This window comes from Zingiber officinale, chromosome 9A (assembly GCF_018446385.1).
Source record: "Zingiber officinale cultivar Zhangliang chromosome 9A, Zo_v1.1, whole genome shotgun sequence".
NCBI classification, from domain to species: Eukaryota; Viridiplantae; Streptophyta; class Magnoliopsida; order Zingiberales; family Zingiberaceae; genus Zingiber; species Zingiber officinale.
Genome location: NC_056002.1, coordinates 2,737,486 through 2,809,574, shown reverse-complemented (window position 1 = coordinate 2,809,574; position 72,089 = coordinate 2,737,486). Strand labels below are relative to the sequence as shown.

General features: G+C 37.9%; 3 protein-coding genes across 6 annotated transcripts; 1 reads left to right on the top strand and 2 right to left on the bottom strand.

Annotated features, from left to right (window-relative positions):
* Window positions 1-19,748: 19,748 nt before the first annotated feature.
* Window positions 19,749-21,268, top strand: LOC122021206 (homeobox-leucine zipper protein HAT4-like). Of its 2 annotated transcripts, none has more exons than XM_042579294.1 (3): window positions 19,749-20,080; window positions 20,169-20,533; window positions 20,627-21,268. In XM_042579294.1, exons 1-3 carry the CDS (start codon window positions 19,906-19,908, stop codon window positions 21,053-21,055), a joined length of 969 nt encoding a protein of 322 aa, XP_042435228.1. In that variant the 5' UTR covers window positions 19,749-19,905; the 3' UTR covers window positions 21,056-21,268. The 2 variants fall into 2 exon arrangements, with proteins under 2 accessions (XP_042435228.1, XP_042435227.1); XM_042579293.1 differs by having other exon boundaries at window positions 20,154-20,533.
* A 19,853-nt stretch (window positions 21,269-41,121) lies between these two features.
* On the bottom strand, window positions 41,122-44,539 carry LOC122020325 (60S ribosomal protein L3-like). 2 transcript variants are annotated; one of them, XM_042578207.1, is made up of 6 exons: window positions 44,426-44,539; window positions 43,972-44,061; window positions 43,085-43,195; window positions 42,607-42,911; window positions 41,757-42,166; window positions 41,122-41,547 (listed from the first exon to the last, which is right to left on the bottom strand). In XM_042578207.1, exons 2-6 carry the CDS (start codon window positions 44,054-44,056, stop codon window positions 41,289-41,291), a joined length of 1,170 nt encoding a protein of 389 aa, XP_042434141.1. In that variant the 5' UTR covers window positions 44,057-44,061; window positions 44,426-44,539; the 3' UTR covers window positions 41,122-41,288. The 2 variants fall into 2 exon arrangements, with proteins under 2 accessions (XP_042434141.1, XP_042434143.1); XM_042578209.1 differs by having other exon boundaries at window positions 44,330-44,463.
* A 1,441-nt stretch (window positions 44,540-45,980) lies between these two features.
* Window positions 45,981-65,880, bottom strand: LOC122021915 (8-amino-7-oxononanoate synthase-like). 2 transcript variants are annotated; one of them, XM_042580094.1, is made up of 11 exons: window positions 65,539-65,880; window positions 65,114-65,229; window positions 64,904-65,011; window positions 62,844-63,082; window positions 62,725-62,766; window positions 62,253-62,340; window positions 62,033-62,166; window positions 47,394-47,482; window positions 46,639-46,789; window positions 46,489-46,557; window positions 45,981-46,412 (listed from the first exon to the last, which is right to left on the bottom strand). In XM_042580094.1, the coding sequence occupies exons 1-11, from the start codon at window positions 65,750-65,752 to the stop codon at window positions 46,289-46,291; spliced, it is 1,374 nt and encodes a 457-aa protein (XP_042436028.1). In that variant the 5' UTR covers window positions 65,753-65,880; the 3' UTR covers window positions 45,981-46,288. The 2 variants fall into 2 exon arrangements, with proteins under 2 accessions (XP_042436028.1, XP_042436029.1); XM_042580095.1 differs by having other exon boundaries at window positions 65,114-65,226.
* Between the last annotated feature and the right edge of the window lie 6,209 nt (window positions 65,881-72,089).

The following is a 72,089-nucleotide window of genomic DNA, read 5'->3' as shown; positions in this document are numbered from 1 at the left end:
ACGACACGTGCCCGAGCGTCGGCCCACATTTCGGCTAGGGGCCCCTTCATGGTGATCATGTGCTCGGGTGCAGTTGGCCGATCGGACTCGGGCATCAACTCTTCGGTGAGGAGATGCAGGAAAACCCTGATGGTACGGTGCCGACCGAGTGTCGTCTGGGCGGAAGATGGGGAAGGATCGGAGGCCGGCGCAGAAAATTGGGACAAAATGGCTGAACGTTGGACTTGGCGGGGAGCGGGCGGAAGGACGCTGACAGGAATGGCCTCGAGAGGGTCCGCAGACGCATCCAGCTGGGATGGGATCTGATCGGACGAAATCGCCTCAACCGCTGGAGCTTTGCCGCGAGAATCGGCGGTGGTCCGCTCGGATGGCTGGACCGCGGAAGTGGCCGATCGAAGTGGTGTCTCCGCTCGACGCCTCTTTTGTCGAAGAGGGCGCTCTTCCTCTTGAGCGGAGCCTTTCTCCCGGGCGGAAGGCCCTCGGCTAGAAGTTATGCCAACCGCCGGCTCCGGGAGAGAAGTCTGAGCGGCCGACTCCCCCAGTTGCTCCATCTCTTTGGCAACTGCGGCCTCGAGCGCCGCCGCTTTCCTCTTCAAAATCCCGGCCATCACGGACTCCATGACAATGTCCGCTGCAAAGGAAAAAGGAGAAAATCAGTTAGCAATCAAAGCGAATGCACAAGTAAAATTCTTACCGAAGCCGCTCGGGAGGGGGGGTCCTGATCGGACTCAGGCCAAATATGTACATCACCCCTTCAGGCAAGAACTTATTGATGTCGAACTTCAGATTGGCTAGCATGTTGGCAGCGTGAAGATAGTCCGGTCGGGTCTTGAACCTCTTAAGCTCAGGGGAGATTGGCGGTCCGACCTGCCACTGGGTTCGGAAAGCGGCCCGTTCGGGAAGACGAAGATAGAAGTAGTACTCTTTCCAATGTTTATTGGAAGAGGACAATTTATTAAAGAAGACTAAACCGGGCCGAGCCTGGAACATGTAAGTGCCCAGCTCGGACTGTTTAGGATAATAAAAATAATAGAAGATCTCCGGTCGGAGGGGAATGTTGTGAATTTTGAACAAGACAACAATGCCGCATAGAAGGCGGAAGGTGTTAGGGACTAAGCTTCCGAGTGGAATGCCGAAAAAATTACAAACTTCTACGATAAAGGGATGGATGGGAAATCGCAGACCGGCTATGAACTGGTCACGGAAAACACAGAAAGCTTTGCGCGGCGGTTTGTGTGGCCGAGCGAAGGGGGAGGGTAAGATAAGTTCAAAATCAGAGGGGATGTCAAAATTGTCCATCAGAATATCGGCATCGCGCCGATCGAAGCGCGACTCCATGGTGGTATACCACGGGTCGAGGGCTCGGTCTTGAGGCTGAGAGGAATTGGTCATTGTCCGAACGGATGAGATCACAAAAGGCGAGAAGAAATGCAGATGATAGAAGGAAGAGGATGACAAACGAAACAGTGCCCAGAGGACCAAAACTAGGGAAAGAAATGCAAAGAAAACACAAGAACCAAAGATAGAAAAGAAGAAGAACCTTACAGAGAAGAATGGAGATTGACGAGGAACATGGAATCGCCGGAAAGAGGAGAACCGAAGCTGTCGGAGCACTGAAGCACCAAAGGAGGTTACGGAACACGCGAAGACGCAGATGCGGCGGGGGGGGGGGGGGGGGGGGGGGCAAGGGCTTTATAAGGTCGGGCCCGATCGGCCTCAACCGTCCGATGCAGGTCACAGGAACTGAGGCCCTCATCGAGCCGTTCATTTTAAACCGCCGATGTCCCGTCGGACACCACGCCGCCGTCGTACGATGACGGCAGCAGCGCCACGTGGCATTAGGCCACTGGAATGCATTTAATGAGCGCATGCTCGGCCTTAATGATGGAGATTGGCCGAATTCTGAGGAGATACGAGGGAGGGTGGCGTTGACTGATGCCGTAGCTACCCTCACACGAGCCGAGCGGAGGATGGTTTCTTAAATGCGCTGCTCGGCACTACGGGCGTCCAGTCAGTCGGACTATGCACCTCCTTCGACTAGACTTGAAGGGGAGGCAAGTGATCCGGCAGTAAGGACAGGGGACCCCTTTGAGGGGAGTCAATGACACGTAGAAGTCAAAAGTCAAAAGGGTTAGCATGAGGTCCATCCGATCGGAGAAGGGTTGGGTCGATCGGCCGAACGGGTTTGGGCGGAATCAAAGACAACCCGACGGGGAGTCGGGTTTCCGACGCTCATGGTGAACAAGGTCGCCGGGCCGAGCGGGTAGCCCGCTCGGCCGAGGCGTAAAGCATCAATACTGTGAAGGAGACAAGGACAAGGGGACATCTTCTGACAACAGGCATGTACAACGACCAAGCCATGCGCAGAATCTTACGACAGAAGGTTCTGCTGTCCCATCAGAAAGGTGCTCGGACTGTAGCAGTATGGTGTCAGACATGCTCTTCTGACAAGCTCATACTAAGGTATGGTAAAGGACACGTGCACGCTTCTGTAGGTGTGCATACGCCTCCCCACAGCTCTATATAAGAGCCCTCAGACTTCGACGGAGGTACGCGAGCTCTCAGTTTTGAAGCCATTTCATAGTTTTCCTCTTGCCTGACTTGAGCGTCGGAGGGTCGTCGCCGGGAACCCCTTCCCGGCCCGATTTCATTGCAGGTTCGCCGTAGATCCATACGGTCGGTCAGAGATCCACGTCACCAGTTCGGAGAGTGTCACGTGCCCAGCTCCATCGACTCAGCGTTCGAACAGGATCAGGTTGGATTTAGGCTTTCTAATCAAACTCATTAAAGAGAATTATATATAGATGTAATTAGGAGAGAACTAAACACAAGTTTCATTATTTGGATGATTGGCTTTTGGAAATCGAATCCACCTGTCCCTCTCCTCTCTCTCCCGCCGCCAATAAGAGGGTGCTCCCTCTTGTTGCCGTGACCACCAAAGGGAGAAAAACTCGCCCTTGTGTGCTTCTCTTTTTCTTCCTCTTGATTCCTCTTATTCGCTCGTGGCTAGTAACTTCCGAAGGAGAGGATTGTACTCAAGGAGTTGTCTTAAGGAGCTTGGCGTGGATACAAATAGAGGTAAGGTTCGATAACATCGCTACGCTTGATGCTTTTCTCATTACATGTCATCCGTAAGGTATACCTAGCGTAAATTTACTTCCTGTAAAATTTTAATTATGCGATCATATTTGGCATGTTGTAGTCTTATATGTGTATGGTGTATGTGATGTAATAATTAGAAATTATTATTATTTTATTTTCTGTTACGCATGTTTACAAAATGTGTTCTAGTATGCACTTGCATAGGACATATTCCAATAATCTGACCACAGGATGAAGACTTGGATTGAATCCACCCATTGGCTATGCGTATGTGACCAAAAAGCCCTCCCTTAAATCCTTGATTCCCTACACAATATAGTAAACATCACATTAATGCTAGGGATATTAAATTAAATTAAAAAAAATTTGCATCAAAATGCTAAAAATGATCCATACTCTTTAAACATGATAAATATAGGAAATTAACGTACGAATGGGTTAAAACATCCAAAAGAGTGATAAAAATATTATGCGAAATGTGAGTTATCAAGCGTCCATTAATAATTATCATTTTCAGGGTCCAATCTCTCCTGACTTGGATATAATCGTAAATAGAGCTCATATATTCCCTTGGTCTCAAACCAATGGTGTTAATCAGTAATTGTTCTTTTCAGGGTGCAATCTCTCCTAATTCAGACATAGTCGTGGATCGAGCATATATATCCCCCTAGTCTCAGACCAATAGCGTCCATCAATAATTAGACTTTTTTAGGGTCCTATTACTTCCGACTCAGACATAGTCATGAATTGAGCTCATATATCTCATAATCTCGGACCAGTAGCATTTATTAGAAATTGCCCTTTTCATGGTCCAATCTCTACTGACTCGGACATAGTCACAGATCAAACACATATTGTAGGATTGATATGCACGTGTGTTTAAAAAAAACTTGTTCTTTTATATTTTTTAAAACTAAGTATGAGTGTAGTGGAATAACAAGAAAAACAAGTAAAAAGAAAAATAGAATTTGAACATAAGGAGTTATTTAGTTTAGAGTCTTCGGTGACTCCTACTCCAAGACTCACAATCTCTCGGACCGTATCGACAGGAAATACACTATAAACCACTTCCAAAATCTATGGAAAAGGGAATCGAATATAAATACAGAAATTAAGAAAGTGTAACAACCTACACTTTTCTTTTTCGAGTATGAATGAAATACAACAGTAATAAAATGTTACCAATACTTGAAGTTGTAGAGTTATAATGGGCTCGTGTGTCAGTGTCGGTCTGCCGACAGTGGTCGGATGTCCTCGGAGCAATAGCGCAGTGGTAGAGCGTAGTCGAAGTAGTAGAAGAGTTGTTGAAACTCGTAATTGAATTGTATATATTGTGTTAATTGAACATTTTATTTAAAGAGTGTTGAGGGAACCTCCAAGCCCATCAGAGGTGCCTCCAACCCAAACTTTAATCCCTTAAACCTCGGTCGCGATAAACATCGTAGACTTTGTTGGTGCAATATTCCTCAGGTCAAGGTTGACCAAGTTGACTGAGCTTGGACTGAGTCAAGCTCGAGTCTTGATGTTTGGGTTTCGATGTTTGACAATACATGTAAACAACACATGGAGATTGTAGGTGCAATTGTTCATGTGGGGAGATTGTGAAGAAGAGTCAAGTAGGTCAAGGTTGACTGGATACTTGACTGGAAAGTCCTGGTGAGTGAAGCCAGGCAGAAGGGAAGTCCTGGTGAGTGAAGTCAGACAGAAGGAAAGTCCTGGTAAGTGAAGCCAGACAAATTGAAAGTTCTAGTGAGTGAAGCCAGGTAAAACGAAAGTCCTAGTGAGTGAAGTCAGACAGATTGAAAGTCCTGGTGAGTGAAGCCAGGCAGATTGGAAGTCCTGGTGAGTGAAGCCAAGCAATTAAGAAAAGTCCAAGTAGGTCAAAGTTTTGACCGGATACTTGGCACGAGGAAATCCATGTGGATCAAGGTTGATCGGACACCTGGTGGTGAAAGTCCAAGTAGGTCAAAGGGATTGACAGGATACTTAGCACGAGGAGGAAAAGTCCAAGTAGGTCAAAGAGATTGACCGGATACTTGGCATGAAGAAAAGTCCAAGTGGGTCAAAGGGACTGACCGGACACTTGGTGAGCGAGTTCTAGCAGGTCAAGGGTGACCGGATGCTAGGCATGATGTACCAACAGGTCATAGGTGACCGGATGTTGGTTTAGGGGGCTTTGGGCTTGATTTTGGGCAAAATCAAGAAGCTGGATCGATCAGCCGATCGATTGGCTCATGCCCAATCGATCGGCCGATCGATTGGGTGAGTCCCCGCGACAAGCTTCCTCCTAATCGATCGGTGGATCGATTGGGAGAGGCTCGCAATCGCACATAACAGCACTGGATCGATCAGCCGATCGATCCAGAGCTCCCAATCGATCAAGCGATCGATTGGGAGGTGCGATTCTGCGCAATAAGCCCTGGATCGATCGGTGGATCGATCCAGGCATTTCCCGAGAGCACAGAGGCGCTCTGGATCGATCGGCTGATCGATCCAAAGCCTCCTCGATCGATTGGGAGCAATCCAATCGATCGTGATTCGACCGTTGGTGCTGGATAAAGCCGTTGGCATGCGATTCCTTCGGTAGAGCTTGCAATGTTCATCTCGGATCTTCACAGCAGCTTCTCCACAGCGTGTTCCACTCTCACCGCTAGTTCTTGAAGGATCTTGGAGAGACATCCAAGTCAAGAGGCGTGACTACAATAAGAAGAAGAAGCTAGGGTTAGGGTTTTCATTGCATATCTTGTAAGATATTTCTTGTATTTATCTTCCCTTGCTTTCTTGTTGTATTGAGAGTATTGTAGGGCTTCTCCACCTTCGGTAGTTATCGAAAAGGAGTGTTTATATAGTGGAGAGTGTGTGAGTGTGTGGATCCTTGGATTAGTCACCTCTTCTTGAGGTGGATATCAAGTAAATCCTTAGTGTTAGCGTTGAGTGTTGTTTCTTTGTATATTTCGTTGCATATCTTTGAAGAAACAAGCAACGACGAGCACGAGATCGCGCCGAGCTATTCACCCCCCCCTTCTAGCTACATAATTGGTCCCAACAAGTGGTATCAGAGCAAGGTTGCTCTTCACCGGAATCATCGCCGGAAAGGGAAAAGAGCTAGAGGGTGAAGAAGTTGGAGCAAAATTCTTCAAGTCAAAGATTTTATCAAGCTCAACTTCAATGGAATTCCAAGACGGACTTGGATTCGATACAAGGGTGCCTCCATCATTTATTTCAACAAGCTTCGATCTTTGAAAATCAAGGATCGAGAATTTCTTGATGATGGAGATAGAGCAATGGTTTGCTCTAATGGAAGGATTTGAAGCTCCAACAAATTCCAAGGGCAAAGTACTCAAGAGGAGCAAGTAGAGCCAAGAACAAATCAAAAGATGTGAGGCCAATGACAAAGTGATCAAGCTTTTGGTCAATTTATTGTCAGGCAACATCTTGGAGCAAATTGGAGATTTTGAAGATGTCAAAGAGCTATGGAGCAAATTGACAAAGATTCATGAGATCCCCTCCACTGTACCAAACCAAGAAGAATCCAAAGAGGGTGACTCATTGGAGCAAGATAAAAAGAGGAGGAAAATTCCGAAGGTGAGAGATGCTCATCTTCCGAAGAAGAAGTCCAAGAAGCTTCATCTTCAAAGGAATGCAATGAAGAGGGCAAGGAGAGGGCATACTTCTTGTTCCATGTACAAGATGAAGATGAAGTAGCCTCCACCTCTAGGATTGAGGGGGAGCAACCTTTGGTGACACCGGATCAAGAAGAAGGAGAAGCTTTTACATCCGGGTCAAATAGAGAAGAAGACGATGTATCATCCAAAAATCAAGAAACATCAAATGGAGGATCAAGTGTCATCCCTACACATGAAGGTATAAATATTTCAATTAAAAATAAAAATCACATTATATGTTTTGAGTGTAGGGAACATGGGCACTACAAGAGCAAGTGCCCCAAATTGGCTAACAAGAAGGGCCAAGTGGCACTAAAGGGCAAGGTGAAGCCTAAGGAGATCATCCCCGGAACAAAGAAGAACAAGGAGCACATTGTGTGCTTCTCTTGCAATCAAAAGGGACATTATAGGAGCCAATGTCCAAAGGGGAAGAAAGTGATCAAGGTTCATGGAGGAAGCACAACTCAAGGGGGAGCCTCCAAGGTAAAAAGAGAGGTATCATTTATTGAGCCTACTCCTTTGAATAATGGTAAAAAGCATGTTAGTTCTAATTTTTATCATTTTAATGCTATTTACCATAGAAATAGGAAGCATGATAGCATTAAGGAGAAACATGTAGCTTTTCATGCTAAAACTACCACACCTAGGGTTAGGAAGGTAGATGAAAATCTAAGCAAGAAAACAAAGAATTTTAGGTATGTGTCTAGAAACAAAAATGCTCATGGATTTAATAAAAAATCAAAAACTAAAGACTTAATGGTGGAAAATCAAGTCTTGAGGTCAAGACTTGATAAATTAGAAAAGACCCTAAAAAGGATGGAAAATATCCTAAAAGGGTAAAATGAGCATAACATAGATCTAGGAGTACAAAAGTCATCCAATGACCATAGAGGTTTGAGATACAAACCTAAGACTAAGAAGGATGCAATTTCTTACCATAGGGTTCCATATAGTTATGGAACCAATCCTAGGTCAAAAGGTCAAGTCAAAAGTATAAGGAAAGTTATCCCTAAGAGTATTTTTACAACTAAGGTGACTAAGACTTCTAAGAAGTCTAACAAAGTCACTAAAAAGGTCACAAGGGAAGAAATCCCTAGGGTTGACCTAGAAAATGTGACCAAGGCTTCTAAGAAGCCAAACAAAGTCACTAGGAAGGTATCTAGGGAGGTTATCCCTAGCAAGTACCTAGAGCATCCAAGGAGCATCAATAGGTTTTGGGTTCCTAGGAGCATTTTCTCTACCCCATAGATGGGTTAGAGAGTGTCAACTCAAATTGAAAGGGTAGTTAACCTAATCATGATGAAGTTGACACTCAAGGAGCATTTTCAAGGTTATTATTAACCTTTGAAAATGAAAAGGATTATCATTTACTCTTAATTGGAGTAATATGTGCTATGAGTTGAGATTTTTTGATGTATTTTCAAGGGCACAACAAAATATGAGTAAAAGAAATGCCAATTTGGGATTTTGGCATTTTCTTAGAAAATTAAGGGCAATTTAGGCCTTATTTTTAAACGGTTACTCTTGGAAGAGTAGATTGTGCCAAAATTTAAGGAATATAGTTAATTTCAATTGGCACAACAAATTAAGAGTAAAAGAAATGTCAAGTTGGGAGTTTGGCATTTTATTAGGGACTTAAGGACAATCTAGGACTTAAATTTTAAGTTAGCCAAGGTTTTAGAATACTTAGATAAGTAATCTAGGTATTTTATTTATGCTAAAACCTGCCATGATTGTTTGCCTTTTATATGTCATGACATCATATTTATTTGCTTTGGCATTCATGCTTTATTATGAAAAATATCAAAAATACCATGTCATACCATACATACATCATGTAGTAATAAGAAATTTTCTTTTGAAAATTATTTATCTTTGATGTATGCCATAACACATCAGGCATTATTTTAATTCCTTATAATTAAGGACCAAATGGTATTTGTTAACAAGTAACACCCTTGGTGGATGTTCATAACTTCAAAATGGTTAGGTAGATATGCATGATCCCTAGATTAGGGCAAAACCAGACTTTTCATCTCACAAAAGAACTATAAGGTGACTTGTATGTGGTTTAGTGCACATTAGATACAAGTGAGATGTTAGGATGATGAACAAAACTCAAGATGTTGATTTAGTGCATTCTTTTGAGTTTTAAGTTCATCAAAACACATAGTTTTGTGTTTTCCAATCATTAGGAAAGCTAATGTACAAGTCATGTGCATTGAGCCTAAGGAACATGGTTGGATATTGGTTTTGAAAATCATTTTAAAATGCTTTTGGAAAACCTTGGTGCATGCTATCTTTTGATAGTAATCATCATTGAATAGTTGAACACAAACTTGAAGAAAACACTAAAGTGTTTACAAGTTTTCAAGTTTGTGTCAATCTTTGAAAATATGAAGTATTTTCTTAGAAAACTATTTTTCCATGATACTATATGCCCTAAATAATGTCTACAACGATTTTTATGATTTTTGGAATTTTGTATATTTTTCTAGGGATTTCTGAAATTGACTGAAATGGAATTTCAGCTTTTTCAGAGCTTCAATCGATCACTCGATCGATTGAAGGGTCTCAATCGATCAATTGAGAGCAAGCTTCTCGCAAACAGAAGCTTCCTGGATCGATCCATCGATCGATCCGGCCCTCCTGAATCGATCAGTGGATCGAGTCAAGCAGGTTCAATCGATTGGGACCCAACTCCAATCGATTGGGAATGCTGATTTTGGCTGGTAAAGCCTAATTTCAGCATTTTGGACCATCTTTGGTCTAGGTAACCATTCCAAACCCCTCAAAACATATTTATACATATTTAAAGAGAGTTTTCATGATGAAAACAAGGACGGATTGATTAAGGAAGAGTAAGTCAAAGTTTAGGTTGAGGTTTGACTTAATTATTGAAATTATGAACCTCAAAACTTCTAATTTTGGATTTCCTAAAGATTTAGGGATTCTAAGTCATTGTTGGTGCAATGACAGAAGTTTCGTGCATGTCTTTAGGGGGAGTTACTCTTTAAGGACATGAAAAATACTTTTCATACACCTTGGAAGGTGGTTAACCTTCTTTCGCGAAAATGCTCAAGGTTGAGCATTTGAAAATAATGGAGAGTGGATATATTCGTTATTCAAGGGGTGTCTACTCAAGGATGAGCATTTAATGATAGTGAAGGGTATGGGACCTTCGTTATCGGGTTGTGAGCAACAAGTGAAGTTGTGAACAACGTTAGGTAACTCTTCAGGGGGAGAGTTTGCTTATTTTGATGTGTGCCAATAGGGGGAGAATGAAAGGGTTTAAGTTAGACCTTCATTATCTAAGAGGGAGTTTACCCTCTTAGGGGGAGAACATAGGGTTTAACATACGCCTTCATTACCTAGTGGCATGAAGGGAGTTGAGGTTATGGGATTAGCCTAACTTAAATGTGGTATTATTAAACATCAAAAAAGAGGCTCGAGTCTTGATGTTTGGGTTTCGATGTTTGACAATACATGTAAACAACACATGGAGATTGTAGGTGCAATTATTCATGTGGGGAGATTGTGAAAAAGAGTCAAGTAGGTCAAGGTTGACTGGATACTTGACTGGAAAGTTCTGGTGAGTGAAGTCAGGTAGAAGGGAAGTCCTGGTGAGTAAAGCCAGGCAGAAGGGAAGTCCTGGTGAGTGAAGCCAGGCAGATTGAAAGTCATGGTGAGTGAAGTCAGGTAGAAGGGAAGTCCTGGTGAGTGAAGTCAGGCAGATTGAAAGTCCTGGTGAGTGAAGCCAGGCAGAAGGAAAGTCCTGGTGAGTGAAGCCAGACAGATTGAAAGTCCTGGTGAGTGAAGCCAGGCAGATTGGAAGTCCTGGTGAGTGAAGCCAGACAATTAAGAAAAGTCCAAGTAGGTCAAAGTTTTGACCGGATACTTGGCACGAGGAAATCCAGGTGGATCAAGGTTGATCGTACACCTGGTGGTGAAAGTCCAAGTAGGTCAAAGGGATTGACTGGATACTTGGCACGAGGAGGAAAAGTCCAAGTAGGTCAAAGGGATTGACCGGATACTTGGCATGAAGAAAAGTCCAAGTGGGTCAAAGGGATTGATCGAATACTTGGTGAGCGAGTTCTAGCAAGTCAAGGGTGACCGGATGCTAGGCATAATGTACCAACAGGTCATAAGTGACCGGATGTTGGTTTAGGGGGCTTTGGGCTTGATTTTGGGCAAAATCAAGGAGCTGGATCGATCAGCCGATCGATTGGCTCACGCCCAATCGATCGGCCGATCGATTGGGTGAGTCCCCTCGACAAGCTTCCTCCCAATCGATCGGTGGATCGATTGGGAGAGGTTCGCAATCGCATAGAACAACGCTGGATCGATCAGCCGATCGATCCAGAGCTCCCAATCGATCAGGCGATCGATTGGGAGGTGCGATTCTGCGCAATAAGCCCTGGATCGATCGGTGGATCGATCCAGGCATTTCCTGAGAGCACAGAGGCACTCTGGATCGATCGGCTGATCGATCCAAAGCCTCCCCGATCGATTGGGAGCAATCCAATCGATCAGGATCCGACCGTTGGCGCTGGATAAAGCCATTGGTGTGCGATTCCTTCGGTAGAGCTTGCACTGTTCATCTCCGATCTTCACAGCAGCTTCTCCACAGCGTGTTCCACTCTCACCGCCAGTTCTTGAAGAATCTTGGAGAGACATCCAAGTCAAGAGGCGTGACTACAACAAGAAGAAGAAGATAGGGTTAGGGTTTTCATTGCATATCTTGTAAGATATTTCTTGTATTTGTCTTCCTTTGTTTTCTTGTTGTATTGAGAGTATTGTAGGGTTTCTCCGACTTCGGTAGTTACCGAAAAGGAGGGTTTACATAGTGGAGGGTGCGTGAGTGTGTGGATCCTTAGATTAGTCACCTCTTCTTGAAGTGGATACCAAGTAAATCCTTAGTGTTAGCGTTGAGTGTTGTTTCTTTGTATATTACGCTGCATATCTTTGAAGAAACAAGCAACGACGAGCACGAGATCACGCCGAGCTATTCACCCCCCCTCCTCTAGCTACATAATTGGTCCCAACAGACTTCAGCTTCTATCTATGCGAGGGTGCCTCCAATGCGCCTCTGAGGCACCTCCAATGCCTCTAAGGCACTACCACACCACGAAGTCTTATCTTCCACTCTTATATCCTTAAAGTACCTCCGGCGTGTCCAAGGTGCCTCCAAGCTCCAATCCGAGGTGCCTCAGAGTACCTCTGAGGCACCTCTGTCACTGTTCATTCGAGACTAATTTTTCTCCCTTCATACTACAAAATACATTAGTCCAAAAATAAAGTATAATATGTAAAACAAAGTTAGCACAATAATAAAATAGAATTATTAATTAGATTCTATCTTTCCAAGACCAGAATGTAGTCAAGGTCTAAGTCTAGGTTTTCAAAATAAATCTAAACTGGACCTACGCCTAAAGTCCCTAATTGGGACTCGTCTCACTCGATTACTGAAACACTCTCCTCCAGTGACTTACCTTACTTATCATGTAGAATCACTTGGCTCGCCTTTGACACACCAGGTCTTCCCGCTAATTGTCAGGTTCGCAAACCCAACTAGATTTCGGTCAGCTGTCAGGTCCTACGGATCAAGTCAGACTTCCCTCTAGATATTGGGTCACTTCTTGACCTAACTAGACTTCTACACCAACTCTCACATCCTTTAGAGCTAGCTGGATTTTAGCCTGGTGTTAGGTCCTTCAGACCCATCAAGTCTTGCACACTTGGTAGAAAGATTAGATCACACCACATCTAACTTTAATTCATTTGTCTTTCATCAAAACTTAGATTTGATCGTTAGTGTCAATTGCACCAACACATATATCCGTTGGCCTCGGACTAGTAGCGTTCATCAACAATTACCCTTTTCAGGGCCAATATCTCCTGATTCAAATATAGTCACAGATCGAGCACATAAATCCCCAACTCTCAAACTAATGGAGTCCAACAACAAGGGTCCAATATCTCCCAACTTAGACATAGTTGTGAATCAAGCAAATATCCCTTAGTCTTGGATCAAGTTGCGGATCGAATATATATATTCTAGGACTAGTGGCGTCCATCAACAATTGTCCTTTTTAGGATCCAATCTCTCCCGACTCAAACATAGTCACGAATCGAGTACATATATTCCCATGGTCTCGAACTAGTGACATTCATCAGTAATTTCCCTTTTCAAGGTCTAATCTCTCTTGATTTGGACATAGTCACGGGTCGAGCTCATATATTTAGGAGGCATGAAATTGAGTCTACTATTCTCTCCCCACTTGGACATAATTAAGGATCAAGCATTTGTTCTCCCTATCCAGACAATCATTTATATTTTATCTCCTCTACCCTTAGCAGAGTCATCATGCCCAGGTCTAATATGTCCATCTGATTTCTAATAAAGTCGTATTTCCATTAACAGTGGAAGACTTCCCCGATCTTCGACATCTATAATCTGTTGGTATAATTTGCACTAATAATTAAACTCAAATTTTGATATATGACAAAAATTAAAATTAAATCATCTATTTTCTAACATGGTTAAACAAGTGTGTAGATGAACCGACTCAATGGATCTAGAGGACCAGATACCAGGTTGAAGTACAGTTGGGTTAAGGAGTACCAGAAAGCTAACATGAAGTCTAGTTAGGTCAGAAGAACTTGATAACTGACAAGAAGCCCAGATAAATCAGAGATGACCTGATATCTAGCAGAAAGTCTAATTGAATCAGTAGGACCTGAGAACTGGCTAAAATCTAGATGAGGCATCTCACAGGAAGACCTGGTGAATCAAGAGAGATCAGACGTCAAGTAAATCTATAATGATAAGTAGAGGTAAGCAACTGGAGGAGAGATATCTAGTGAGAACAAATTCTACTGGGACTGTAGGTGTTGATTCAACTTAGATCCATTTTAGAAATCTAAGTTGAAACCAAGACTAGATCCTAGTCATATTAGACAATACATACATATGTCTTTCTAACTCTTTGTTGTGGAGACATACATAGATCTTCAATTTCTTCATGTGTGACCACTGATAGAGATTGATTATAAGTCTCGTGTCAAAAGTTATTACCTCTGGAAGATTATCATGTCAAACTAGTTGCTTGGAAGTGCCCTGGTCTGCTTGGATGTGCCTCGGGATGATTGGAGATGCCTTGGACCAGAAAGTTATCACAATTAGATAACTCACGAAGCCTTCAGATCATATAAAGATTAATTGAGGCGCCTTGGATGGCTTATATAAGTAGTGTTCAACCAACAACAGAAGATTCAATTATTCTACATTTAAATGATCTTCGCACTACTCTGAAATTCGACTACGATGTTGCAACATTACTCCGACATCGAGGCTCTACTTTGGATCTTATTTTTGTGTCGGTATAATTTTATTATTATATTCATCTTTTTTGTACATATTTTATAAGGACAATAAACTTGTTGTCGCTCATAATCTTTTGTAAACAATGAATTGATAGTGATTTCCCAATCGATACATTCCAAGGGAGTGTGGGCCTTAGAATAGTAGTCTATTGGGTTGCGAATAGGGGTGTAAATAAACCAAATCGCTCATGAACTATTCGAAACTCAATTCCATAAAAACTCGTTTGAGCTCGTTTAATGAGACTCATTAAGATAAACAAACCAAGCTCAAGCTTCACAATATTCGGCTCATTAGCTTATGAGCACGTTGGTTATCAACTTTTAAATAAAAATAATAATAGTTTTGATATTGAATTTATAGATTTTATCTCTACTTATAAAACATATAAATAAATATATTAAATTTATTTGTTAGAATAAAATGGTCAATTTTAATAAGAATATTATAATTTTCTCAAAATATATAATATAGTTTTTAATAAATATTTAAATTTATAATTTATATTTATTAACCTCATTTAGACTCGATAAAAGCTCGAATAAGCTTGTAAGTCATCAATATATTTGTTAAATAAAGCTCGAGCTCAGCTCAATTATAAATAAGTCAAACTCAAACATTCAAGAGTTCGGCTCGGCTCGATTACACCTCTAGCTACGAACCAAGTAAAATCAAATGAGTGCTTTCTTTTCATTGTTTTTGATTAATTATTTTTCCATCACGTACTCAAATTTTCGACGAGTGTTTTAAAAACTAAAAGAAAAGTTTTAAAACGTTATCCCTCCTTTCTCACGTTCTATACAATCTTACACAGTCCAATCAGTCGGAATCTGCCTCCTTCGAGTAGACTTGAGGGAAATACTTGTAATGTGAAGGTAAATAAGGATTCACATGACGGATCCTTAACTTGGTCAACATATTCTCTATAGGGCGTGTTAACTACCAAGCCGACTCAACCAGTCGTCTCATTGATCTCTCCCGAGGAGTCTTGAAACAAAGACCGACTCCCCAGAGGAGTCTTCCCAACAAAGACGGACTCCTTTGAGGAGTCTTCCTAACGAAGTCCGACTCATCCAAGGAGTTTTTTCAGACGAATGTAGATTCCTTCAACTCAATCACTCAGCTCAACCATCTCGGCCCCCACCAATCCAACACCTCTCACGCACCTGGTTCGGTCCTACAAATCTGACACCTCTGGTTGATCAACCCTTCAGCCCAACTGCCTTAACTTGGTCAATAGCATGTGGAACAACACGTGGACTGACATAGCACATGGAACAACACGTGGAATAGCATGGTCGCCATAGCATGGGACAACATGATCCAACACGATCCTCCACAATATAAAATGTGGGTGACATGACCTTTGGAGGTAATGATGTTATACTTGCCCTATCAGGATAACATCCCATCAATGAGGAGAGAAATATAATTCCTTTTGCAAAAGTGATATATAAAAGGAGTTATCTCCCGCGGGCAAAGGTATGCGCACACACATACACATGCGCACACGCACGCTTACAAATCACCACAACCATTTCCTTATCTATTGTTATTTTTCTCCTCCTCTTCTGCGGGAGATTTGATTTGGGCGTCGGAATGGTTGAGTCAAGACCTCATTCCCTAGCCTCCATTCTAATCCCATTTTGGAGCTTTGCAAGCATCCAAACGACCTTGCCTTTCCCCCACCCTCAGTGACCTTGTCAACAATGGAGACACCTCATCGATGGTTCATCCTTCATCGATAGGTAGAAACATATCCCTTCCAAGGTTTGAAATATCCATTTATTCTCTTTTGGCCTACTTAATAGAAGTCATTTTGACTCGTTTTATAGCATTTAACTAACAAAATCTAACAATTTTTTGGATATACAATGTGAAGTTATGAATTGGATAAAAACCAAATCAATTCTTGGTTGAATCTATATGTGACTAGCTCATTCCCATCTGATTTTGAAGATAATGGATATAATTTATACACCGAAAGATTTAGCGATTGGCTTATATCATTAATTAATTGTAAGGCCTGATCAAAGCAGTTTCGAAAAGATATGATTAATATGACTTGTCAACTACCCCATTTTGAACTCAATCCGACACAAAATTTTATTTCAATGTCGCATTCCAAATCATACAATTATGATTGATGGAGAGTGGAAATATTGAATGCTGATTTGGACCTTTGAAGTAGATCATATTAAATCGGTCTAGTTCAAAGTTTTCGCGAAGAGAAGGCATTGGGAATGTGTTACATCATGGCACTAGAAAATATCTACTCAAGTAAACAATGTTCGAATCTTGTCACCTTAATTTAATCACCTACTTATAGAATTAAACTTGATTCGGTATATCTATGATGTAAAATTGATATATTCCTTTTAAATTTTTTAACATTTTATATTCTTAAGTATTCGGGCTTAGTTCGACACATAAATTGTGCCCAACCTCAACCCGAGTCCAGATTCAACATGACACGATCTATACCGATCTACGCGTGCAACTGTTCTCCATGCTTGATGAAATGATTAAATAATTAACCCCTAGGCTTAATTATTAATTATATCCAACATCACATGATCGGACAGATCGGCTTCCTTTGTCTATGGCCTTACTATTACTCTATCTTAATTACCTTTAAATAATCAATAATGTTGCTGGCAACCTCAGATATCTCATGATTAATTAGTTAATTAATTAATTAGTTAATTAATTAATTAACTAATTAATATTGTCCACTAATCATGTCCACACTAATAAGATAATTAACCAGCTATCTCCATTTGAGATTTGGTGACACAGTGCCCCACTTGCTCCTCTTATTATTAACTTATTGTGCCCCACATTCTTTAGAGGACAAGGACTCCAATGTAGGCATTATTAAATATGCATGAATAATTATTAATAATTATTTGATTCACTACAAGAAAGTAGGCAGGAGATTAGTCTAAGCACGAGCTAATTAATAGTTAATCATCCAATTGACTCTTTAATTAAGGAGCGCACGAGGGGTGTGAGCTGGATTATCCTGCAGCATTCGGTAACCTGGCCCACCATCCAACTGTGTGGCCACGTGCTCATTTAATTATTATAATCACATGGACATTGCCCCCCGTAATTAATTACCAATCTCTCCCCGAGCGACCGATCTACTCCGTCCGGCGGAATCCGACCCGTAACTCGACGGACGAGATCGGATCCGCTGAATGAGAATCATTAGGCGAATGATTCACCACCAATCATGGCCCGCGCTATATATCATTGATATAATTATTGCTGCGCGATCGTAACGGGCGGCAGATATCGCTCCGGAGATGCGCTTTGGATCCCATCCGACGGCCGAGAGGATTCACGCGACTTTCCTATTCGTTCGGAACGAAGCCACGAGGAACCTTCGAGAATGATGCGAATCGACCGTTCGTTGGGAAATCTTAAGAGTTCGCGGAAGGCGGTTTCACCGCACGTGACCGCGTGGGTTCGTACGTGCGCCTCGCTGTCCTCGTGTTGGTGTCACATGCCGCGGGACGAGACCCGTGGATTTATTTAGTTGTTTAAATTTATTTTTAAATAATATTAATTTTTTTTTACTTATGAAAGAGATTTATTTATTCATAGAAAAGGGACACGTGGGGTAGGTAAACATGCGAGGGCGGGAAGCAGAATTAATCACGAGCACGCCTCCGCGACATAATCCGGAATTTAAGAGAGAGAAAGAGGAACCGAAGAAATGTTTTGAGTTTTTTCTTTTTGTTTTTGCCATTAATTGCAGAAGGAAAAACGAAGGTAATTTCGTGACTGGAAATCGGAGGGAATAAATTGGATGGCGGGATGGGGAGTATGATTATTATAATCAGCGCAGGTGGCCTCCATAATTGGGAGCACGTCGAAACGGAGAAAAGTCGGGAAGGAGAGCAAATGATTACGGAGCGTGGGCGGTCGGGAAGTGGGGCGACCGGGTGGGGCCACGAGCGGGTCATGTTCTGGGTGTGTAGCCACGTGACACGGCAGGGACATGTTGGCCCATGTGACTCCGCCTCGCCCACTAGACCACGTGAAACCCCCATCCCTCCTGCCTGTACACGCAGCCTTATCCTCAGCTCGGCGCAGCCGCGGCTTCAAACGGCTCGGAGTGTTGGGTTGGCACTGGAGAGGAATAATTGGGAGATACAGTCGCGCACAGTTTGTATTTATTAAGCGAAAAGTTGCATGCAGTCCCATTAGTAAACATACTCCCTATTAAAAAAAAAAATTTATTTTCACACCTTAATTTAATATATTTATCTAATTATCCTTAATATTTTAAATATAAAAAATCTAAAAATAACTATAAACCCTCTTAAATTCAGTAAATTAATCTATAATCTAATATATTTTCTATCAAATTGAGTACGATTCTTTTTTCATCTCAATTGAATAGAAAATATACTAGATTTTCTTTAAATAGTACTAAGATGAAAAATATATTAAATTTTTTTAAATGGTACTGAATTTAGGAGGAATTATATTAAATAGAAAAAAAGTCGTACTCAATTTAATAGAAAATATACTCGATTCTAGTTTAAAATGCTGAATTTAATAGAAATTATACTCATTTTTAGACTATTTATATCTAAAAAAATATAAAGTATAATTTTAATAGAAAATATACTCCAATATACTAGATTTTATTTAAATAATACTCAATTGGATAGAAAATATACTATATTTTATTTAAATGATATTTAATTGGATAGAAAATATACTAGATTTTTTTTTATATGGTGCTGAATTTAGGAGTAATTATATTAAAATAGGAAAAAATATGCCCAATTTAATAAAAAAATATATTCAATTCTAATGTAAAGTACTGAATTTAAGAGAAATTATACTTATTTTTGGACCTGTTGTACCTAAAAAATTTGAAAGACAATTAGATAATATTTACATGAGGGAGTTGAAGTAAATAAAATTTTGAGAGTTGAAATAAAATTTGTTATGAGTGGATTTTACCTGTAAAATTAAAATTGTGATTGAGAATTTTTCTCAATTTTATTTATTTATTAATTAATTTGTTTATTTATTTATTGTGGAAAATAATTAGGGAGTTTTGGGATGGGCAATGATGATGTGGTGATGGTGGTGGGGGCCACGGATGCTGTGCTCAGAGGGACACAATGATGAGGGCCATGGCATGAACGGGGGACATTGAATGTTGTGTAGGACGCCATGTCGTATCAACATCAACAGGCTGTAATAATTGCCCAACTGGGAGGCAATCATAACATGGCCTGCCTATTACTGTGCCCATGTTATTTATGCCAATCATCATCATGCTCCCTCTATCCCTTTTTATTTTCCTTGAAAAAAAATACACATTTTAAATTTAAATAATAGCAAAAAGATTTGAATAAAGAGGAATTATTTAAGTTGATGAAACGTGTAGGTGATTATGAAATGGGGGAGCGGTCAAAGCAAAAGCCGCCGTGGGAGCCGGAAAGAGCCGTGAGCAGCTTAACTAACCACGGTTAGCAAAAAGCGTGCATGATTAGGATGGACACAGAGCATGAAACACACATGTACAAGTTAAGTAATCATTGAACCACGCCGACTATATATATTATGCTCTTCTCGCTCGGTCTTCCACATCTCGGAATATCGAAGGATTAAAGCTTTTACAGAGGATTAAGCGAGGAAAGTGAGAAGGGAATCAAAAGAGTAGGGGAAGTACAGAGATCGATCGAGAAAGATAAAGCGATCGGGAAAGGAACGAGGAGGAAGATGATGCTAGGAAAGGAGGATTTAGGGCTCAGCCTTAGTTTGAGCACAGCCAGTTACAAGCAGCAGCAGCAGCAGCCGCTTGACCTGATGTCCTCTGTTGCCTCGCCGGCGCCGTTCCCTTGTCTCCGCAGCGCCCACTGGGCGGCTCAGCTTCTCGCCGTTGAGTCAGCGGCAGGTATGCACTTTGCCTAGTTTTTATTTTTTATTTTTTTAGATCTGGTCGATAAAGGCGTCGATCTTGAAGATAGGTTTTGATTTTGCAGAGAAGAGATCGGCGGCGGAACTGTCGGCGGAAGAGGAGGAGGCGGGGCGGCCGGCTCTGCCGCTGCTGAGGGGGATCGACGTGAATCGGTCGCCGGGAGGGAGGGATGTTGCCAGCGAGGAGGATGCGGGTGCGTCGTCGCCCAATAGCACGCTCTCGAGCGTGAGCGGCAAGAGGGCGGAGCGCGATGGCAGCCACCATCTCCTCGGCGATCACGAGCTTCTCGACGCGGATCGGTCCTGCTCCCGCGGAGGGATTAGCGACGACGAGGACGGCGGGGACGGATCCCGCAAGAAGCTCCGGCTCTCGAAGGACCAGTCGGCCGTGCTGGAAGAAAGCTTCAAGGAGCACAACACTCTCAATCCCGTAAGCCTTCCTCTCCCCGATCCCTAATTTCTTCCTCTTCCGCCATCTTTAATCCTCGAAATGACGGACTTAATCTGGTTTGGGCGATCTCAGAAGCAAAAGATGGCTCTGGCGAAGCAGCTAAACCTGAGGCCGAGACAAGTGGAGGTGTGGTTCCAGAACCGGAGGGCGAGGACGAAGCTGAAGCAGACGGAGGTGGACTGCGACTTTTTGAGGCGGTGCTGCGAGACGCTGACGGAGGAGAACCGGAGGCTGCAGAAGGAGGTGCAAGAGCTGAGAGCCCTGAAGCTGTCGCCGCAGCTGTACACGCACATGACTCCTCCCACCACGCTCACCATGTGCCCGTCTTGCGAGCGCGTCTCCAACTCCAACTCCAACTCCGCCTTCCCGGCCACCGTCGCCTCCTCGCATGCGACGCCGGTACCGGAGCACCACCGCCAGTTCCTCCACAGCCAGAGGCAGCAGATCCCCTCCCCGTGGCCGCCCCTCCGGCCCTTTCTGGAAGCCCCTCGACAACGGTAGCTAATTAGGTGTTAATTAATCCGATCTAATGCTTAATTAGCGAGCGAATGGAGAGGCCGTGTGTTGTACAATGGCGATGGATGAAAAAAAAATTCAGATTTGGTACGAGATTGATACGGCGAATAATCTGGTCCTGAAGTAGGGTCAAAGTCTGATTAGGGTGGCGGTCAAAGTTGATACTATGCAATAAGATCAACTATTTTAACTGAGTAATCTAGCTGATCAAATTTATAATCTAATCAGACAAGTTGAACACTTAATATTACCGAACTCTTTGGTCAAACAGATATGTCAAGCGAAAATTGAGTCTCGGATAGCATTTCTTAAATCCAGTCTCGGATAGCATTTCTTAAATCCGACCAGACCCCTTCAATAAGCGATATCCAATTAGACTATAAAAGGGATTTGGTCCATTTGTCAGTTCAGTGTGCTAAGGATCGCTCAACCCAATGGTTTAACGTTCTTCTTTGTTGTTTTATGTGACAACTGTCTGAGAATCAAGAAAATATTTTCTATATCAGCTGAGCACTAGAAGTTTTTACCATACAAAATGTAGAGATTGCGGGTTTCATTTTGGAAAAGATGTTAAGGTAATATTATGGTATGTCCTTTTTTGGCAATGCGTCAAGATTCGTGCATAAAGGAAACAGTAACACTATAAAATGAAGTCTCTATCTACAGACGCAGGTACGTGTATGCGTACACATCCATTGTTCATTATTTTCTACTCGATCGGTCATTGACTTGAGCGTCGGAGTGCCTACGTCGGAGATCCTTCCTTAGTCCATGCAAGACCGCTCGGAGTCATTTTTGGCCAACTCAGAGTCTTCGTAAGGTCAACAGCAAAGCCACCTATCCAGTATGTCATGTTCCTCACTTTCAGACATGATTAAATTTGTCGCCGTCCATGGGAACTTCACAAGCATCTGAAATAAGAAGACGGACGAGATTGGACGACCCACCACAGTAATTTTGTCGCAAGAAGACTTAGAGTTGTTATTAATCGCCCGAGTAGAGATTAGTACAACAACAAGCAATGACTGGGTGTCTTTTACCTAACGACCTGGCTATATCTATGACCGACCCTCAGGATGAGCACGGAACCCGAGTGGACGGCCCAATCATGTGTCAATGGCTTCCTACTCCTCCAGCTAGCTTTACGTAAGCACCTACACAGCCGATTAGCCTTTCACCTATGCCCCCATCCTCAGTCACGTATCACCGAGCGTTGTTCCGCACACCCATAGATGGTGTAGGTTGAGCGGAAAGGTCACAAGGCTCATCTTCTGAAAATACGCTCGCCCGGGAGATCGAAAGGGGAGAGCTCTGATGGCTAGTAGCTCCCCCTAGAGAGTCAATATGTCATTTTCCTAGGAAATATTGGAGGATAAATTACCGAGCTACTTCCGACCCGTAACGATCGGGGTCCTACTACCTTAAAGACACAAAGGGAAGAAACTTGGAGCAATCGTGGAGTGCCAACCACTTGCAACCTTATCGGACTTAAGGGTATGCTTGTAGTGAATAAATATGTTGTTTGTGCTCAATAAAAGTGCAGGCAAATGTCGCTCGAAAAGTTCGATTGTGCCAGACTCTCGCGTCATTCGACCAAGTTATAAGCAAGCTTGCTCTCGCGTCTATATCTCAGACTCTCGAGTCGTTCGGTCAAGCTATAAGCAAGCTTACTCTCAAGCCTAAGTCCTAGACTCTTGCGTCGTTCGAACGAGTTATAAGTGAGCTTGCTCTCGCGCCTAAGTCCCGGACTCTCGCACCGTTCGATCGAGTTATAAGTGAGTTTGCTCTCGCGCCTAAGTCTCAGACTCTCGCGCCGTTCGACCAAGTTATAAGCAAGTTTGCTCTCACACCTAAGTCCCAGATCACTCTCGTGCCGATCGACCGAGTTATAAGTGAACTTGCTCTCGCACTTCTATCCTAGATTCTCTAACCATTTGACCGAGTTATAAGCGAGCTTGCTCTCGCGCCTATGTCCAAGACTCTGGCATTGTTCGACCGAGTTATAAGCAAGCTTACTCTCGCACCTATGTCTCAGACTCTCATGTCGTTCGACCGAATTATATGCGAATTTGCTCTTGCGCTTAAGTCCCAAACTCTCGGGTAGTTCAGCCGAGTTATAAGTGAGTTTACTCTCACGGTCAAGTCCCAGACTCTCGTGTCATTCGGCCGAATTATAAGCGAACTTGCTCTCGCGCTTAAGTCCCAGACTCTCGCATAGTTCGACCGAGTTATAAGCGAGCCTTCTCTCATGCCTATGTACCAGACTCTTGAATCATTTGGCCAGTTTTTTGAGATAGGTGTAGCGGCATTTAGCATCTTTCAATATATGTCTTAAAAAGTACACCGACTGTTGTTCAGTGCCATTTTGTCACACCAACGCTGAGCCGACCGCTTGCTGTGTGGATGACAAGTACATCCAGAGTGACTCGCCAACGATAGACTTTGTCGATACATGTAAGGAAGTTAAATAACTTTTGAGCTCCTCCAACGCCTTGTTGCACTCGGTGTCCCATTGAAACTTAGTAGTTCGGCGTAAAACCTTGAAGAAAGGGTGGCTCCGATCAGACGACTTGGATATGAACCTTGACAGGGCGGTGATCCGTCCGGTCAACCGCTGAGCTTCCTTCAGGTAGCACAGAGGTGACATATTTTAGAGCGTCTTTACTTTGCTTGGATTTTCTTCAATCCCCCACTCGGTCACGATGTAAATGAGGAAGCGTCCGCTTCTTGCTCTGAACAGGCATTTACTTGGATTGAGTTTGATTCCATACCTTCTTAGCGTTCGGCAAGTCTCTTCTATGTCTGCATAGAGGTCAATAGCTCGGAGGGATTTTATCAAAATATCATCGACGTATAATTTCATGTTTCGACCAATTTACCTTCGGAACACTTTGCCTATTAGTCTCTAGTAAGTGGCTCCGATTTTCTTTAGGTCGAACAACATCACATTATAATAGAAAGTTCCGTCCGCCGTAATGAAGTTGACCTCCTCTTGATCCTCCTTGGCAAGCGAAACCTAGTGCTAGCCCTAGTATGCGTTCAGTATGCAAATCAGCTCGCAGCCAGCCGTGGAGTCCACCATTTGATCAATGCGCAACAGTGGATAGTAGTCCTTTGGGCAGATCTTGTTCAGGTCTCTAAAGTCAATGCAGATCCATCATTTATTACCTGACTTGGAGATTAGCACCACATTAGCTAACCAGCTCAGAAATTGCACTTTGCATATGTAGCCGGCCTCTTGTGGCTTTTCTACTTCCGCTCAGATGATCTGATCCTCCTCCGCGCTGAAATCTCTTTTCTTTTATTTTACTGGTCTGGCGTCTGGTCGGACGTACAACTTATGTTGTGCCACACTCGGTGAGATTCTCAGGAGCTTATGAGTCGCCCAAGCAAGCACATCATGGTTTTACCTCAGACAGGCAACCAACTCTACTTTCCTTTCTACACTTAGGTCAACAGCAATGAAAGTCGTGGCCTCCGGCCGGTTGGGATGCATATATGACTTCTTCTTTTTCTTCATATACTAGGGCGGAAGACTCTTCAAAGATTACATTCACTTCCAGTCGTTGTGCTTTCCGAGTGGCACGCGCCTCCATCTTTACCATCTCAACATAGTATCGACGGACAGTTAGCTTGTCGCCCCTTACTTCCCCGACCGAGTTCTCCACCGAAACTTGATCTTCTAGCAAAATGCAGGGACGATCGCTCGGAATTTATTGAGTGTTGGTCGACACAAAATGACATTGTAAGCTAACAGGGCATCCACCATAATGAAGTTGGTCGTCCTCGTCCGTTTGAGCGGCTCCTCCCCGAGTGATATGGCCAGCAGAGCCTAGCCAATCGACAAAACTTCATTATCTGTGTATCCATATAATGGTATTGTCATAGGCTAGAGCTTGCTCTGCTCGATCTGAAGCTGCTCAAACACCTTCTTGAGTATGATGTTCACCGAACTCCCTGTATCTACAAAAGTACGGTGAATATTATAATTAGCAATGGTTGACATGATGATCAAGACATCATCATGAGGGACTTCTACTTCGTCCAAGTCCCGTGGGGCGAAACTGATCTCTAGCCCTTCTGTCTTCTCCTTGCTGTTAGAGTGTATACTAAAAGTCTAACTTTTATATAAACATTTATTTAGAAATAAGAATCACATTGGTTAAATGTCTATATTTATAAGTTAAGTGTAGTTGTTCAATTAATTTATATTGAAGATAACATGGTGTGTGATCTCACACAGAAGATCATGTTATCAATTCCTTATAAATTGTAAATAGTAGCTCACGACTAAGATGAAAAGGAATAAACCATTGGAATAGTTGTATTGTAGTTTGATATTAGTTTATCTTAACAATAAAATTACAGTAGTAGACTCTGAGTGTATTGAGTAGGACCATTTAAGGTAAGTTCTTTTTGTACTGACTACATAAAAGAACAAGACCTTTGTTATTATGGAAGTGTGTGCTCTTAATCATGATATAATAACAAGCACATATATCTAGTATTTATTTCTTTGACTTATCAAAGGGTGCGATTTAGTTCGATAAATCAATAGGCCCGATAAGTTGGGAAATGATATTATTTATAGTGTGTGTTATTGATTATAGAAGGAAACTGTATCCTAGTAATGTAGGTTGATGATGTCCCCAAGAGGAGCTCATAAGGATTGTCATGTAAACCCTGCAAGTGGACTTAGTCCGACATAATGATAAGGTTGAGTAGTACTACTCTTGGAGCTAGATATTAATTAAGTGAGTTATCAGTAACTCATTTAATTAGTGGACATTCTATATCTTAAACACAGGGAGACTAACACACTCATGATAAGAAGGAGCCCAAAATATAATTTAGGATTGGTGCGGTAGTTCAATAATAATTCTTTAGTGGTATGAATTATTATTGATGAAATTAAGTTGGGTGTTCGGGGCGAACACGAGAAGCTTAATTTCATCGAGAGACCAAAACCAATTACTCCTCTCGGTCCCTATCGTAGTCTCTTATTTATAAAGTATTATACACATCCATACCCACCTTCTTACCCATCCTTATGTGGCCGGCCAAGGCAAGCTTGGAGCCCAAGCAAGGGTCGGCCAAGACATGGCTTGGATGGGATGAAGTGTGGTCGGCCCTAGCCTGAGTCCAAGCTTAGGTGGTCGGCCACAATAAAATTAAAATGATTTTATTTTTTAAAATTTTTCTTAAGTGGATTCCATGGTTTTAAAAGAGAGTTTAAAATTTAAATCTTTCCTTTTATAACTTTCTACAAAAGATTAAGTGAAAGGTTTGAAATCTTTCCTTATTTGTAGTTGAAAGGAATATTTTAATTTTTGATAAAACTTTTCTTTTTTAACCATCCTCATGATTTAAAAGAGTGTTTTAAAATTAAATATTTCCTTTATGTTAAGTATCGTTTGTGATCCAAGTCTAAACCTCTAAGAACAGATAAGTTAAATTTGGAATCAATAATGTTAAGTTCCGTTTGCGATTCCTAATTTAATTTCTAAATAACACAATAGGTTATTAGTAAAGGTTCAAAACTTGTACAAAATTTTTGTACAGGGGAACCAGTATGATATTTCGCATAGCAACTAACACTTGCTGCATCTAACAGCATGTATTTTCAGTCGCCGGGCGTGCGACTTCCGGGCCTGATTAGAATCTCTATCGGTCGGGCCTCCCGTGATCAAATCAATGTCACCCCTAGAGGCGTTGCTTTGGTCCTCTTCTTCCCGAGTTGACGGGCATGACTGCTCGGCAGATGACCTTGCAGGCCTCTCGTATTCTCACCGCGAGGGCTACTGTCGGAGGTGCTCATCTCACGGCCTGACTTCCTCTTGCTGTCTCCCCAATCGACTATGATGGCAGTGATCGAGTGTCGGAGACCGACGGTGAAATCTTGAAGGTGTCGGTTGGCGTGGTTTGGTTTGAGCAGATAGAAGTTTCTGATGTTGTGCGTTAGTGACCGATGATAAGAACAGAAGAGCGACATCCATAGTCTAGGCTTGGCAATCTTCGTCTGCTCAGTCTTCACCGCATGGGTTCGAGGCTATGAATGTTACTGCGTGGTACCCACTCGGGGCCCCTAGGGCGACTGGTGTGTGTGAGCCACTCGGCGCTCTGGGACAATGGAAGGCTTAGGGATCACTTCCTTCTTCCGAGCCGCCTGGGTCTCTTCGACGTTGATGTACTTAGTAACCCACCCAAGCAGATGATCAAAGTCTCTTGGGGGTTCCAGATGAGTGATCGAAAGAACTCGCCCTCTACCAGTCTTTGGGAGAAAGCACTTATTAAGATTTCTAGAGTGGGCGATGAAACTTCCATGGCCACCTGGTTAAACCTTTTAATGTAGGTCTGTAATGCTTCTTTGGGCCTTTGCTTGACCATGAACAGGTTGACTTTAGTCTTCTGATAGCAGCGGCTGCTCGCGAAGTGTTGGAGGAACGTCGTTTGGAAGTTCTTGAAGTTGCGGATGGATCCGATCGGCAATCGCTTGAACCACCTCTGCGCTGATCCGAAGAGTATAATGAGGAATATCCGACATTTGACTCCATCTGTAAACTGGTGAAGTGTGGCCATGTTGTCGAATTTGATTAGGTGATCTTCTGGGTTGGTTGCTCCCATGTATTCCCCGATCGTTAATGGCCTATAGTGTCATGGCAATTGGTCATCCAGGATCTCCTGGGAGAACTATCGGTCGATATACTCGAATGAGTCGTCAAGCAGGGGTGCTTTCCCTTTCCGTCCGCCCCGGACAGGCGCATCCTCTAACGAGGAACTTTGTGGCTTGTTCGCTCGGCTTTGCTCTTTTGATGGCGTGCGGAAAACCCAACCATTCGCAAACTAAACAACAAGCCGATCGGGTCCTTCGAAGAAGCGCCAAATACGTCAATTCCTTACCACTGAACGCACCATATAACATGCTAATAATGTAAATTAAGCACATCTATTATTTTCCTTACTATATAACGTAGCTCTAAGTCGATCCCCCCAACCCTACTATATGCTCATGCTGATTCTTTCTTCTTTGCTCTCGCCGTCGCCACTCCTCTCACCCATGCTCATCCATCCCTATCGTTGCTCCTCTCCCTTTCTCCTTCCTAACCCGCTCTCTCCATCCTGCTCCTCTCACCCACACTCACGCATCTCTATCATCGTCGTTGCTAGCCACTGGCCTCCATCGCATGTCTTCACAACGATTCCTCCATAGCACTGCGCCCACTATGATTCCTTAGGCTTACGATAAACTTTTGAATCCTTAAATTAACCAAGTCATTCTCCCTATCATTGATGTACAAGAATTAGGGAATTCTGAGAATCTTAAAACCTCCTTAATTGCAGGAACAGAAGGAATCATACGGTGGATGTTTTGGTCTAAGAAATCTGAAGCTTTAAAGGTCTTTACTGGTTACCTTGTTACCTTTTGTTTTTTTTACTGTTGATTTTTCATAGGATAAATTATAAGATATCACAAATTATTGTATCTTCAAAAGCTGACATCTAGTTTTGAAGTAATTACCAAATTAGTATAAATAACTTAATTAATCTTATATTACCTAATCAAGTTTCATAAGTTTAAATTATGGTGTAAGAATTTTCCCGCTCAAAACCTATATATGTGACTTGTTCTTCTTTCTTTTGGACAAAAGCATACCTTTAAATGTCCATGTCAACAGCTAAAATATTTGTGATTTAATATTTCTTTTTGTTCTATCATTTGATGGGCAGACCAAGTAGTTTTTGCTATATCTCCACAAGATCACTATTTTAATTGGCCATATCAGTTGATGAAATACCCCCTTTTTTTGTACGTGCCCAAGCATGCGGACTTCTCGAATCATAATTGTACTACCATTATACATATTCTCAATTTAACCGAACTACTTGTAACAATAACTACTAATAACATTTGACGCTGGTCATATGGTCCCTGAACCTATTCTACGAAAAAAACATTTAGCTTTGCGGAAACTAGACTGGAAGATCTTCGGGTTGTACTGTCATTGTCCTGAGCTAGCTCACTGGTCATTGCCTCCTACCTCATTCGTCTCCTTTCTTGAAAAAAAAAATTATAATCTGTGAGTCAAGAAACTCATCATATTCAGAACCATGTTATGTATTAATTAGCACCTATAGTCTTGTGTACTAAGGGATGTCCAGGCTAGGTAACTTAGGACTTACCTACTGGCATATTATAGGCATGAGCATAGGCGTCAACATAGGCATACGAGCATAAACATAAGTATAGGTGTGTAAATAAACTAAACATGAAATAAACATAATCATGAGCATATACATAAACATAAGCATAAGCATAAGCATACTTGCATGACATAAACATACACATAGCAATAGACTTAATCATGAGCATCAGTGTGTAAATAAGCTTAGCATGAAAATAAATATAACTACATAGAGCTAGTGGGCTCCCGACATAAGGACACCGATCATAACCCCCGTCCCATTCACGAATACCAAGTTACGTATTTATACGATTATCACAACCATGTTTCTAAAAAGGATCATATATCGCAAAATCTTTTTAAGGCACAGTTGGATCGTTGACAGTGACTAGCTATCATCATATGGTCGATTGATCAACCTTAGCATATACAACTATGGTACCAGGCGGCATGCCATCAGCAACCACTTTTCCATTACTATGCCTTGGCCTATAGTTGACGGGGTCTCCAGCAATCCTTTTGTCACTGGGTCGTGACCTATGGAAATATAATGTTGAGCTCCCTATGAGGCCTTGGCCCATAAGCAGGGTCCCTCTGAGGCATTTTTCCTCACAGTATTTTCATCAAATCATTATCATTTTATCACAATTAACTTACTCGATATTGAGCTCCCTCTAGGGCTTTTTCCCGTAAACAGACTCCTTCTGGGGTATTTTCCCTCACGGTGTCCTCATTAAATCTTTATCATTATCATTATCACTTTATTACAATCAAGTTACCCAATATTGGGCTCCCTCTAGGGCATTTTCCCGTAAACTGACTCCCTCTAGGGCATTCTCCTCATGGTATCCATAAATCTTTATCATTGTCATAATTATCTTCATAGCATGTTAAATCCTAAGGATCTACAAACTTAACATGTAACCTATAAATGTTATCATGATAAGATATAGGAAGAAACATAAACATATACCTAAACCTAGAATTCCGTAATTTACCTCTATCACCTCAATGTATTATAATTAGACATAAGAAGAACATGAACATAAACTTAAGCACAAGCATACAATATTCATAACATAAGCTTAAGCATAGATTTGTGCATCAACATAGCATGAGAATGCATAGCAACTTAGACATGGCATAATCATAAACTCAAACATAAGCATGCAAATTCATATCATACCTATAGCCTACTTAAACTATCATGCTATGAAGCAAGAGTAAGCACAAGCACACTAACCAAATTCTGAAACTTACAATTTATAGAAGCCAACATGGTATCACTTTCTTAAAACATAAAAGACAATAACCCTTGTCCCTAGGGCCCCCGCCAGCCGACCCCAAGGCCAACAAGAATGAGGTAAATCATGATAACTGTTGAGGCAAGTGGATGGTGGGGCCGAATGTTTCCACCACAGGGTGCAGGGGTATTATTCCTTGCCAGCCCTGTGAATCAAACACACGACCTGGTGTTGGTACTAACAATCCATTTACCACAACAGCTGAGCCCGTGGGGGCTGCTTAAAACATAAAAGAACATAAGGAGTTATTAAATCCGAAACCTACCAATTATACAATCCATCTAGAGCATCAAAGAGTGCCACCTCTAATAGAAAGCAAGTATAAGGATCCATGACTTGGAGAAATTATTTGCATGATTCATAACTCTGTTCGGTACCCAAACTTATTCAACTTTTTTACTAAATACTATCAATTCTGTTCAATTTCTAAGATATAAACTAAACTTAAGGTTTGACATCATGAGTGGAGGGTCAAATAAAACTTTAGCTAAAGTATAAAGTAAGAAGGTTATATTAACAAGAAGAAAAACAAGCTCTTCATTTTGCTGTGCTATGTGTAAATGTGTGAAGATGGGAATTCTGTGGTTAACAATGATGACATATGATTCCAAAAATTTTTACCTATGTTTTTCAACTTAAATTGTAGAATTTTAGTGCTTAAGGAGAAGCAATTGGTGTTCATTGTTCAATTTATATTCTTTTCACTGCCAACTAAATGATTGTACATGGATGATGAAACTAAGTTTTGGTTGCTCTAAAATGGCACAAGTAGTGGAAAAGTAGGTTTGTTTCCAGAGCATTCTTGATTCTAATGCGGCATGGTTATAGTTTTAAATTTATCCAAGTTGCTTTTAGTTTACATATTTGTCCTCCCAAATTGTCTCTTCTAGTTAATATCCTACTCAATTGTGTCTACATTGATTTATGAAGTACAAAATTTGCACTTTTCAAAAATTCCACTTTTAGCTTTATATGTGGTAGCTATATTTATTATCTCTTTCTAATATAATTGTTTGGACTAACAATCAAATGCAGCAACTTATTCAACAGGTATGTAGTTTAGAGTTGATTGAAGGATATACAATTGCATGGGTTCAGAGCCTATTGACAATATATTTGATCATGAAATAATTTCAGCTCTCTATATCTCAAAATTTCTATTAATGCAAATGAAATGATACTTTATCTTTTCTCGCTTGATATGATATTCTATCTTTTAAATTATATTTATTAGGTTTAGATTTTCATTGTTTAATTTACTTATACAAATTTATGGATTGTATTTTTAGGTGACAGGTACTTAGATTTTACATATGATAGTTGAAGATAGTTGATAGTAAATTAGTTGAGTTTTTTTTAGAAGATTTTGTTAATTCTAAAACTCGATGTTTTGTAAATATTTAGCTAGGATCAGATTCAATACTTTGCATTAGTATTGAATTTATACTTTTGTGATGATGTGGTGAATAAATTGGATATTTTAGATGTAAAATTTTTCTATTCTGTATAGTGGTGAAAATTGTGATGATGGGTAAGTTGTGATGAAGTATAATTTTTTCTATTATGTGATGAATATTTTCTATTCTGCATAAATATCAGTAACAATATTTAATATCTTTATAAAATATTATAATTAACATTTAATAATATCATTATAGCTTAGTTAAAACGAAAGTTTAAAATTCCCTTATAAATTATCATTACTGATACAATTTTATTATCCTTATATAAAAATTTAAATATTTGTAATTGTCAATATAAATTAGTTTAAGTGACATTTATATTTGTCCTTATTAAGATATAACAAGGCATACATTAATATCCATGAAATTTTTTTTTTGATATTTTTTATTGTCAGTATATTCCTATATTTAAGATATTTTTGAAGTTAGCATATATAGATATTTTATAATGATATTATACAAATGTCAGGAATACTAGAGGACATATACTAACATCACATTTGAATACATTTTTCTATAATGTCACCATAGCTTTAGTATCACTAAAAGTATACTATAAGGATGTTTATGTGTATCCTTAAATATCTTATTTCTAGTAGTGATTACATGGTAATAGATAATGATTTTATTAAACTATTATCTATGTGTTTGTTTTAGCCTACTCGGCCCCATCATCTATAGATGCATACTCATATCCTACTTGTCCCCTCGGATGGGTCTAGTGGCTAGCGCACGAGGTGTTACCATAATGAGATCTGGGGTTCGAATTTCGACAAAGTCGAGGTAAATACCTCCCTTATGTGCTAGTCACTATTCCAAAGGCTAATAGTCGCCCGTGATTTACCTCTTCCGTGTTGATTTTGGGACAGGTTGACAGGGACACTGGGGGCGAACGTATTCACCTTTTACCACAATACTCATATCCTACTTCCATAACTAATTAGTCGGTGGCTCTGTCGGAAGGCGTGCCTGATGCAAGGTTGTCAGATATTAATAATAAGAGAGCTGCTTTCCCTCCCCCTCCCGGTCAATGCACACCCCCTCCACCTCCCCTCTCTCTCCCTGCCAAAAGACGCATGTAACCTCCTTTTTGTTTTTTTTGTTTTTTTTATTTCATTTAATTCTCATTTAATTTTAATTTTTTAATTAATTTTATTTAAAAATAACTCTCATACAATTATATTTTTAATTTTATTTAATTTTATTTTTTTTAATTAATTTAATTTATTATTTTGTATCAATACTTTATTTTTCAATTTTATATAAATTTTATTTAGTTTTTATTTTTTTAATTAATTTAATTAATTATTTTTTTATCAATACTTTATTTTTCAATTTTATATAAATTTTATTTAGTTTTTATTTTTTAATTAATTTAATTTATTATTTTTTTCATAATACTTATATTTTTTCAATTGATTTTTTTAAATTTTATTTTTTTATTAATTTTTTTAATCAATTTCTTTATCAATTTTATTTTTTCAATAATTTTTTTATATGTTTATATGTCAAGGGTTGAAAGGGGAGTCATTTAAAGTGATGAGAGATTTTGACATGTGTCAAGGGTTAGAAGGGGAGTCATTTAAAGGGATAAAAGATTTTGACATGTGTCAAGGGTTAGAAGTGGGGTAATTTAAAGGGAGGGGAAGTTCTGACATATGTCAAACATTGAAGAGGGGTAATTTAAAGGGAGGGGGTGTTTTGACAGATGTCAATGGTTGGAGAATGACAAATTTAAATGGAGGGAGTGTTTTGACAGGTGTCAATGGTTGGAGGATGGGTAATTTAAAGAGGGTGAGAGATTTTGACATGTGTTATATGTCAATGGTTGGAGGGAGAGATAATTTTAAGGGAGAGAAGATTATGACATGTGTTAATAGTTGGATGCGGGTAATTTAAGTGTCAAATTAGAAATGTAATTTAAAGGAAGGGAGTAATTTAAAAATTATATAAAATAAAAAAAATTAAAAATTTTGATAAAAAAATAATAAACAAAATTGATTAAAGAAATAAAATTAAATAAATATTAAAAAAATTAAAAACATAATAAATAAAATTAATTAAAAATAAAAACTAAATAAAATTAAAAAATATAAGTATTAATGAAAAAATAATAAACAAAATTAATTAATAAATAAAACTAAATAAAATTAAATAAAATTAAAAATATATATAAGTATTAATGAAAAATAATAAATAAAATTGATTAAAACTTTAAACTAAATAAAGATTTTAAAATATATAAACTAAATAAAAATTTTAAAATATATAAGTATGAATGAAAAAAATTAAAAATAAAATTAATTTTAAAAATAAAACTAAATAAAATTAAACTAAATAAAAATCTAAAAATATATAAGTATGAATAAAAAAATTAAAAATAAAATTAATTAAAAATAAAAAATTAAAATTAATTTAAAATATAAAATAAAAAATTAAAAATATGTAAGTATGAATTAAAAAAATTAAAAATAAAATTAAAAAATTTAAAAAAAATAAAAAAAATGAAAAGGAGGTTACATGTGGAACCGCCACATCAGCGGCCCCCCTAGAGCCGGTCCCACGGATATGGAGGGAGGTAAATGCAGGTACACAGGTGGAAAGTGCATGGCGGAGACGTTAACCCCAGGCAATAACACCCCGGGGATCGACCCCTGGACCTTTCAGCCACGGAACCATGCACTCCCCATCTATGCTACGCCCTGGGGACAATGAAAAAAAAAAAAAAAAAAACTCAATATTTTTTTTTTTGCAAAAAGGATCACACCTTAGAACTTCTTTGATTCTAGTCCCCACCATATTCCCTTTCACTCATAACTCAAACTCGTGTCCTAAAATCATCGAATCCCCCCCCCCCCCCCCCCCCCCTGTCTTTCCCTTTGTCCTCCAACCTCTTTCAATCTTGTGAGTATTTCGATTTCCTTTTATTTTTGTTTTCCTCAATGTTCTTTCCCCTATGCCTCCTTATGTTGTATGTTTGACACACGGAGGAGTTGATTTCGAAAACCCTATATTCTGTTTTGATTCCTTCGATTTTTTATTTTTTTTTAATGATCCACATCAAAACTATGCTTGGTATTTGATTCTTAGATCCCTGGCTTGTTTTGGCGTGGATAATTTTCAATGCGAAAGGTGAAAACTTTGGCATGTTAGGTTTTGAAGAAGACGATATCATGATTGTATCTTTTCTTGTTGTTCAATGCCTAGAGGATTTAATTTTGAAACTATCTGACTTTTTCTTTGAGTTAATTGATTTTATCAATTGTTTCGTTGATGAATAATTAGTTCGAATTTCCTTTGTTGGTTGTATAACTATGTGGCATATTAGATATTTTGAAGGGGCGTTGCTTGTTATTTTCATAGTTATATTCTTCTTAATTTTTTTTTTGTTTAGTTAGTTTATACTTATCCGTGGGTTTTGGAATATTTGTTACATTATGAAATTGCTTCCTGCCCTCGTTACGTCTTTGGAAAATGAATCCTTTCAAATTAGAGGCGTAATTAAAAGATATTAGATTTATAGGATGATCATCACGTACGCTTCTCGATTTATCTTGATGACCGATAGGAAATATTCATGAGATCGGGTCGATCACCTCTATGAATAATCAATGAAACTAATTGAGATTATTATTTTTTTTTCTTTGAAAAATGAATCCAATTTAGGCTCTTCATTTTCACACATGATGATGATGTTTATAGGATAGCTCTTTGAACTATCATTGTCTATTAATTTTAATCATAAAAATATTAGACCTTACAGATAATATCACCATCTCCTATCAATAATATCCTTGGTCTTTCTACGTAAAGAATATCAGTCATCATTATTTTTTTCTATGTTTTCCCAAGATAATTTAAGTTGTATGGTAAGTTGATTTATTTATTTATTTATTGATTTTCATCTAAAGATCATCTTTTCTTTTATTAGAAAATAAAACCACTAAATACATAATAATGTGGTTGATGGATTAAATGCAGACATTTTAAAAACATTTTGGCACTTGGTAATGTGATGGAGAAGAATATAACTTTTAATTGCTCAATGTAATTTTTATTGGCATTTAGCAATTTTCCACCACTTACATTCTTCCATGTTTATTGTGGCTGAAAAGTTGAGGTGTTGGTCCATAGAAAATTGATGTTCAAAATCATAAGGTTTGCATTTGTTCCCTCTTCCAATATTAGTTAAAGAAAAATTTGTTCTTTGATAAAGTAGAGTAATGTGACAAATGAAAGTCAATACAGAGAAAGTAAATCATAAGTGATTATTAGTCATTAGTACAGATGACAAGGTATGGAGGAAGGTATGCTCAAACACGTCGAGTTTTGATCCTAAAATTTCATATGATAATACTATATGTCTTAATCATCGCACCATCCCAAGGAGACAGATATCGCTGTCATGTGGTTGATATATTTACTTTATTCACCATGGCGGTTCAAGAACTTTGTTGTTGTGTAGTTTTCTTTGCCTAGATTTGTATTTCTGCCTTTGATATGTGATACAAGTAAACCTTGCAGAGAGTCGTTCGGGAATAGGCAGAGTCACAAAGAATCTTCTTCTGAGTCACTTTAATGAGGTAAAAACATAATATTTCTTTGGTCCAAGATTTTACAACCTGCTTCCTTTCTTATGGATTTCGAGCCCCTGACTTTCCTTATCAATTGTAGATAGTCATAGTTGACTAATGGCTTGATGCTATTCTTATATCTGACATTCACAAGCATCTGGAAGATATATTTAGTTCTGGGGGCTAGTGCTGAAAAATATGTGCTTGACTTTAGAGGTGCTATCATTGAATGACGAGCAGTTGTTGCCGGAGAAAAACTGAGCTGAAAAATATGTGCTTGACTTTAGAGGTGCTATCATTGAATGACGAGCAGTTGTTGCCGGAGAAAAACTGAGCTTGAGCCATTGCCTTGTGCTATCAATATTTATTCTACAAATGAGTTGGTGAAAGAAAAAATACGTTGCCGGAGAGATGACCTGAACGAATAATCTTAGACTATCAATAAGGGCTAGTTTTTGTTATGTGTCGAAGAGCAACAAAGCGAGTTGGTCTGTATTACCGAGCGGATAGACAGGTAAGTCGAGATAGTGTCAGTCAGGCGAACAGTGTAGGCCGAGTCCTACACACGAGTCAACATGGTTCAGTACAATCCAAGCCCTGTATTTGCACCCCCTGTACACCCACGCATGAGAGAAAGTCTCTCTCCATGCATTTGTTCATATCTTCAATGCATGTGAATCAATATAAACCAACCAACATGTCATGAAACTCCCAATGTGGGACTAAAGTCTCATTCATAATGGAATCTCTTTCCTCTTCTACCTCTTCTCCATTCACATCACCTATATCCAACCAACCTGAGTAAGGATTAGATCAAGTTTTTTTTAATGATATGATAAGATCTCATAATTTGTATTTTACTTAATTGTTGGTTTGTCATCTTGAACTAGGTGATTGTTTGGTGGTGACAAATTGTGATAGTCATTAGCCCATTTTATCTTGTAAGGGATTTTGGTAGCTTAACATTTAACAGAAACTTAGTAAGATATGATAGTCGAACGTGTCTTTTGTAGGGTACTCTTATAATGGGTTATGTTGTTGTTAGGAATTAGGGGTAATTATTTCTCATGGAATCCACCTTCTATTGTTAGTATTTTTATTGTAGTGGTTGTTGAATTGGATTAAAATTATATGGTTTTTGTTTTCACAGCCAGGAAATGATATCTTAGAAGATGTATATGCGGAGAAATTTGATCCAATAATATAAGATATTTTGTAATTCATATGTGTGATTCTTTATTTGTTGTGGGTACTATTTAGTTTTATAAATTTGACTCAGAAGTTTGTGGAATATGTGGTTGCATACTTTTTTTTGTTTAATTATTGGTAGATTATGAGTCTATGGATGACACATCCATTGTAATTCATGCATGTAGGTTCTTCATAATGATACTTTGATGATATTTACGTTGATTTTATATAAGATTTATTTAATATATAGTTGAAGTGTCATTAGCTCAATATTTTTTAATTATTTAAATAATTTATCTTTAAATATAAGACAACGGTTTTATAAATGCATTATTTAAATAAGACAACAATTTTTAAACAATTTTTAACTGTTGTTATTGACCAAAAAATAACAATTTTAAACCGTTGTTTTTTAGCGTCACTTTTAAGAACACGTCTTTTAACAATAATTTTTTGAGCCTACAACAATAGTGAAAAATCATTCCTAATGAGAGTTTTTCTGGTAGTGTATAAGTAAGCACTCTCATGCCTAAGTCTCATACTTTTACGTTGTTCAGTCGAGTTATAAGTAAGCTTACTTTCACGTTCAAGTTTCAGACTCTCGTGTCGTTCGGCCAAGTTATAAGTGAACTTGTTCTCACAACCAAGTCTCAAACTCTCGTGTCGTTTAGCTGAATTATAAGTGAGCATGCTCTCACAACCAAATCTCAGACTCTTTAACCGTTAGGCTGAATTATAAGTGAGCTTACTCTCACAACCAAGTCGCAAACTCTCGGACCATTTGGACGAGTTATAAGTGTGTTTGCTCACATGCCAATGTCTCGAACGATACTGCCTCGGCATCAAGTTGCAGGGGGTAAGTACACTTATGATAAAAATGTGTGCTCATCATACTAAGTATTAATGGTGAGTGATGTCCCCAATTTTCAAGGTACTAGCATGATGTCATCTCAATACCGAGCGGTGGAGCCAAGACCGAACGTCTGAGCGGCAAACAAAAGGTACAAGAAATACAAGAGTCTAGTCAGTTGAGCTTATAGTCTCCTTCGACTATACTTGAAGGGGATGCTTGTGATACGGCGAATAATGTGGGTCCATAAAGTCGGGCCAAAGTCAAAAAAGTTGTGTAATGTGGTCGTCAAAGTCAAAGAGGAATTAACACTCAATGTTGGCTCGGTCATATATATCACGACCAAGTGGTCTAACCGATCGAGCCTCGAGTCCCTCAATACTGACGAAACCTTGAGTTGAGTCCTCAGCGTCACTCGGGATAACAAGGTCAACTATTTCGGTCGAGTGATCTAGTCGATCAGACCTATGGTCCGATCGGGCAAGCTAAACACTTGGTTTGACCAAACTCTTTGTCCAAGTAGAGATGTCGAGCGAAGACCAAGTCCTGGATAGCATTTATTAAATTCGACCTAGCTGTTTCTGTAAGCGACATCCGATCGGGCTACAGAAGGGACTCAGTCGATTTGCCAGATAAGTATGCTAAGGGGCCCTCAACCCAACGACCTAACGTTCCTCTATGTTGTTTTGTGCGCAATTGTCAAAGAATCAAGGGAATATTTCCTATGCTAATTGTGCACTAGAAGTTTCTACCCTGCAAAATACAGAGATTACGGGTTCATTTTAGGAAAGATGTCATAACATTATTATGGTATATACTTTTTTGGCAATGCATCAAGATTTATGCATTGAAAAAACAGGAACACTATAAAAGGGGTCTCCATCTACCGGTATAGGTACGCATACGCTACATTATGCTTACGCTATTCATTTTTTTTACTTGATCGATCACTGACTTGAGCGTCAAAGTACCTGCACCAAGATCCTTTCATGATCCAATTGCTGACGTTCTTGTTGATACGCATGACCGTTCGAAGTCATTTTTTACCAACTCGGAGTCTTCGCAAAGTCAAAATAAAATCATCGGTCTAGTATGTCATCTTCCGAGCTTTCAAACAAGATGAAAGATATTAAAATTCCAACCCGCTCATCAATGAATTTATAAATATCAAAATATATATATATATATATATATATATACGTGATTTATTTATTTATTATTATTATTATTATTATTTGCAGTAAGCTTCAATCCATGCAAAATATTATGTTTTTTTTTTTTTGTCATAAACAACAGGTTTTTGCAACAATGACAGAAAATTTTACAATGGGTGTTTTTGCTATTTTCCTCTACGTTACATTGTGGGTTGTAATAATTATCAAGCCAACACGATTATTTATAAAGTTTGCATTAAATTTTTTGATGTAAAAACTTAATTTAACATGTCATAAAATTTATTTATTTTTTTAAAAAAAATGCAACTTGAAAAAAAAATACCAATGAATTTTTAATTAAAGCGACAAAGTAAAATTTTCAAATAAAAAAAATATAGAACCGTCACATCAACGACCCCTTAGAGTCGGTCACACTGATATAGAGAGACGGTACATAACTGAAAATACATGATCGGGATGTTAACCCAGACAATAATACCTCGAGAATCGAACCTGAAACTCTCAACCACGAAACCATGCGCTGGGACACCTTGAGAATCAAACCCTGGAACTCTTGACCACGAAATCATACGCCCCTAGTTGTACTACATCACAAGGAGAAGTAAAATTTTCAAACTGATATTATGTCTCGTTGACATATCATTACATTGTGAAATGATCAAATATAACCTATACTGTCATTTAAATCAAGTTAAAGACAAAAAGTATACATTATAAACTTTACTCCTTAAAATTATTTTAATAAATTATATTGAAAAATAATTAATCAGTATAGGAGGTTTATTTTTTTTTAAATTGGTACACAATATTTAAACTTTTGGCTCAACTAATTTTGGAGTAAAGATAAGTCGCTTGAGAATATGCTAGCCGGGCTGCTGGAAAAACCATCGGATTGCTGGAACAACTCAACTCTGAAAAGCTCCGACCATCCTAAGAAACTCCTCTTGCTCGCAGGATTGTGAACGATCAGACACAATACCTGCCACAATTGCCATTTTTATCGCATCCCCTCAGACGAGACGGCAGTGAGGGCAAAGGAAACAGGAACTAACAGCATTGTGAGGATCAGGAGCAATCCCTGCAACAATCTAACATTTTTTTTACATCCCTTGGAAAGGCAGGGAAGGCAAACGAAATGAAGATCTGGCCAAAGGCAGATCCCAGCATCATCGACAAGCTACAAACATTGCAGAAAACAAATTATCCAGACAATCACAACCTTTAGAACAAAGAATCGAATATGCATCCATACATATACACCACTTGGGTCACAAAATCAAATGCTGATTATTCCTGGCAATTTGCAAGCAATGATGAAAGAGTTCATGGAAAATTTTATAGAAAACAGAATAAAATTGTCTGATATCAAATCCCAAGAGTAAAGACCTGCGATCCTTAAATGCTAGAGGCAGCAGTAGCCATTCAATATCGAAGGACCATGTCTCAGATTACAGATTTTCAGTAGCCTGAATGATAAATTAAGCCTTCACTTTGCCATAGAATTTTTGCTTCTCTTGAGTTGTCTGGAAACGCCCATGGCCAAACTTTGACGATGTATCTACGAACTTAAGCTTGATCTCCTCAAGGGCCACACGAGAAGTCTGCTTCAAAAGGGATTGGCGAAGAGTAACCACTCTCTTCTTTGGCCCAACACAACAACCCTTGATCATAATATAGTCATCTTTTACAATACCGTAGCGAGGAAAACCACCCATTGGTGTAATGTCCTTCTCAGTTCTGTGCAATAAACCAAAGTTAGATTGGTGAGAATGTTCACGATAGTGTTTTTATAGTTAGTCTTGCTCCAAGTGCCTCGTGTTTGATCAGGAAACAACTAAGAAATTCATGATTGTTAAGTTAACTTCAAAAGATAGGTCTAATTCAACATTAAGAAAGAAAACCAAAAAAAAAAATTTGAAAGACAATAAATGGAATTGAGAAACTACCTGTCAAACTCGGTCATGGCATTATGTGTCTCATCTCCAGATTTACCGATCTTGTATATCTTCTTGTTCATTTCAGTACGATGATGGTAGCCATTCTGTCCAGCCCGTGCAACAGTATAAGATACTCTTGCAGGATGCCAGGCACCAATACAGGCAACCTTGCGCAATCCCCTGTGTGTCTTGCGTGGAAGGCGAGTGACACCCCAACGAGTGACCACACCTTCATAACCTTTACCTTTTGTCACACCAATAATATCAATCATCTCATCCTTCTGGAAGACAGCATCAAGCGGGATTTGCTTTTCAAAAAAGTTATAAGCAAAATCCACCTTCTGTGCTACAGTTCCTCCATTAACCTGGATCTCCATCAGGTGAGCTTTCTTTTGTTTCAGACCTTTCATCTTCCTAATCTGTAGTATAAGAAAGACAAGCATAAGTTGATTCTGGTAAAAGAATAACATAGTACTGTTAGTGACCTTGGAAAAGGATGAGTAGTTATAATTTCCAATTGTTAATTTTAAAAGATCCAAGAGAAAGGGATCAACTAATTGACTCAGGTTGCACAAGTTTTGCAAGTTTTCATTGGTTCTGAAATGTTCTCAACTCTTTTGGCCTAACCAAGGCTAGTGTGGGATCTGGTTTCTGGTTGAACTGGTCGGCCAATTTACAAAATAGCGAGTGATCTCAAGTTTGCATTTTGTATAACAAACTTCTGTCAACATCATTTCTAACCACAATACAAAGTAAATGATAATAGGTGAAAAATTTCCAATCATCTACAGCAAACCGTTATAAGTTGGCAAGGACTACTTGATTAACTGTTAAGAGAACCATTATCTTCCAGATGTACCTGAGTATGAGCCAGGACACGAATAACAGATGCATATTTTTTCATCTTTTCTAGTTGTGCATTAATTTCTTTCTTTCCTTCCTCACTGTCATACTTCTTAGAGTACTTTGTGAAAGCAGTCTTCTTGCTCTTGTACCAGTTCTTGTAGAATCTCCTCCTGACTTCCTCACTTAAATGCTGAGCCCACACAGTATTGAGTGAACGAAGACCATGTGGTGTCTTCACATAAGCAACCAGTCCAACTACAACCATCGGTGGAGTCTCTATGATAGTCACTGCCTCACATGTTTCCTTCTTGTGAAGTTCTACAAGTGATAAAGAGAAAAAAATCATGTTTAGCAGATGAATTTCATACTAAAAACCATAAGATTACAGTTGAAGAAGGTCAACAACGCTTTCTAAGAAACACACATAACGAAAAGATAAATAAGTATCTCCATCCAAATGTAAAAAATTTAGCAATTTGATGAACACTTACTTGATCCTGGTTTCTCAACCTCACGTACAATATGGGTCATTCCTGCCTTGTAGCCAAGGAATGCAGTCAACTTGCAGGGCTTCTTTGGATCATCCTTTGGGAAAGACTTCACTACATTGAGAAATGACCCACAAAAACTGAGTGGAAAATGAACCACATGGAAAAGCATTTAACCATAACCAAATGCCAAGTATCACTATTTAATCTATTCTAAATAAAAGGCCAAAACACTATTAATCATACAGTCTAGCAAGTGAGTTGCAACTACCAACTTGCCAAAAAAAAAAAAAGTAATGATCAACGCAATTAGCAGAAGAAATTTTTATAACTGTATACGATAAAAATCTAGTCTCGTGGAACAAATACTACTATATAACCAAAATACAGGAATATCAGACAAACAATGTCATTTCTCAAATTACCACAGGATCTCTGCCACGTGAGAACCCCTAATTTAACATACTTTACAACTGGATAGGAGTGTGAGTTAATTTACACCCATACAAAAAGTCTAGCATCCATTCAAAATTGTTCTGGTGCTAGATTTAACAAAACTGGAGACAGATGTCTGTTGTTTTCTAGGTGAATACAACTAAATACACTTCTCTTCTGATTGTTTGAAACTCATCTGACGAGAAATATTGTAAAGAGATTTGAGGTGATATACTGGAAGACATACTAGATTTTGAGAAGTTTTAGCAAAAAAAAAAAAAAACAAGAAGTATTAGAAATGTGATCAGCTTAAGTTGAAACATACGGACATTAATTAAAATAATTAAACACGAGCAATAAGAAGAAAAAAAAATTGACAGATAAATTGCATAGCGGATAGAATCTAATTAAAATGGGTGACAACATCAGTCAAGATGGTAGTTTCCCCTTGCTACCTTTTCCACGGTGACGAGACGCACGCTTCCGAGGAAGAAATCCAAGAGATCCATGCCTTGGGTGCTCAAATTTCCGGTGAGACATCTTACCTACCGTCGTCAAAAGCCAAATTAAGACTCGAATGTAAAGGAAGAAAATATGACGATATCAAGCACGACATCATCAAAAGAAGAAAAATAACAGTATAAAACTTGACGCTTTATCAAAAATTTAGCTAGTTAAAATGAAATTGTTTATCCCTGCCACAGATCTAATTGGTACAGAAAAAAAAACGAAAATGAAATTTGATTCGGGGAAAAAAACATCAAAATGCTTGGAAAATTTAAAACGAGAACGAATAAACCCACTTACATCTACCTTATTGTACCCAGAGAAGATAAACACAAGTGCAGATCAAGAACGAAGACGGGCACGATGGCAAAAGCAAAACTTTTGAGCAGGGTGGTTTCTCACCTCTGACTACGAGAGAGCGGCTGAAGAGACCCCGGCCAGATTTTGGCTCCAAACCCTAACAGGCGCTTATAAAGAGTGGCGGACGTAGTCTTTTGACGAAAAAGCCCTCCTTATTGCTGGCGCGTTTGCGGATCAGGTCGGAGTCTAGCTGGATCCAAAAGAGACCCGAATCCGAGTTGAGTTGTTGCTTGCTAACGAATATGTATATTATCAATTTCAGTCTAAAGCATTATTCGAGATACAATTTGAATGGGTTTGGCTAGGGATGTAAACGAGTCGAATTGAGTCGAATAGTATTAGGCTTGAACTCGGCTCGTTTAAGTTATATTTGAGCTCGAGCTCGGCTCGATCGAATAGTATTAGGCTCGAACTCGGCTCGTTTAAGTTATATTTGAGCTCGAGCTCGGCTCAAGCTCGAATCGAGCTTTTATCACAAGGCTCGACTCAACTCGTTTTATAATTATCAAGGTCGCGAACAGTTCGAGCTCGGCTCATTATTAGCTCGATTATCAAAGTTAACGAGTCTAACTCGTTAAGCGAGCTCGACCTCGTTTTAGGACTCATTTAGAGCTCGTTTTAGAGCTCATGTTTTGGCTCATTTTTCGACTCATTTTAAAGTTCATTTTAAGGTTCATTTTAGAGCTCGTTTTTTTTTTGCTCGTTTTAGAACTCATTTTTGACTCGGTTGAAGGCTCGTTTTAAGGCTCATTTTTTTTGCTCGCGAACCTATAAACGAACATGTTCGTGAGCTCACGAGCCGAATATCCTTAAGCTCGAGCTCGGATCGATAAAACTATCGAGTTCGAAATCGAGCTCGAGTTCGGATCGATAAAATAAACGAACGAACTCGAACGAACTTTTTACCGAATTAAGCTCCGAATAACTCGTGAACCGTCCGGTTCATTTACATCTCTAAGTTTGGCTCAATTTTATTTAATTGGAACTTTAACATGTGGTACAAGGTAATTTGTTCATTCTAACACCCTCGTCAATCCATCCTTAGATCAATACGGAAGAGATAAATCACAGATGCTATCAGTCATTGGTATAAGTGGCAAAGACATGAAGGAAAGTCTGCTCAGATGCATCGAACTTTGACTACAAAACCTAATGTGACAATACTCTATGCCTCAACCATCACATTGCCCCAAGGGGACAACTGGAACTTGAACCTAGAAGCTTGTTGAAACTCTCATTTAGCGAAAATCTAACTTGAGATCCAAGAATTTGCATATCGATAAGCTGAAAATCAAACACAGGGACTCACATAGATGATCCCGTTACGATAAACAGATATCATCCAACAAGAAGCTCAACATAAATGTTGTTGACAGAATGACTTCAGTTTTATTCTTCTCTATTTGGTTTAAAGAAATTGTTAGTGATTAGTGATTGTTATGGGTGGCAACTAGGCAATGTGAAATATACACGACTAATGTGAGACTTTTATTTGCACGAGAAAAAAAACCATACAAGAAGTTAGAAACATTTTAAGTAATGATAAAATTATTATCGTGGGACCTCATGATCATGAGTTCAAATCACATAAATAGTCTATTACAATGCAGGATAAAACTCTATGTACCAACCGGAAAAAGGTCATGTAGTGTAGTCCAGTCCATTCCATTTGTACAGTATAACTATGATTTGCAATGCCAGAAATTGGAACGAAATACAGTTTGGCCCTACTTGTTTCCGTCTGAATAGAAAATGGATCGGCTACTCTGACAAACTCCAATGCAAAGCTCATTGGTGTCTGAACTATGGATTTCTTAGTTTCCAATTTGAATGTATTTCCTATAGATATTTATGATCTTATAATCCTTGGTACCTAATGTTCTCCTAATAAAGCTGCTATAACTTTCAGAGTTTCGAAGCTATTTGAGCATTGTCACCGACAGCTGGGAAACTAAACCAGCGGGATAAAGCAGAAACGAGCCTTTTGACATCGTCGAAAGAATGGGAAGCACTGAGTGTAATCCGCAACCTGTCATCAATCAAATCACGAGATTAACAATGAAACTGTGACCGACCACTTAGTCTCAGTATACTTAGAACTCTACCTGCAAGAATTTGGAGGGACTGTAGGCGGCCTGATAGCAGTTATATGAAAACCAGATTGAAGCATATGCCTGGACAGGAGTTGACACATCAGGCACAAGAACTAATACTATCATATGGAATAACTTCACTGAGGCAAGAAAGAATGTCACCTGCTAGCACTGAGTGCCGCCTTTTCACTACCAATAACCAGAGAAATTATTGGACTTGTGATGTTCATTTGGGTCAGAACATTGAATTCATGCACCCTGTTCCAAATTGCAATTTGCCTCCACTTCTCCTTTCTTGCCACAAAAAGAGCAGCTGCAAGGACATACCATCTTGGTGTGAAGAAATTTCCAAGTTCAATATTTTTACATGAAAGGTTTTGTAAACCATAAGGCAAAGAAAGAAAGACTCAAAAGCAGTGTTTTAAAACTGAACCAGTGAATGGTTCCTAATTTTGAAGTTTAACCAAGCCCAAACCTAGTGCTACTGGAATTGTCCTACTAATCCAACCAGAGCAGGTTGACTCCCAGTTCTCAAGTTAACGGCTTTAAAACACCGCCCAAGAGTTAAAATGTGGAAACAATGTCTCTTTTCCTCTTAACTGATAATGCACACAATAGTGTCTATTCGAATTTTCAGTATAACAACTTTTATAGTTTTTTTAGAAAAATGATCTCAGTAACAGTAAGTGTTAGTAAGAACAATTTAGAGGCAAACACAATGAATTCACATGATTGGTGATATGGAGCTGCTAAATATTGTGTTTGTTTTCTTCTAATACACTGAAATATGGACCTCAAGAACCAACACAGAACCCACAAAAAAAGCATATGCTTACAACAACAAAGGCCTCATATAAGTTCAGAAAAGTTGTTTTATGGAAGGATATGCATGTGAGACAACTCCAGAAACTAAATACCATGACAAGCTGCAACAACAGGCACTGGAAGTGAAGTTGAGAATATGAAGGAGCGACCCCTTGACTGCACTAGTTGTTTCCATTTATTGCTGTACAATAAGTGTTAACTGTTAGATATTTCTTTTATAGGAAATCACTCATGTAACAAATTTGTTAAGTTCACCATGCATGCCCTTAACAAGGGTAAGTTCCACCTAGATATAGCTCAACTGTGCTGAAAGAGATGAATCTAGATAATATCCACAATTATCAATCTAACAAAAATCCTACATTATAAGCACTAAACTTGTGTAGGAACAAAAAGGATCAAAGTTAAAAGAATGTGTCATATATTCATAATACAACAACAACAACCAAGACTTATCCCACTAGATGGGGTCGGCTATATGGATCATTTTATGCCATTGAGCTCTAGCTCCTACGATATCATTATCTATACTTAAATAAATTTTATCTTATTTTATTGTTGCTAACCAAGTTTTTTTTTGTCTTCCTCTTTCTCATTTGATATATGTGTCTGTCATAGTTTCACATCACCTAACTGGAGCATTTATTGGTCGCCTAAGAATATATCTATATCATCTTAAACGTATCTCTCGGAGTTTTTCCTTAATAGATGGCAACTCCGACTTTCTATTTAATGCTCTCATTTCTTATTCTGTCCATCCTCATATGTCCACACATCCACATTAACATAAACATTAACATTAACATCTTTATCTTTGCAACTCTCATCTTCTGCTCATGTGCTGAAGACATAGCCCAATATTCAACTTCATATAACATAGCAGGTCTAACTGTGATTTTATAGAACTTTTTTTTAAGTTTTAGAGGTACTTAACGCTCCTCCATTTCAACCATCCTGCTTGTATTCTATATTAGACATCTCTCTCAATCCCTCTATCGTTTTGCAAAAAAGATCCTAAATATTTAAAACTTTTAGTTCCGGACAACTCATCATCTCCTATCTTAATTGTCTCATTAAGTCTAATATTGCTAAACTTAAATTCCATATATTCTGTCTTTATTCTGCTAAGCCTAAAATCTTTCCCTTCTAGAGTTTCCTACCAAGATTCTAATTTAGCATTTACTAATTCACGTGTTTCATCTATCAAAACAATATCATCTGCACGGTACTGTGTCTTGAATGTGTGTAGTGAGTTCGTCCATAATTAGTGTAAAAAGATAGGGACTTAGAGTTGATCCTTGATGTAACCCTATTTTTATTGGAAATAATTGAATTATTCTACCTGAAGTTTTTACTCTGGTTGTTACATCCTCGTACATATCCTTAATTAGTTCAATATATGTTACACTAACACCTCTTTTTTTAGAATTCTCTATATAATTCCTCCTGGGACTCTATCATAAGCTTTTTCTAAGTCAATGAATACGATGTGTAAATTTTATTTTTGCTCCCGATATTTTTCAATTAATTGTCTAAGAAGATGTATATCTTCTATTGTTGACTTTCCAGACCAATGTTAATCTTTTTTTTATTACTTTTTTCCAAAATTTCATGGTATGACTCATTAGTTTAATACCCCTTGCACAATTTTATACGTCTCCCTTACTCTTATATGAGAACTAGAGTACTTACCCTCCATTAGACATTTTTTTCATTTTCAATATCATGTTAAATAATTTTGTAAGTCATTCAATAACCTATTTCCCTAGGCACTTCCATACCTCTATCAGAATATCATCTGGTTCAACGGCTTTTCCATTGTGCATCCCATTTAAAGCTTGTTTTACTTCTAAAATTTAAATTCTACGATAAAAATTTAAATTTCTATACTAATTTTACTTACTTAAATTACCTAAGTTAAGTTAGTCACCTAAATCTTCATTAAAAAGTTGATGAAAATACCTCTTCCACCGCTCTTTTATTTCTCTATTGTTTACTAGTACTCTATTACATTCATCTTTAATATATTTTATTTGGATAAGATCTCTTGTCTTCCTTTCTCTCACTTTACCTATTCTATAAATATCTCTTTCCCCTTCTTTTGTGTCCAATTTTTTATATAATCGTTCAAAAGTTTTATTTTTTTACTTCATTCACTACTTTCTTAGCCTCTTTCTTGGCTATTGTATATTTTTTAAAATTTCCCTCGTTCTTAAAAATATATAATTTCTTATAAGCTGTTCGTTTTTTCCTTCATTTTCTCTTGTACTTTCTCATTCCACTACCAAGATTCTTTACTTAGTGGTACATGTTCCTTTGACTCATCGAGTACCCTCTTAACTACTATTTTCAACTTTGATATCATCTTATCCCATGTCGTATTAGAATCACCATATATTTCACCCAATACTTGTACTCCTACCTTCTCCTTAATTTTTTTTCTCATTCTTTAATTTGCACCACTTAATTTTAAGAATCGTTTATATTTTTTTTCTATTGATATTATGCTTGAGACGTATATCCAACACTATTAACCTATGTTGATAGTTAAGTTTTCTCCAGAAATGACCTTGTAATCTTTACAGATCTTTTTATCCTTCTTCCTAACCATAAGAAAGTTAATTTGCAATTTATTATTCCTACGTTTGAACATGACTAAGTATTCTTTTTTTTTCTTAAAAAATATATTAGCTAATATAAGGTCATATGCTATCGCAAAATCAAATATAGTATTCTCTTCTTCATTTCTCGTTCCAAACTCATAACCTCCATGTATCCTCTTATATTCCTCATTTTTCACTCTGACATGCTCATTTAGATCACCTTCTATTAAAATCATTTCATTTGGCAGAATGTTTTGTAATACTTCATTTAAATCGTCCCAAAACCTTGATTTGATAGCTTCATCTAATTCTATTTGCAGTACATGTACGCTAATTATGTTCATAATTTCTTTCGCCACTATTATCTTAAGGGTTATAATTCAATCCTCTTTTCTAACTACTCCTACAACTTCATTCTTTAACGAACTACAACAATACCCACTTCATTTCTTGCTTTATTCTTTCTTGTGTATCATAACTTAAAACCTGAGTTCTCTATCATTTTTGTCGTCTCGCCTACATATTTTGTCTCCTGTACACACAAAATGTTGGTGCGGGAAGCATCCGACGATCGAACCTAAGTTTTGATAATGGCAAAGGATTCAAAGTTAAGGTGCTTTGTTTTCTGACAGCGTTAGCTGAGTGTTTCAGGGAAGCCCTAACTGCGGTTAGGCAAGGTAAAACCCTAGGGGGTGGTAACCCTAGGTCATAGGGGGTGGTAACCCTATGCGGAAAGCCTTGGCAGGTCTATGGCTTCAGGCAAAAGTCCTAGGGGGTGGTAACCCTAGGTGGAAAGTCCTGGTGTCGCGAACCAGGTGAAAGTCCGAATCGGCCAAGCGGATGTTCAAGAAGTCCGGAGCATCGAGTCGAGTAAAGTCCAATCGATCCGGAGGATCGTACTGGCAACGTAAATCTCCCGAGTGGAGTAGGTGAGGACGCTGTAGAGGAACAGTAGGCGTCGGTCGACCTAGGGTTTCCGATGGAACAGACCCGGACAGTCCGGAGACTGTCATAATTTCATATTCATACTATTATTTTGTGTTAACTTTGTGTTGCGGTATTTTGGATTAACATACTTGCAGGTACCAAAACACAAAGAAGAACTCGGATGAATGTCCGAGGCGCCTCACGGAGCTTGGGCGCCTGAAAGAAAAGGCCAGGCAGAAGACTGGAGGCGCCTTGAAAGGAGTTCAAGGCGCCTTGGACCGGAGGTTGAAGGCGGCGCCTTGAACCAGATAGAGTTCGACCAGGTCCGTGCTGATCCACGCTGGTGACTCGGCTCGTTCGGCGCCTTGATGAACAGTAAAGGCGCCTGAACACCCTTTATAAGGGGTCTCGGCCAGCAGCCAAGAAAACAACTTCCAAGCTTCCATTCTGCGTGTTCGCTCAAGTGCTGCTTCCGAAGTCTGTTGCAACATTCCGACGACCAAGCTCGATTCCTTTTTTCTCTAATTTCGGTATAATTTTAATTGCAGTTACATTGTTGTAATTAATCTGTAATATTCATACGAAATTATAGTTGTTGCCCACGGAAGGCGATCGTCGGGCCTTCGAGTAGGAGTCGACCTAGGCTCGAAAGTAAACCACCGTGTTCTTGTGTTTGTTTCCTTTATTGCTTTAATTACTCTACGAGCGTTTTACGATTCCGATAATCGAGCGAAATACGAGCGCTATTCCCCCTCTAGCGCCCTCGATCCAACAATTGGTATCGAGCGGGGTTTTGAATTAGTGCAACCACCTTTCAAAACAAATTTTTCGCAGTTTTTTTCGTTTTCGGAGTCGAATTAGAATTTAGCCTTATAGCTATATTCTAATTTCATTTCCTCGAATCGACTTTTGCTCAAGTAGGTGCAACACCACTCGAGTTCGCCTTTATTTTATTCTTTATTCCACATTACTAATCCAAGACTCGGTCTTGGAACATATTCTGTTGTTTTCTTTTGTTACATATTATAAATGGCCCAACAAGAGGGTTTCAGCACTGTACGTCCCCCGCTATTCTCCGGAGAGGATTTTGGCTACTGGAAGGGAAGAATGGAAACGTATCTAAAGATACAATTCGAAACGTGGATGATCATAAAGACGGGACTGAAACTGCCAATCGATGACGACGGCAAAACTACACCCTGCGAGAAGTGGGACGCCTCTTTAATAAAAAAGGTTGAAGCCGACGCCAAAGCTACCTGCACCCTCCAGTGTGGTCTTACCAAGGAAGAACTCAACAGAGTTGGCCCGTTCTCCTCTGCAAAGGAGCTCTGGGAAAAGCTCATCGAACTCCATGAAGGCACTGACGACACCAAGGTAAGTAAAAGAGATCTTTTGCTTAATAAATTATATAATCTAAAAATGCAGGAAGGCGAAACAGCGAGCTCTCTTCACGCGAGAATACAAGATATCCTTAACTCTCTTCACGGAATTGGCCAAAAGATAGAAAATCGGGACGTGATAAGGTATGCCCTAAACTCGTTTCCAAGGAATACATTGTGGGCATCAATGGTAGATGCCTACAAAGTTTCCAAGGATTTATCTTCTTTAAAACTAGATGAACTTTTTAGTGAATTTGAACTTCATGAGCAGACTAATGCACAGCCTACCGAGAAAGGTATTGCGTTGGTTGCAGGTACAAGCCGAACCCGGGAACCAAGACCACGACGGAGAACCGAACCAGCATCAGAAGCTGAACCAGATTCTGACGATGAAGAAGGTGACATTACAACCGAGCTGGTAAACCTCGTGAAGAAGCTTTACAAGACGAAAGGATTCGACAAAAGAGATCTAAAGAAGACAGTAAAATCAAAGGAAGGCCCACAAAATACAAAGATGAAGTTTGAAGTTACATGCTACGGGTGTAACCAAAAAGGGCACATCAAATCCAACTGCCCTAACCTGAAGGAGGTCAAAAAACAAAGAAGGAAAAAGGTCCTTAAGGCAACATGGGACGAATCTTCATCGGAGGATGACGACGAAGAGCTCGAACAAACGAGTCTACTTGCATTAATGGCCCGGGACCAAGTCGTCGAATACGGATGCGAGAGCGAGTCTGAGGCCGAGTCCGAGCAAAGCCACGGATCCGTATCCGTTTCCGAAGGACCAGACCCCGCTGTAAGTATTTCCCGGTTGAATACTTTAGTTAGCTATTTATTACGCAAATTAGCTAAGTCAAACCTGAAAGTTAAGTCACTTCTAAAGGAAGTAAGTGTCCTTAAAGAAGTGGCTAACACCAAACCTTTACCTGACCAGAGTCAGACTGAATTACCAACTCAAGTTCAAAAACTTGAGAAAGAAAATTCAAGTCTAACAAATCAGGTTAAAAATTTAGAAAATACCTTAGAACGGTTTTCTTTGGGCTCCAAGAATTTGGACTTGATTCTTGGGACACAAAGAGCCGTCTATAACAGAACTGGGCTGGGATACAAAAGTAAATATAGATCTTATTTATCATTAATAAACAAACAAAGTGTTAAATCAGTCCAAGCATGGGTCTCCAAGTCTAACTTGGTCAATCAAGTTGGACTTGGCCAATACTGGGTTCCGAAGGATCAAATACACTACCTCGATAGACCATATCGAGGCCATGATCCAGGAGGAGCAAGAAGAAAAACAATCCTAAAAATTTTAAAAAAAAAATTCAAATTCAAATTAAAATTAAAATTAAATTCAAAATTAAAATTAAATTCAAAATTAAAATTAAATTCAAAATTAAAATTAAAATTAAATTCAAATTAAAATTAAATTAAAATTCAAATTAAAATTAAAATTCAAATTAAAATTAAAATTAAATTCAAAATTAAAATTAAATTCAAAATTAAAATTAAAATTAAATTCAAATTAAAATTAAATTCAAAATTAAAATTAAATTCAAAATTAAAATTAAATTCAAAATTAAAATTAAAATTAAATTCAAATTAAATTCAAAATTCGAAATTCAAATTAAATTCAAATTAAATTCAAAATTTGAAATTTGAAATTAAAACTCAATATGGAGGATCCAGACTCACTGGCACCCCCAACTAAATTACCCGACAGGATAGCTGAACCTAATCTACCCGAAATGGGTAAAACAAGAGTAGATCACCCGGCAGGGCAATTAAGGTTAGATTAAAACGGACTAAGGTTAACTTGAACCACAGTACTGGTGAAGTTTTTGGATGATAATACGTTAGGGAAGCTTGGGCATCGCATGTCTAGGAAGATATGGCTTCGACCTGGTGCATTTGGCCAAGTGGAACTGACCGAAGCTACCCTTAAATGGATCCTAACTAGTTAGACCAAGGTTTAGTACTAAGCTCAATGGGTAGGACTATTTGGAAAACCTAGAAGGCATGGTTACTTTAATGAGTTCCTTGTGACTCACCATAGCCCAGAAGTTTATCCAAAGAATGTTTACTTGTTGAACCCAAAGCTAAACCTGAATCTAACACAAAGTTAACCCAAACCTTAAAATTGAATTATAATTCATCTCACAACAATTATAGGATTCCCTGATTGAAAATCTAGGTCGGGTGAGATGATTAAGAAATTTTAAAAACTTAAATTTCAAAACTTAAACTTCAAAATTATTTTAAACTTAAACTTCAAAATTATTTTAAACTTAAATTTCAAAATTATTTAAACTTAAATTTCAAAATTATTTTAAACTTAAATTTCAAAATTATTTTAAAACTAAATCTCGAAATTAAACTAAATCTCAAAATTATTCAAAACTCCTTCAAAAATTTATCTCTAACAAGTTTACTTCAATTTAACTATCATGAAATCCATTAAAACAATTCAACCACTTACTATGTAGGAATTGGATCAATGGATGCTGGATAGTGGCTGCTCCAGACACATGACTGGAGATAAATTGAAGTTTACTAAACTAACGTACAAGAACTTAGGATCAGTTGCATTCGGTAACGAAGGTCAACTTAAGGTAATCGGAAGAGGTAATATTGAACTCAACTCCGATTTTATTATTCGAAAAGTCCTGTTAGTTGAAAATTTCAAGTTTAATTTATTAAGTATAAGTCAATTGTGTGATAGCGGATACTTAGTAACTTTTGACAAAACCAGGTGTTTAGTTAAAAACATTGAAAATCCTGAAATCTTACTTAAGGGACTTAGGATAAATAATATGTATTCAATTAATCTACCGACATCCTCAAAAAGGTGTTTTCTAACACAAGAAGAGGAAACTGATTTGTGGCACAGAAGATTGTGTCACACTCACACTAGACTCATTTCAAAAATGAGTCATAATGGTTTAGTTAAAGGTTTACCAAAACTAAAATTCATTAAAAATTCTATCTGTAATGCGTGTCAACAGGGAAAACAAACTAAGTCAACACACAAATCAACAAATCTTGAAAGAACCAGCTCCTTACTTGAGCTCCTTCACCTTGACCTATTTGATTCACATGGAGCTAAGTCACTAAGCAAGAACCAGTATTGCTTAGTAATAATCGATGACTACTCTAGATTTTCATGGGTAAAATTCCTAAAAACTAAAGATGAAACCTATGAAATATTTAGTAACTTTTGTAAATTAATAGAAAATGAAAAAGATACTAAAATTAAAAGAATAAGAAGTGATCACGGAGGGGAATTTGAAAATCATAAATTTACCCAATTTTGTAAAATAAATGGATATCAACATGAATTTTCATGTCCTAGAACCCCCCAACAAAATGGTCTGGTGGAACGTAAAAATAGAACTCTACAAGAAGCCTCTAGAACCATGTTAAATGAATATAATTTAAATCACCAATTTTGGTGAAGCAATAAATACTGCAAATCATATTCAAAATCGAATCTTGATCAACAAATTTCACAAGAAAACCCCTTATGAACTATATTATCATAAAATTCCTAACTTAAATTATTTAAAAGTATTTGGATGTAAAGTTCATATTTTAAATACTAAAGATTATTTAAGAAAATTCACACCCAAATCTAACAAAGGAATATTTTTAGGATATTCCTCAAACAGTCGAGCCTATAGAGTCTACAATCAAAATACCCTAAAAGTTGAAGAAACAACTAATTTAATATTTGATGAAGAATATAATCTACCAAATGAGAATGTTGAAGTTGACCCAAGAAATATAGAAGATGATGAAATTCAACCAAATCTTAATATACCAGAGGAACCAGCCCCTGACCCACTTATCAGACCAACAAGGGTCAGTACCTCTCACCCATCTGATCAAATTTTGGGTGATCCAAATCTAGGGGTAAGAACTAGATCCTCCTATAGAATTCACAGTCAGATTGCCCTAATTTCTAAAATCGAACCAAAAACAATAGAAGAAGCACTACCTGACCCGGACTGGATCATAGCTATGCAGGAAGAGTTAGCCCAATTTGAGAGAAATCAAGTCTGGGAACTTGTATCTAAACCCTCAAATAAATCAATAATCAATACAAAATGGGTATTTAGAAACAAGCTAGATGATCAAGGCGAAATAATTAGAAATAAGGCTAGGCTTGTAGCTAAAGGATTCAGCCAAGTTGAAGGTTTGGACTATGATGAAACCTATGCCCCAGTAGCTAGACTCGAATCCATTAGAATGTTGTTAGCCTATGCAGCAAACAAAGGATTTAAACTATACCAAATGGATGTCAAGTCAGCATTCTTAAATGGATTTATTAAGGAGGAAGTATATGTAAGCCAACCCCCAGGATTTGAGGACTTAGGATATCCTAATCATGTATTTAAGTTAAAAAAGGCCTGGTACGGACTTAAACAAGCCCCTAGGGCATGGTATGAACGATTGTCAAATCACTTAATATCCAAAGGTTTCAACCAAGGTCAAATAGATCCAACTCTATTTGTAAAAACTGTAGACAAAGACATCTTCATAGCTCAAATCTATGTTGATGATATAATTTTTGGATCAAATAACTCTAAATTTTTAAAAGAATTTACTAAATTAATGGAAAATGAATTCGAAATGAGTATGGTTGGTGATTTTTTCTTAGGCTTACAAATAAAACAAACTAAAGATGGAATATATATTTATCAAACTAAATACGAAGGAATTAATTAAAAATTCGCATGGAAAACTCAAAATAATAAATACACCAACGGCAACCAACATTAACATAGACTCGACCACAAGGAAAACCAGAGATCCAAAGTACTATAGAGTGCCATGGGAAGCTCGCTTTACCTAACCGCAAGTCGACCCGATATTATATTTGCAGTAGGTATGTACAATCTTGTGCAAAAGAGTCACATTTAACCTATGTTAAAAGAATACTTAGTACATTAAAGGTACTCTAAATATAGGACTCGGTACCCTAGAACTTGCACCTTTGACCTTCTTGGCTATTCGACTCGGATTACGCCGGATGCAAGTTAGATAGAAAAAGCACAAGTGGTAGTTGTCAATTTCTAGGACAATGCCTAGTTGGTCAAGTAGAAAGCAACATTGTGTTGCTTTATCTACCACTGAAGCTGAATATATAGCCTTAGGTGAATGCACATCTCAATTGCTTTGGATGATGCACACTCTTAAAGACTATCAACTGAACTATCATAACACAAAAATCTCAATTGATAATATAAGTTCCATAAATTTAACAAAAAACCCAATTCATCACTCAAGGACTAAACATATAGAAGTGAAGCACCATTTTGTAAGGGATCATGTAGCTAAGGGTGATATTATACTCAACTATGTTGAGTCAAAATCAAATCTAGCTGACATCTTCACAAAACCCTTACCTGAACTTGAGTTCAGCTCACTTAGAAGACAAATAGGAATGTGTTGGGTAGAATAGACAATGTTTTTTTGGTTATCATTTGCTTTTAAAATTCTAGGAAAAACAATTTTCAAAAACTCCAATTTTGTTAGTTTTTTTTTTAAATTTTGGATTTAGCTTAGGTTTTCCCCTAAATTTCATGTACCCCTAGATTAAAGCCAGAGCATCTCACAATCACCTAGGTATACCTTGCTTGTGTTTTGAAAAACTTAGAAAGGCGTGAGATGCATAGGGTATTGCCTGGACTCAAGAATGCTTATATCTGTGCATCAATATGAGTTTGGGCGTTAAATATGCAATAAACATTAATCAAATTAAGTTCTCCAGCTCTAGTCAAGTCTACCTGGATCAAATTAACTCAACTTGACTAACCATGTGAAAGCTACTGCCCTCTAGGCAATCAGCAAGTAGCTAAAGGTTAGACAATTGGAAAAAGTGTGTTTCAATTTTTTTAAGCATGATTGCACTTTAAGGTTCTAATCAAATTACTTTACCTGATTATTTCAAGGCTCTGATACTTAATCAAATTAAACTCAGTAATTTAATTTGACTCATGCTTGGACTAGAAAACAAACTACTACTACTCCCTGTGAACCAAAACTATATATTTTTTAATATCAAAGTTTCTTCAAAATGCATATCCAAAACTTAATTACAGTTTTTTAAAAAAAACTTGCCCATGTAATTAAGTATTCAAATATTTTCAAAACCAGTCAACTTTTCATAACGTTTTAAAGTTTTCAAGTGACCTCATATCTTACAACTTCTAAGCAAATTCCTTTATTGAAAATTCAAATACTCATATTTTCAAACTCAGTTAATTTTAAAGACTATTTTAACTAGACTCAGTTAGATTGTACTCTAAACTTAGCTATTTGGCAAAATATTTTCTCGATACAAATCATTTCGAAGCTAAATATATAGCTAAGTATTTTCAAATTTGGCAATCTAAGAAGAAAATTCATTGTTATCCCTCTTTGAAAATATTCCTTCAAAAAAAAAAAAAATATATACAAGTCTACTTTCAAACTGGTTTATTTTTGATATATGGCAAAGGGGGAGAGTAGGTAAATTAACGTTAAAAGAAAATTCAAAATATTTAATAAAAGGAGGGCTTTTATTAAGGGGGAGTCTAATATTACCAAGTTAAAAGTTTCCAGCTTAACTGTTATTGCACTTGAAGTTTATTTACTTAAGCTTGGTTAACTTTATGCATATGTTGTTTTTCTCTTAACTTTGAATTACGTATTGCCATAATCAAAAAGGGGGAGATTGTTGGTGCGGGAAGCATCCGACGATCGAACCTAAGTTTTGATAATGGCAAAGGATTCAAAGTTAAGGTGCTTTGTTTTCTTAATGAGTGTTTCAGGAAGCCCTAATGCGGTTAGGCAAGGTAAAACCCTAGGGGTGGTAACCCTAGGTCATGGGGTGGTAACCCTACGCGGAAAGCCTTGGCGGGTCTACGGCTTCAGGCAAAAGTCCTGGGGTGGTAACCCTAGGTGGAAAGTCCCGGTGTCGCGAACTGGAAAGTCCGAGGAGCGGATGTTCAGCAGAAAGTCCGGAGCATCGAACTGAGCAAAAGTCCAGTCGATCCGGAGGATCGCACTGGCAACAGTAAATCTCCCGAGTGGAGTAGGTGAGGACGCGTCCCTGGGAACAGGAGGCGTCGGGTCGACCTAGGGTTTCCTACCGGAAATCCGAAGTGTCCGGAGACCGTCATAATTTCATATTCATACTATTATTTTGTGTTAACTTTGTGTTGCAGGTATTTTGGATTAACATACTTGCAGGTACCAAAACACAAAGAAGAACTCGGATGAACAGTGTCAGGCGCCCCCATGGAGCTTGAGGCGCCTCGAGCCGAGAAAAGGCCAAGAAGAACCGGAGGCGCCTGAAGGAGTTCGCGCCTGACCGAGGTCAAGGCGCCTGGATAGGTCAAGGCACCTTGAACCGAGATAGAGTTCGACCAGTCCGCCGATCCACGCGGGTGACTCGGCTCGTTCAAGGCGCCTTGATGGCACCCTGAACACCCTTTATAAGGGGTCTCGAGCAGTAGCACCAAAAGATACAGAAAACAACTTCCAAGCTTCCATTCTGCTGTGTTCTGCTCAAGTGCTGCTTCCGAAGTGCTGTTGCAACATTCCGACGACCCGAAGCTCAGATTCCCTTTCTACTACTGTTGTCGGTATAATTTTAATTGCAGTTACATTGTTGTAATTAATCTATAATATTCATACGAAATTATAGTTGTTGCCCATGGAAAGCGATCAAGGATCGCGGGCCTTCGAGTAGGAGTCGACCTAGGCTCCGAACGAAGTAAACCACTGTGTTCTTGTGTTTGTTTCCTTTATTCCGCTGCTTTAATTACTCTACGAACGTTTTACGATTCCGATAATCGAACGAAATAGCCGCGAGCGCTATTCACCCCCCCTCTAGCGCATCTCGATCCAACACAAAATACTAATTCTTCTCCTAATCATCATATCTACTACCTCCATTGATTTACCCATGAGGATCCCGATGTTCCATGTTCCAAATTTTAGACTATTAGTTTTCCTATCACATTTATTCTTATCCAACCTATGGTGTAAGAACTCTTGCTTATTTAACACTACACCCAAATTCTCATGGAGATGTAACAATCTTTGTCGATATGTTACAGTCGAACCCTGCAATGTGAACTCTTACATATTTAGCACTACACCCGAGTTCTGGAGATGTAGCAGTCTTTGCCGAGACGTTATAGTCGGACCCTGCAATGCATTCCTTCCAGGGAACAACCTAACATTAGCACAATAATTTAATGGATCCATTCATTGAACATTTGTCATAGTTTTAACGTTGGCTGGCAACCTAATGCAACCCTCCTCTTTTATCCGGGCTTGGGATTGGCCATGACTGGTTCATCATAGACGGAGTTCGTCAGAGATTCATAATGATCCAAAAAAAATTATGGTCAATGATTCATAATGATCCAAAAAAAAATTATGATATCTTGGATAAGTGGGAAAGGACAATAAACTCCATTAATGGATATACCACGATCATAGGTACTTGTAGTCAAGTAGCTATTGCAAGATTAAGATTGTCCATCGTGTCACTGACACAGGGATATGCCTTCATGTTCAGGCTGCCAAATCAGCATATCAGGGGTCTATGAAATCTAAAGGATATTAGTTTATTTAGTGTTATGTGATTTTGGGTATTCCTTTTGTGCTCTAAGAAACTCTATTTAGTAGATAGAAGCCTAGAACTTATGGAGATCAAAATGTCCAAAGTTGCATATGGAAGAGTGGAGAAAAAAGATTCTCCTAAGGTTAATCGTTTTAAAACTTCATGAAAAATTTGTTTTAAAAAATCTCAAATAACATTGTTATAATTAAACGAAAATTTTCTTTATTAGAAATGTGATATATCCCAACAATTTTGTCCTCTCACTTAATAGTGTCACAATTTATACAGTGACTTGCTTATACATATAATATACATATTATAAAATGACTTGCTTCTTAAAGCAGGTCTTTTTTGGTCATTTTAGAACTATTTGCCATGGCTTTACTATATTTTGTGATCATAGAATTCATTTTTCAATAATAACTTTACAAGCGCTTGAAGCTTTCATGCTGCTGCAAATTTGTACAAAATTAATCCTAAATAATCAACAAAGTTCAAAGGAATTAGAGATTTTGGTTATTATCACTCCTTATTGTTAAAATGTAAAATTTTGAATGATTACATTACAAAAAGGTGGGAGATGATACGGAATGAAGATAGATATAATTTGAATAAGTCAAACACTCTTAGAATAGAGCAGTTGATTTGTCTTATACAAAGGACTGGAATTAGGATAGATCCGATCAAAATTTAAAAAAGAATGTGCAGAAATGATAAGAGGAATACAGAATTATCCTTGGAGAAATGGAGGATGTTAATCATCATTTGAAGTTAAGCAGAAGGTGAATGTCCTACTTATCTATGACAAGAACTGCACATTGCAAAGCTGCTTTTTCTTGACAAGTAATTTCCAGGTAAGATATATTCATACAAGGCATGATATAGAAATAATACTGCAGGTACCAACTCTAGGTAAAAGCATGCAGAGTACAAGTTTAGGTGAAAGGGCACCACCGTACCATTTAATTTTAATTTTGGAATCAAAGCAAATGTTGATAGTCTATCAAAATATAACACCACAAATAGGTAAAATAAACAGTTGTGGACCAGTAAGAACACTCCCAACAAATGAAACTAATAATTCTTAGGTAACATAAATGCTGAAACTATTATTACAACAACCTGCATTGCCATGACTGTTACTGATATGTTTAATGAATTTCATATTTGAATGACAAGCATAAACGATATAACAAGAGGGCTACCTGCATGCAATGAAACCACCTTGGCAACCAACTGCTTTACTGAGAGTGCCAATGCATATGTCAACATCACTTTCACACCCATATTCTTCTAGTATACCTCCACCATTCTTCCCACACACAAGCATGGAATGAGCCTGTGACCAATTTCATTAAAATTACTTAGCCAGACACAAAGAAAACAAAAGCAACATCTTAGAACAGATATATCATCCATACTCACATCATCAACAGCTAATAAAAAGTTGTGCTTCTTGCGAAGATTTACAAGATCAGCTATTGGAGCAAAATCTCCATCCATACTAAATAGACTGCATTATAAGAACAGCTAAAGTTAAGTAACCTGAAGTCATGAAGGATGGACAGTTAATTGTTCCCACTCTTCCAAAAGCCATATTCCAAAACATTTGCATCCATGGATTGAAAACTTATAGAACACTACCCTTCCTTCCAGCACACATGACCCAATATGTTTGGTTGGGCACCAAGGTTCCTTAAACCCCATTTTCCTCTTGAATGTGATGTGTTTGATAGAAAAATCCATACTTATTCCCTACACTAGTACCAGAGTTCTGGAGTGTAGCCTAGAAAGGCTAACAAAATTCCTATAGAATGCAAGATTTCTAGAACAGAACCGAGATGAAACCAAAAAAATCATAGGGCAACACCATTTGAACTCAGCAGATGCAACTTACGTATCAGTGATGACAACTTTTTTTTCAATCTTGCAGCCTGACCTGTTGAAAACAATTTCCATGAGATTAGACAAATATTTTTGTGGGCAGAGAAAAGATTAAGTTTGACTATTACATACAACAAAGTATTGAGATGACCAATGTCACCATGCTTATACACAAAGACTTTAGCTTCTTGCAGCCTCTCAACAAGACGAATCCCATCAATTATAGATGCATGATTCAAGGCATCTGAAAAAATGGCAATTCTCGCATCCTGTGATGGTTTGCCATTAATGGACAACAGAGAACTGATGCTTCCAAGAGCTGACATAAAAGCCAAGTTGGCAGCAAATCCAGTAGGGCAAAGAAGGCAATCCTATATAGCATTTTCACCAAAAGAGACACATACTAAATAAATATGAGAATGAAAGAAAAATTACATAGTAAAAGCAGTGTTAATCTAAACTACAAAAATGGAGCGGGACAAAGAAGTAAAAAACAACAGCAAAGTTGCATAGAATTGAAGCAACTAACAATTTTTTAGGGAGCAAGACACCAAAAGTTTCCCTTCTAAACCACTACAAGATTAATGCTAGTCCTTAACAGAATTCAGATCACAAAAATATGAAAGCATAAATGTCCATTTTATCCAATGGCATATTTAGTCAGTTCTGTCCAGTCCCAGTTAGCCTTTAGTTTTTAGTAACAAATTACATACATCCAAATGAACCTAAGAACAACAAAAACATTTGAAGAACAAGGTGCATGGAAAAAAAAGTAACACTCTATCTACATGTTGATCTGAACATGTTGTAAGAGCATCCACATCAGTTACCCTATCCAAAGATTTTACCTTAAATTTTGGATAGGGTGGCTAAAAAATCTTTGCATCAACTACCCTATCCATTCCTTAAATTTTACATTTATGAATAGTGGTTCTCTAAATTTAGGGAATGGATTCCATTCCCTAAACATTATAGAGGAGAGAGAAAAAATAAGGAAGTTGATATATGGTGTAGTGAAAAGTGGATATCCAAATTTAATAAAGTAATTTTTTTACCCTAAATTATGCATTTGGATAGGGTAGCTGATATGAAAGCTCTAACTTCCAAACATCTAAAGAATTATATTTTAAAGCGCTTATTCATACAGATTAGAGAAAGGTCTGGAGATTGTAGAGTAGAGGCAACTAATTTTCCATTGTGACGTTTTAAAATAATTTTCCATGATCACTATTATATTTTATTTAGTTTATAATCTGGTAATATTAAATCTATATGCAACAAATAGCGTAAAAAAAATTCTTGCAGAGGATGAGATTCCAAATTCAAAAGAAATAGGAAGCTCATGATACGGAACAAACAAGTGTGATCTTAAGAGAATCTAATCTTAAAATGTCTATTACAGAGCTTTCCTTTGGCAAAAAGGAATAGGGAAACAAAGAAGGGTAGGGAAAGCACCAATTGGGAAAATTGACCTTCCATTTCTTTTATGAAGAAATTGGTGGGAGAGAAAGAGTTCTCTCTTTCATTCATTTCTCTTCTGCCCAAATCAGGTGAACCCGATTGAAATAAAAAATAAATTATTGCTATTTATTTGGTAATTATTATTTTTCAAAAGTTTTCAAAAAAAAAAATAATGATTCTTACCATCTCACTTTCCTCTAAAGAAACAATGAGAAAAAAGTATGCTGTATGCATATTTTTTTATCTTGGGGAAACAATACAAGAAAATCACAGTACCATTTTTCTTTAACCCCATTTCTAACCCTTTTGACATCTGTTTCTTTCCCATTTCCTATCCATCTTAAGAAACACGACATTAATAATTCTCACCAAGATGCATGAAAGAAAAAATACTGAAATTTGTTAAAAAGAAATTTAAAAGAAACTATAATTTCATTTAAGATAAATAATCAATTTACTAACTGTAAAACCAATTTCATGAGCAGTTTTCTTAGCTTTACTATATATATGAAAACAATTTAAGGAAGTAAGACTTGGATAGGCTCAGATGAAATTTCAGCACCATTAAATATAATTAAGACACGAAAGCAATCTTTGTTTTAGGCTAAACAAAGGATATATCTAGTTCAAAATTCATTCTTAACCAGTTGACTATGCAGCATTACTTGTTATCTAGTGTAAATCCAACAAAAATAAACCGAGAAGGAAATTTTTTTTGCGGAAATGAATACCTCTTTCATCTTCAGTTCCGCCAAAGATTTTTCAAGTAGTTGGTGATAATTAGTATAGCCACAGACCAAAGCAGAACCCCTTGGACCCATACCATGTTCTTGAGCTGCCTAATAGAGGACCAAAATCTTAGTAAACAAGAGACACAGAATCTCCTACCATAAATTTCGTAATATATTGCAAGTAGCGCCTACATGCTATATTTTTCTCACCTTTGCAGCAGCCTTCCTCAGGGACGGATGGAAGCTCAAACCCATATAATCATTCCCTGAAAAAAGCAGCAGCTTCCTGCTGACATTCTTATCCTTACATCTGGTCTCACCTCCTGCTGTCAATATGAACAATTGAATTACAATAAACCCCAGATCCGGTTAACATCCTAACCACAAAATCACGGTTTAGCCAAACTAAGTGTATGAGACAAAGGTTTTCTACTAACAGTCTTTCCTTCTTTTACGAAAAAACAGTAACAGTGTTTAAACGCGATCTTCACCAAAAAAAGTATTTAAATATTAAAAACGCAAAGAAATAATACAAAGGGAGTCAAAGAAAAACCCTAGTAGAAGTCAAAACGTATTTTGTTTTCTACCGAATTTCGGAGAAAGATCGCTGCTATAAAACTTTTGCAGAGAATTACCGAGGTTGGGGAGTTCCGAAAGCCACTGGCTGAAGGTGCATTCGTCCATGTCCACCTCGACCGAAGACCTATCGAAATGCCGCGGCCCGTCGAACGTCTCGAGCCCGTCGATCGACGGAGTGGGCGAGAGGGAGATGGGGCGAGTGGAACGCAACAGGCTCCTGGAAGCCAACTTCGAGAGAGCCGCCTCCACCCACTGGTCCCAAAGCGCCATGAGTCGCCGTAGAGAGGATACGAAGGAGAGGGATGGAAGGGAGGCTGCGCCGCTCGCTTCGGGGGGCTGTAATCGATCCAAGCCGAGCAAGCGTCGTGGTGTTCGAAGCTCGTTTGATGACGTAATAAAGCCGACTCATGAATTTATTGAGATTTGAGTGTGATTCATAAACACTCTAGTCGTAACATTATTTACGAATAATTTATAATTTTAAAATATTAATAATATAGGTGTTCTGGCGCGTCCCAATCAAAACTCACGGAGATAGTAAAGAGAAGCTCGTGAGAATTGGATTCACCAGAAGTTAAAATGGAGCTTGTTTGTCGACCTTCCTTATAATAGAAAATAAAGTATTGAATTTTTTAAACTACTCTATATTTAGGTTTCAATGATAAATATTTATTAAGTAGTTTAATAACATTATTAATTATCAAACGAACTACACGCAGCTAATAATGATATTTTGACTACGTGCTTCATACTTGGCATATGTTATTCACGTGTTATATGTTCCGTGGTCGGGTCCATGTGTAGAGTCGTCAATTCGGATCAATTCATCGGATGTCCGATTGATCATCCTATCAAATAAGTTAAACATATTAAATTAAAATTTTATCAATCAATTTCAAATGGATTTAGATAGATATACTCATCAGGCCCACGATCCGCTTGGGTCAACCCATTGGTGCCCACGACTCGCATGAGTCGATCCATATTAGATTTGGGTTAACTTGCGGATTGAGAAAATATTGAAATATTCACTCAAGCACCTTGAGGAATTGTTGAGGTTCCTTGCCACTTCTCTCATGTTCATGGGAGCTGAGAGCTCACTTGTTGTCCTTTTTATAGTATAATCTTACCTGAGAACGTCGATGGTTAACTTATCAGTGAGGTATCACTAATGTTGACTTTCTGAGAGATCCTCAAATCACGTGGTCTTGCAAAGCCTTTTCAAAGTGCTTGAGATGAAGAACACACCCAAAGGAGCAGGCTAGAATGAAAGTCAAGGGTTTTCTAATGCAGTCACTCTGATGTTCAAGTAAGGCTTTTGAGAAGGAGAAGTTGATCACAAAAATTAGAGTTTGATACATTATATGTGTGTATCTTAGTTTATAAGGGTCGACTACCTTATATAAGATCAGATATCTCCGCCACGTTCTTCCAGTGCCCCCTGTCTCTCACAATCGTGGTCATGTTTCCTGAAATAAATGTTCATTATAGTCCATTTATGTTGGAGCAAATAGCTACATTTTCTATCTTTTTAACGATAATGGCAGTGTTATCCATGCCCTCCAAGAATAACAGTTAATTGCTTTAATTTTTGATAGTTGAGGTTGTTGGAGCAATCTGGGTACCCTAGGTTTTGATGTTTGAGCAAAGGTTTAAGTTAGGTTTATTGTTGTATTTGATATGCATTATGGGTGTGCAGGATACAGGTACAACAAGGAAAGTCCAAGTGTGATCTTGGAAAAGGAGGAAAGTCCAAGGATGAGTCTTGACGGTGTAAGTCCATACATGCAGTCTTGGCAACGTAAGTCCAAGTGTGACTTGGAAATGGATAAAGTCTCGGAGGCGCAACCTCTTAGCAAAGGAAGACCCGACAACAATGACAAGACCGATAGAAGCTTCAGAAGGTAAGACGTGAAGGATGGGGAGGCATCTGAGGGACGCAAGGCTGATGGAGGAGGCTAGAAGGTTAGGTTTAGGTTGGTCAAGTGAGGACGAGTGCTGAGTGAATGTACTTGAGGGATAAATCCTAAAATTAGGATTTTACCGTAGCACTACCGTAGTATCACTGTAGCGGTTTTGTAGCGTTACTGTAGCAGTACTATAGCAGACGACTGATGCTTTCATCAATCGACTGGTGCAGTCGACGGGGTAATCGACTGGGAGCAAACAGAATGCTTCTGTTCGTTCGGTTAGTGTGGAACAGTCGACTAATAGAAGTATCAGTCGACTGGTATCGAGTCGTTGGATTGTAACGGTCGAATCTCCACATAGGGCAGTCGACTGATAGTTTTGACAATCGACTGGTAGGCGGGATTTTCCAACTCGTGGTCTATATAACCAAGCATTGGAAGTCTGGTTAAGGTTGACGAAATAGACTTGGTTAAAGCCTATTAGACCCTCCCAAGTCCTCGTGTAATCAGTGTGCTTATATTCAAGTGTTTGTGGCGAGGTTTTTCCACCGACAAGAAGCTTGAGCTAGCCGAAGGTTTTCCGGGAAGTCATCCACCAACGGATCACGATCGTCCACCTTACGGACAACCGTGGAGTAGGAGTAAGTGATCTACGAACCACGTTGTATAAATATGTCAGAGGTTTAATTGTCTTGGTTATTACTTCTAGGTTTAACATTCTATTTGTTAGATTTATTTTTGTATTTTCGCTGTGCACTAACATTATAGGAAGCAGTCGATTTAGGTGAGACGTTATTCACCCCCTCTAGCGGACGTCAAGGTCCCAACAAAGGTCGTTTTAGTTTAGTCTGGAGCCGGGAGTCGGGAGTCAGGAGGCGAGAGTCAGGAGCTTGGAGCCAGGAGTCAGGAGTTAGGAATCGAGAGTCGGAAGCCGAGAGCTTGGAGCTAGGAGCCGGGAGCTGGGAGTCAGGAGTCTGTAACTTTGAGCCAAGAGTAGGGAGTCAGGAGTCGGGAGCCTGAAGGCAGGAGTCGAGAGTCGGGAGCCTAGAGCCGAAAGTTAGGAGCCTCAAGCCCGGAGTTTAGAGTCGAGAGTCGGGAATCTAAAGCCGGGAGTCGAGAGTCGAGAGCCTAGAGCCGAAAGTTAGGAGCCTCAAGCCGGGAGTTTAGAGTCGAGAGTCAATAACCTAGAGCCTAGATTTGACTACTATCATGGTAAGACTTTTGGCTTTTTAGCCACATGACCTTCGTTGATTACCCTTTTATCGGAGTGCATTGATGCAATTGGGATTTGGGGCTACTAGATTAATTTATAATCATCCTCATGGTAAACTTTCTTAACTTGTTTTGACAGGTTTTCCTAAACAATAGGTGTTAAATTCATTTTACTTCATGAATGGAACATTGTCTGTTCACTAGATGAGCAACTCACGGGTCAACACAAGTTCACTATGTGATTTTTTATTTTATTCTATTTTTTTATAGGGGTATGGTTTAACTTACTTAATCCATAATTCATCTTGAATTAGATTGAATTAGGAATTTTTCAATCTATCTAGATGACAGATTAGTCTATCTCATCCCATCATAGGGCAGTCATATGAAAGCTCTAGTTGCAAGCCACATATCTCTTTTAGGAAATCGGATCCTCTGTCCCAAGATTTCCGTGTCCTCGTATTCCTTCATCGATCGGACGATTATGACATCTTCATGATATACATTGTATCTTTAAAATATGATCTACTCAGTCTGATCGATGAAGAGATACAAGAATACGAGAATCTTGAGATAGAGGATCTCATCTCCTCTTTTAGCCAGACAAGTAGGTATACATACAGATGGCTATGTGAAGTTGATGACTTCAATGGCACGATGGTATTTTTTTTTTCTAACATAAACATTAGCGAATTAAAAGTATTGATTAGAAATAATATAAACTTATAATTGTTATTATTACATGTTTTATAATCATGATTTATTTTATTATTACCAGGGCGGACATAAAAAAAATTATTTAAGGGTAAATTCATATAAAATCATTAAAATATAATTTATAACCAATTAAAAGACAAGGAAAAAAATTTAACATATCATCATCAATTACTTCCAATTGATTTAACGGTCTCTCATAATACGATCATTTAATAAATTATTAAATATATTTTTAAAAATTCGATGTCATCTAAAAATCATTTAATTATTGATCACTCCTACTGATAAGTTTATCAAAATACTCTTTAGACTTTTTCAACGCACAAGTTTCATAACTCTTTTGTTTAACAAATTGGATCAGTACGTTTTATAAGAAGATAGTGATACTGAACATTTTATTTTCTTAAAAAATATCTTAATATATTACATATATTTCTATGAAAAAAATCAAGACATATGTCAATAAATAAGAATATTAAGAATTAATCTTAAATAATAAAACTAAGCAATATTCAATAATCAACCCTCCAAAATAATAATAATAATAATAATAAAAAGATTACTGCTATCATTAAGTTAATTGTTCTCTTCCTTTTCAGTATTATCCTCGTGGACTTTGTCATTTTTAACCCTTATGCAGGTCTTCAAATCCCCTTATCAGAGAGGATTTGTTTTATATATTAATTATAAAAGGACATTTCATTTTATATTTTTATTTTGAAATGATTTTAGTTTAATATTATTATAATAATCATTAGCAAAATTTTTACATTTATATTAGTTAATTATGCCCCATAACTTCTACGATATATAATAGTTATGCCTAGTAGCTTCGTATATTAGCAATTTTATTTAAATTATCTTTGGTCAATAAAATAATTTTATATTAATATTTTTGTTATCAATTTAATTAAAGTAGTTATGTCCTATAATTATTAAAATAAAATTATAGAATGAAATGTCTTTTATGATCAATAAAAGAAGATGTTCTTTTGAATTCAGTGGCTTCTAATTTTTGCCCCCGAAACCTTTTCATTTCTCTTCAAGACTACATGCTGTTGGATATTCTGATTTTTTTCCTCTTCTCATTATCCAAAGCCGGAAGTTTTTTTTCTTTCCTTCTTTTGTAAGACAAGGGTGGGTAAAGAGTCATATATCTGACCTACATAAAATTAAATCACGAAAGAACTAATTTTTTTTTAAAAAAAATTGAATTGATTTTTAAGTATTCAAGTTTTTTTTTTATCAAACTACAATATATTTCTTATTTCCATATAGAGTTTATGAAAATTAACTTTTACATATTTTATTGGGAAAATTTAAAATCTGATAAATTTAGAGGATAATTTATATATATTTAAAAATCGATTTCTACAATTTAACCTTTTATTGTAATTAGTATTTTTCATATTATATTATAAAATTAACGTATGATAGATTTAATTGACGTTATCTGAGCTAGTTAAATTATTTTTTAAAATTTAAATAGAAAGTTGTTTTGGGATTATGATGCAACAGAGGGATATTCTTCATCTGTTATTCAGATATTCATGCTTTGATTTTTTATTATTGTATATTTATAAAGATTTTTCTTTTGAATAGAACGCCCAACCTAACTTTTGGACCGCCTATCAATTTATTTTGATAGTATATAAAAAAATTTAATAGGACCGAACTCGTACTAGATTCGAAAGTAAGTTGCCTCCGAGGCATCTTAAATTCATTTACTTGATTTAATATTTAATTTGAATAGAAAGTTGTCATACATTTTTCTTTTATATTTTAAGATTTAAAATTAAGGATCTAGTCTATACGATTTAGATTACAATATTAAATAATGAAGCTAAAGATTTTTTTTTTAAAAAATTAAATATGATACTTACCAACACCAGATATAAGTAGCATATCAAACCTTATATATATTATGTACTAGTTATTATTCCAAAGATTAATAGTCGTTCGTAATTTATCTTTTTTATATTGATCCTTAGTCCTACGATAAACATTGGGACGAACGTATTTATTTTAATACCACATATCAAGACTTTTATATATATATATACTCGCACGTCTCGATCTATGCCTCTCATAAACATGCGAGTGTCGCATTATTTTTGGATGCCCCATACACCCAATCAAATACATGAGTCGAACACCCTATCAATCCTTTATATATATATTAAATTGGAATTTTAGGCAACGCACTGTGTACAGTTTTTTTTAACAATTTATTTATTTATTATTATTTTTTGTTTGATTCGTGATTAAGTCCTAAGGATTTTATTTAGACTGTGTTTAACAAGGTAATCAGTTATAATATAATCAAAATTATATTATAAAATTAATTATTTTATTTAATTTTAAACCTGTAATATAATCTGAATTACAAAAGATAATAAATTTTTATACTTAGGATTACAAGACTAATAATATGTAATCTGGATTATATTATAATCCTAAAATTTAATATATCAAATATACCCTTAATCAATTTCCTATACTAATTGATCATTATAGTGGCTGGTTATCGTCGCTCACCATCCGTCTGTCGCCGTTGCCTGTCAGTTGTTGTCGCTTGTCGATTGCCGCCGCCCGCAGGTAGTCGTCGTCGTCGCTCGCTCGTCATCGCAACTTGTCGATAACCATCACTGTCGCCCGCCAATCACAGTAGCCTGACGGTTGTCATCGTCTACTGTCGTTGATCGTCATCAGTAAAAATCGTTTGATATTTTTATTATTTTATAATAATATAAATTATATTTCTTATA

Excerpts from the sequence above, each read along its gene's own strand:
- LOC122021206 (XM_042579293.1), top strand. The coding sequence starts at position 19,906 with ATGATGCTAGGAAAGGAGGATTTAGGGCTCAGCCTTAGTTTGAGCACA. Across the intron at positions 20,081-20,153 it reads CGCCGTTGAGTCAGCGGCAG|GTTTTGATTTTGCAGAGAAG; the intron begins GTATGCACTTTG and ends TCTTGAAGATAG. Across the intron at positions 20,534-20,626 it reads AGCACAACACTCTCAATCCC|AAGCAAAAGATGGCTCTGGC; the intron begins GTAAGCCTTCCT and ends GGGCGATCTCAG.
- LOC122020325 (XM_042578207.1), bottom strand. The coding sequence starts at position 44,056 with ATGTCTCACCGGAAATTTGAGCACCCAAGGCATGGATCTCTTGGATTT. Across the intron at positions 43,196-43,971 it reads GTCTCGTCACCGTGGAAAAG|TGAAGTCTTTCCCAAAGGAT; the intron begins GTAGCAAGGGGA and ends TTCTCAATGTAG. Across the intron at positions 42,167-42,606 it reads GTGTCCTGGCTCATACTCAG|ATTAGGAAGATGAAAGGTCT; the intron begins GTACATCTGGAA and ends CTTATACTACAG.
- LOC122021915 (XM_042580094.1), bottom strand. The coding sequence starts at position 65,752 with ATGGCGCTTTGGGACCAGTGGGTGGAGGCGGCTCTCTCGAAGTTGGCT. Across the intron at positions 62,341-62,724 it reads AAAGTTGTCATCACTGATAC|TCTATTTAGTATGGATGGAG; the intron begins GTAAGTTGCATC and ends CTTATAATGCAG. Across the intron at positions 47,483-62,032 it reads GGTGGTTTCATTGCATGCAG|CAATAAATGGAAACAACTAG; the intron begins GTAGCCCTCTTG and ends CTTATTGTACAG.